The 60,608-nt window shown below is 43.1% G+C and overlaps 2 protein-coding genes across 3 annotated transcripts; both read left to right on the plus strand.

Moving 5' to 3' along the window:
• Window positions 1-26,157: 26,157 nt before the first annotated feature.
• Window positions 26,158-30,028, plus strand: LOC118207528 (transcription factor Sp5-like). The gene is made up of 2 exons (XM_035381197.1): window positions 26,158-26,857; window positions 27,577-30,028. Exons 1-2 carry the CDS (start codon window positions 26,804-26,806, stop codon window positions 28,606-28,608), a joined length of 1,086 nt encoding a protein of 361 aa, XP_035237088.1. The 5' UTR covers window positions 26,158-26,803; the 3' UTR covers window positions 28,609-30,028.
• Window positions 30,029-42,797: 12,769 nt separating this feature from the next.
• Window positions 42,798-52,580, plus strand: nr4a1 (nuclear receptor subfamily 4, group A, member 1). Of its 2 annotated transcripts, none has more exons than XM_035383277.1 (7): window positions 42,798-42,940; window positions 45,753-46,540; window positions 46,704-46,833; window positions 47,035-47,198; window positions 48,027-48,229; window positions 49,573-49,751; window positions 50,498-52,580. In XM_035383277.1, the coding sequence occupies exons 2-7, from the start codon at window positions 45,755-45,757 to the stop codon at window positions 50,752-50,754; spliced, it is 1,719 nt and encodes a 572-aa protein (XP_035239168.1). In that variant the 5' UTR covers window positions 42,798-42,940; window positions 45,753-45,754; the 3' UTR covers window positions 50,755-52,580. The 2 variants fall into 2 exon arrangements, with proteins under 2 accessions (XP_035239168.1, XP_035239169.1); XM_035383278.1 differs by lacking the exon at window positions 42,798-42,940 and adding an exon at window positions 43,455-45,477.
• Window positions 52,581-60,608: the final 8,028 nt, after the last annotated feature.

Below are 60,608 nucleotides of genomic sequence, written 5' to 3' on the forward strand. Positions count from 1 at the left end.
ATGTTGAGAGTGAACGTGAAAAGAAATATGAATTCAAAGCAGACCTTGTGACATGTGATCGCATGTTTTCTGTGCTCCACTGATCAAGCTACAAGACTAGACTCTGATTATGTGCGTGTGCGTGCGCGCGTGCGTGTTTTGCAACCTATTTCTACAGCTCAGTTTTTACTGCATGGTTTTGGTAAAGCCCATTCTGGAAGCGCTACAGCACCAATAAACGGCACTGGATTCAAACCCAGAACTCTGTCGTATAGAATCTACTGCACTGCACTTAATGGAATTCTTAATTTGTAATAAAAACAATGTAATTCAGCATTTTCTGAACGCAATTTCTGTCATTATATTTCTTAGTTTAATTTATGTAAATCGATCCTTTAATTCCTTGTATGCCGGCTACTTCAGCCGTAGTTCCCCTGGGAAAAATAATATTATTCTATTCTATTCTATTCTATACTTCTGTGACTTCAGCATCATCATCTTAGCTGCCCATTAACCCTGGCAGTGCTGAAGAACTGCAGGTGATTTTTTTTTCATTGAACTCCATTAGTTACTAGGTATCCACACTGGTGCTAATTATCCCCACAGCGGTGCCAGACTGAAAGAAATCACTTTTTCGTTAATAAAGGATCACAACAAACAATTGGCTTGACACCAATATCTCAAACCTAGTCTTATTATTGGATTATCCCAGGAAAGTCTAGTTGCATGAATTGTCAAATTAAGGTCCGTTGATTTAACACAATAGAACCACAATCAAACACAAACCACAATGATCACATTTAAGTTTATCAACGGTATTCCACTCTACTTTTGACTGTTTTATGATTTGGGGTAACATATTTTTCTACTCAAACACAACTATGATTTTATCTCAATTGCAACATAATTGGTAATTGAGCATGCAACCAGCCAATAGCTTATTTTCTATCTGTACAGGACTGTGCAGCTGCTAGAGAAAGATTCCCCAACATCCTATTTCCACATCAGGAATAATTTGGCTAAATTGTAGAAGCACTATCTTATAAAGCAGGGTATTATTATGTGTCATGCTCTGGGCATTTATAGTAACATCTGCAGATAGTGAAAATACTTTTTTTTCTTTTTACAATTTTCGATGAAGTTTCCTTTAAAACTATACCTAATCACCACTGCTGCTCCTGGCCAAATTCCAAATTGGGGCCCTAAGCAAAATTTTGTTACGGTGGACCCCCCCAACCCCCCGTCCAACTATGAGTACAATATAATTGCATAACAAAATGCCATTCAACTTCAATTGTTCTTATATTCATAGAACCTAAATGTTTCCTTTATTTGTAGAAGAACAGCTGTCTTCCTCATTAAAGGCATACTATGCAGGATTTCTTTCCTTCGCTTTCCTTTCCTTTTTACTGTGTTTACAATAAAAAACAAAGCTCATGCACCAACAAAACAACTAAATATCATATAAAATGAACATCGTATCACACACTTCTGGAATTACATTTCTTTCAAAAACACAGCCATAGCTGCATTCCTACTAGTCAGGCTCAACTGACATATCTAATAGCAAAAACACTCACTTCACTGTCATATGCGGCAAAGTTAAAGAGTAGCTTGCTTTGACTGGTGATGGAACGGACCTACACTAGCCACTGCTAGCACAGCACCAGCAGGTTTCAGTCTGCTCTTGGCTGCCTGACAGCATGCTATAATTCTGTAACCTAAGCACGCATATGCACAAAATTCATTGTCACTTTTGTTTTTATTTATTTATTCATGTAATTTTTTATTTATTCATGCATCTTTACGTAGTCTAGGTTCATATATCTATTTCAGCAATGCCATATGCCTCTCCTGCCACATACAGTATCATGAAAAAGTATTTTATTTCCTCTATTACAGCATATTTGTCACATTGAATGGTTTCAGATCTTTAGACAAAATGTAATATTTGACAAAGGGAAACTGAGTTTTGCTTAATTGCGACTTTGTTTCTTGAAATTCTGACTTTATTTCTCGGAATTCCGACGTGGACGGAAGTAAACTGCAGTGTATCGCTCGTCTGGTCTCACATAACTTTAACTGCAAAAGTGGTGCCATCAGCACAAATATGCTCCTTCTTAAAAGGAAATACTAACAAATACCTGGGCGAAATCCATCTAACACGTCAGGACTGAAGTGAAATGGGCCCATTGGCGACAGTACTGGAAACTCACATCCAGAACATGCATAAGCCCCTTTGTGAATGCAGTACTGATAAAGTAGCCTGTTATGTGGCGGTTCTATCTCTCTAGTCTGCTATGTGACGGTCTTATCTCTCTAAGATCGCCATCTCTCCAGCATGGGTGAGGCGGGTTGAGTTTTGGACGCGGAGGAAGAGGGAACGTGGCGGAGGCCCGCTCTGCCCGCGTGCCAGCGGAAAGCCACGCCCTTAAAGTCTCCCTGCGTTTCAGCCCATTCAATGAGGTGAGCCGGAGATAAGGATCTATTAAAGCGGTTCAGTCAGTGCTCAGAGAACAACACAATGCAGACGGGGGGTTTGTTTTGGTTTGCGCCCAACGGCGTGCCCTGACCGCGCTCCTCCCGGTGCAAGGGGGCGGGGGATCCGTGCGGGACCACACGAACACAGGCGTGGGTGGCCACGTCCGCCACCCCCGTCCCAGTCACACTCTGGTTGCCCTGGCGATTCCTCTATGAAGGTTCGGGTAGGGGGGAGATGTGATGCTGCCATTCCTAGCCTTAGCCTGCTAGCACATGAGTCCAAGTACAGCAGCCTGTGTATGACTAGCCATGGTTTTTGCTAGTGGGCAGCTCAGCAGGTAATGGCATCGATGAGGAGCACAGACTGGGCCCTGTAGCCCAGGGTTCAAGCCTCAGCCACAGCTCCTTTGTTAGCGTTGTTAGCTTAGACTTTCACTAGGAGTCCTTGGTGGAAGGGCTTAAATTTGGCTTAAGGACTGCTTGGGTTACAGCTGTTTCTTCCAATTATGCTGGTGTTCTAGGCTGTGAAAAAGTGACTGCTCATACACTTCAGTACCCCTGGTGTGTGGGCGTGGCTGGAGCAATGGTAATTCCAGGGGCACAACTGGAGAAGACAAAAAAGAAGAAGAAGAAGAAGAGTGAAAAAGTAAAGGATTAGATGTTATATTCACATTGACGACACCAGAAACCATATGCTGTACTACACAAGTTCATTTGGGTCTACGTTACTGATGTACTTATACCCCAAGTGAGGAGGAAATGTATCAGAATTCAAGTCTTGAAAATGGAGAAAGCTGTTACTGCCAAGGCATTGAGAAAAAAAACGGACTAAAATTGACTACAATGGAATAGAGTTTTTGTTTAACATACAGTTAAATGCAAAAGTATTGGCACAGTGACATAATTTTTGTTGTTTTTGGCTCTGTACTCCAGCACATTGGATTTGAAACTAAACAATGATTATGAGGTTAAACTGCAGACTGTCAGCTTTAATCTGAGGGTATTTACATCCATATCGGGTAATTTTACAACCCTTTTTATGCTTAGTTTTTATGCCCCCCATTTTAGGTGAGCAAAAAGTAACTGGACAAATTAACATAATCTGAAATAAACTCATCTAATTTTGTACTTGATAGCAAATCCTCTGTATTCAATGACTGCCTTAAGTCTGCAACCCATAGACATCAACCAGACACTGGGTATCTTTCCTGGTGATGTTCAGTCAGGCCTGTACTGCAGCCATCTTCAGTTCCTGTTTGTTTCTGGTGCATTTTGCTTTCAGTTTTGTATTCAGCAAGTACAACAGCGACAAGCAAGAAAACGTCCAAGGGAACAGAAACATTATCAAATGAATGATGAGCCAAAATGGAAACTCTCAAGTTTGACACTAAGTTTAGTTTGATACTAGTTAAATCCTAAATTTGGTTTAAATTAATTTCCAAATAAAACCAAACCATGTTATTAAATCAAGTTTTTATTTTTACTGGGTCAATATTTTTCTGTGTGGATGGCACAGTACTTCTGTTATAAAGACAATTTAAAACAGGCTTATATTTACATAATAATCACAATAATACCACATTGGGGGGTAAATATACCACTTTTATGGCAAACTTGTTTTTGTAATCTTGATAAAATAGCAAAATTACTCCACATTGAAATTCAAACAATAAATACCCTAAGTCATTCCATTGTTTATTCTTAGAAAAACCAGAGTGTACATAACTTGCGGTGACCACTTAACAAGGAAGTGGAGCAGCATTCCTAATTCACAATTCCAGACTGATACGATGACACATCTTTCATATAAAATGCGGAATTTCTTTTGACTTTCGCGGAAAGAATTTTCCTATCTCCGCAGCTCAGTAGACTCTGTGATACGAAACGTTGCCTGTTTTTTTGTTTTCTAAGAATGCGGCTATTGTGTTTATCAGCTCCAGAGAATTTACGAACGCACCGACGGCGCGGTGTGACGAGCCACTGTTTAAACAAGATATTAATCAGGGCTGAGAGGAACAATGGCCCGGCGTGGGGGAGGATGTAGAGAGTTACCCCCAAGGGTGGGCTCCGCCATCGACCGCCTCACGAGGAGACAGTTCCGGTGCGGTATTATTTTTCCTATTTTGTAATAATTTCCTACCGTAGCAAATTATTATTATTATTATTATTATTATTATTATTATTATTATTATTAGTCGTAGTAGTAGTAGTAGTAGTAGCAGCAGCAGCAGCAGCAGTAGTAGCAGAAGTAGTAGTAGTATCATCATCATCATCATCACCATCATCAATATGTAAATAGGTCATTATATTTTTGCTTCTCAGAGACACTTGAAAATTCACGTCATGTAGAACAAACAGCAGGAAAATTTAATGAGTAGGAAGAAATGAAGAAAAAAAATCACCTTCTGATCCATGCTGAAATTTCATGCTATTATTAAAAGGTGTTTTCGTGTTGCACAGGCAAGGAACTCGGGTTGTAAGGCAAAGGTTGCGGTTCACTTCTTCACTGGGGCTTCGCCATTGTACACGTGAGCAAAGCACTTAATCAAAATTTCTTCAGTAAAATATCAGCTGTATAAATAGTTTGTATGCAAAAATACAATCAGTGGCCAATGTGGAAAAATAGTACACTGAAGCAACCTTGTCACTTTGGACAAGAGCATCTGCTAAATCATGAAAATTTAATATAATCTATTAGTCACATGGAGAAGACCCTGTATCCATTGCAATTACATATATGTTTAAATTATTCACAGATGAATCAAAGCAGTCAGTAATATTCTGATAATGTGTTTGTCAAGTATGTGTTGAAATGTACAGCAGACCATGGCCAAAAATAAGGAATCACTTGGATAAATAAAAAAATATAAAAAATATTTACAGGTGGTACTTTCTTACAGGTGTGGTTCCTGAGTTAATTTAGCAATTACTATTCCGGACATTATTTGCCTATAATGATGCCCAGCATCCAAGACAATACATCAGAGACCTTGAAAAAGGGATGATTGCACATTTGGAAGGAGCTTCAGAGACGTTTCCAGAGGACCAGTGTCTAAACACTAGGGGTATTCAAGGCCCGGCTTGATACAGTGTTAGATACTATCTAGCTTTTAGGTAAACTAAGCATTAAGTACAGTTTAGTGGTAGGAATAGACGAGCAGTGTTGGGCTGAATGGCCTGTTCTCGTCCTACGTTATCTTATCTTATCTTGTCTTATCTTATCTTATATTATCTTATCTTATCTTATCTTAAAGCTGTGTCCAGTCATATTTGAAAAGGGCTAATGAGGGTGCAGGTTTTAGTTTTAGCTCAGCGTAAAGATACCTGATTAAACTGTTATGTTATGGTCTTAAAGAGTTACATCAAGACCTTGGGAAGTAGAATGAAGTGTCTTAGTATTGGAATAAAACAAAACCTGAATCCACATCAGCCCTATTCTGTTAAGATTGCACACTCCTGGTCTAAGGGGATGTTAGCATGGAACTCTGATGGAAAAAGCATTATCAACAAACAGCAACAGCAGTTAAGAAAGTATCCTCCTGGATTGGGATGTCTGTGTTTAGTCAAGAAATTTAAAACTGTTTGAGAATGAGCCAAGGAACAGCTATAGGGAATACAATACCAGTGTTTACAGAGTAACTTAAGGGACAGGGGGAAACAAACTAAAACAAACTAACTTAAGACAAAAAAAAGGGTTAAAAAGTGTTACCAGGGAAAAACCTTTCCTCTCCAACTGTTTTAAAACTGTCAGCAAACTGAGATTGTTAAACACATTAATTACAAAAAACGCCTCTGTCATGCTGAGCATATATTTGTTGACCCTGGTCAAAAGATGGCACTATCTTCTGGGTCATTCCATTCTTCTTGGTCTGGGAGGGGTCGCAGTAATTTTTTTTTCTCAAAGTATTTTAGTTCCTCCCATTGTTTTCTGTCTCCTTTATGAGACGCCTGTCCTGACCCCCCGTGACAAGTTGTTTTGGTCTGACCTCATTTGGCTGACGGGCCGTCTCGCCCACCCCCCTTCTTCCATCCCTGTCTCTGCTCCTGGCACCAGCTCCTCACCTCTGCCACCTCCTAAAACTGCTCTCTTTCCTGCTCCTCTTCAGTCTCAGCTGTTTCATTGTGTCGGCCTGAACTCCCCGATTCTGCAGCTGCCTAGTCTTTATGTGATTATCTTTACTGAGAACTTTACACGCTTTAATGGGATCATTCAATCTAACACCTATCACTTTGAGCAATCAAGTGATAACTGTGTCAGTGTTTAACCAAGTCTGCCAGAGGAACATGCTGATACGTTTTTGCTTCCAATGGCACAAAACAATATTAATCATGTTTAGTTTTTTACACACAAAAACTGGCTACATGGACTCAATTATCAAAACCTATTAAGGGTATGTATCAATAATAAACATTTAGCTTGTTTTGACTCAAATTACATTCTCAAAGGATCCTTTTGCAAAACAGTCACAATTTTCCTCATTAAGCACAATCTTCATGAATAAAATCTTGTGTTCACATGGAAAGCACTGCCATTAAAACTTATAGACTTCATGTATCAATTAACCACACTCAGCCCTTTCCAATGCAGGCACTCCTTGCCAAAATTATTCAGCCAGCAATCGCAGCTCTAGCACCCTATTCAAGTATTCTAAAGTATACTCCAGTATACTTCACAGTTGCTTTAGGAGATAAGCTCCTCATTGGTCAGTGTGTCATCATGGATGACCCCGGCCTATGCTGGAGAAGTGTCCTTATGTCCACAGCTATCTGTCAGTATGGGGTCCTCCATCATTGTGCCCAAACAGGACCATACAAAACAGCCCTACTCCTGACTTTCCCTGGCGCACCCCAAAACGCTGTCCCCACACCAGAGAAGAACCAGGTGACCTGGAGCAGCCCAGGTACATGTGTCATAGTGTTTCATTTTGTGTTTAAGAGCATTACCTCTGACTGATGAATTTTCACAGCCATTAAATGCAATTGTGTTGTACCAAAAATTCAGCCAACCTTTTGGTATCAACAAGTTTTCTTTTCTCTGAAATGAACAAAAGTATTGTGCAGCGAGAAACACAATTGCATTTAATGGCTGTTAAAATTCATCACTCAGAGGTAAGGACATCCTTTCGCAGTAACTAGATGGCTTCCTCCCCCACTTACACACACCTGCGCGTACACGCACACACACACATGCACACGCACACGCAACACTCACACACACACATACACACACACGTTCAGGCACACACTGATTTTCTTTCCATGTTGAGGGAAGGTCATTAAGGTCAGAGGTGGATCAGAGAAGCTCTCTTCAGGTTCCAGAAAGCTTCCTGGAGTACACCACACCCGGCACCACCCTGACGCTCTCCTCCCTGTCTCCCACCTCCTGCCGGGGCCCTTGTGCTCCTCCCATTACTGTGTGTGTGCGTGTGTGCGTGTGTGTGTGTGTGTGTGTGTGTGTGTGTGTGTGTGTGCATGTGCATGTGTGTGTGTGCATGTGTGTGTCTGTGTGTGTGCATGTGCGTGTGTGCATGTGTGTGTGTGTCTGTGTGTGTGTGTGCATGTGCGTGTGTGTGTGTGTGTGTTTATATATGTGTGTGTGTGCGTGTATGTGTGCATGCATGTGTACGTGTGTGCATGTGTGTGTGCGTGTGTGTGTCTGTCTGTGTGTGTGTGCATGTGCATGTGTGTGTGTGTGTGTTTGTGTGTGTGTGTGTGCGTGTATGTGTGCATGCATGTGTATGTGTGTGTGTGTGTGTGTGTGTGTGTATGTATGTGAGAGAATGTATTTTTGTGTGAATGTGTGAGATCATGAGAAGGCTGTGTGTTTTTTTGTTTGTGTGTATGTGTGTGTGTGTGTGCGTGTGTGCAAGAGAGACACACAGAGAGAAAGTGAGCATGAGAAAGGAAAGCGAGTGAGAGAGGTGTGTGTGTATGTGAGAAAGACAGCGCTGGGGGTGTTCTGCTTAAGCAGCATCTTTAACACTGCTGTTATTTTGGGCCTCGTATAAGAACAGTGAAGCAGTGCGGGCCAAACATTCCTGCAGAATGCACACTGAATTCCAACACTCCAAAGGGAGCGCAAGCTATTTCCCTCTTTTACAATAATGCGCTTATTTGTCAGCATTCATTGTGAACACCTGCACATTCCCACTGAATAACGCAATCCATCATTATCATTCATTACTGTTTTACTTGATTGTTTACGCACTGGAACTGGTACTACGAACCCAGCAGTCAAGCACTGCAAAATTGCGTATGAATGGAATTTATTGCGTAAATAGAACCAGTTTTGGTAAATCAGTTGTTATTTTGTCGGTATCTGCAACGCCAACAGAGCCGCAATATAGCAAATGCTTTGCTCTGTGACTATTTCCTTAGTAAATCTGGCCCTGAATGGGGTTAATTAATAAATGAAGTCTAGACTTTTGAATGGCAGTGCTTTCCATGTAAACACAAGAGATTTTATTCAAGAAGACCATGCTTAATGAGGAGAATTTTATTCAGTGTTTTGCAAAAATGCTCATTTGAGAGAAAACAAGGAAAATGTGTTTATAATTTAACAATGTTTGTTTTACTGACCAGGGTATTAGGTTTTGATAATTGCGGCCATAACCAGTTTTTGCATGTATACACTTTAGAAAAACTGCTACATAATTATCTGAACAAGGGCACTGTTGTATCCGAGAACAATAAAATAAGTGATAAGCAAATAAATTAAGTAATGTGTCCGTGAGACTAACTGTTATATTCATCATGTTTCCTTCTGTTTGCACTGAAAGGGAGCCACAGTTGAAGTGATGGAGGGTTTCATAATCCCTAAAATGGGTGGGGCTACCACTGATGTTTGAGCCAATGAAAACAATGTAGTCTCCACAGCCCAAATAACTGAGCATATGAGTCCTCCCACTTTGCTGAAGTGCTACTCTCCCATCACTGAGAAATAAATCCTTTTGACTTTTCTTCTGTTTTATCCCCTGTCAATTTTATGCATGTTCTTTTTCATCAGTGTGTAAATCACATGAAGCTATGTTAGCATTAGTTTTATAATACAAGGGATGAGGGAAAATCTTTATATGTGGTTTGGGATCATGCTGTCTATAAAAGTCCAGTAACTCCCCTGAAAGGAATGTTCAGATAAGAATTACCCCCATTGTAAGCAATAGCACATTATTGACATTCCATATGGGAAAGGATTACATTGTTGAACATCAACAAGAAAGTTTAAAAATGGAGACATTAGAATTATAGTTTTCCATCTAAATTTGGAAGATATTCTGATATCTTAGGTAGGTATTTAGATTTAAGGGTTCACACACTGTTTTATAATGGATTTATTTTTATCATTCAGTTTGTTCATCATCTGAAAGGCAGTTTCAATTACCAAGGATAATTTAGGTTGTGCTTTTCAGAGGATCATTTTATGGATCCAAATTGTCAATCAGTTGGATCTTTTTAAAACACCTTTCCTTGACGTTACCTCCAAAATTTGCTAGCAATTTTTAATGGAAGCCATCTAATCCAGTTCTACAATAACTCATGTGCTTGACGGCAACATAAACAGGTTGCTACCACTTGCTACAGCCGACTTGTCCTCCAACATGGCGGAGAATTTTGTGGTCAAGGAAATTGCCATGTGATTGAGAATGAAGAATAAGTAATGACAAAAGGCAGAACATTCATATATCAATGTCAGCTAATTAAAATGGTATACCCCTGTCATAATTCATAATTCTCAGTCAAACTACCAACACAGCTAGTGAATTCCTTTGTGAGTGACAGTGTCTCAGCAGTGCCCCAATGGTTACACCTTACACAAACTCCAGCACAAAGTTAGTTTTTCCGTCAAAATGCTAATCAAGCACTGCACTGCTTAGCGTGAACCATCACAGTCGACGCTCACAGTATGTCAAGGCCGCTGAGAAATGGCAAAAGACTGCAGAAGCCAAGTGACGTGACAGGGCAAAGCAATTTAAATGTGGGAATTGTGCAGGACCGTCTGACAGAGATAAATAAATAAATGCATTTATTTATTAGTCGTTTAACCGAGAGTAAATTTATAAAACGGTGGATAGAGGCAATGATGAAATCGCTTGCATAAGCAATCACTGACTGTTACCTCTTATCGGCATTCCCCAATACAGTCCAATAATGTCTTTTGCTATGCCTAAACAGAAGGTGGTTGCCGAGGTTACGCTGCGCAGCTCAGATGTGCAGCAACGGACCGTCCATCATCGTACACTCGGGAGAACAAAAGGTCAGTCCGCGCTCCTCTCCCGGCCTTCCTCCCCTCCGAGCGCCGGCAGGTTCGTCCGGCAGACGACATTCGGCGCCGACGATAAAAATAGCAGCTCCCTTTAAAAGAACGCCCTTTGTGCGAGTCTGCGAATTGGTGTTCTCAGCGCCGCGGTTTGCACGCGGGGCAATGTCACAGTCACCCCAAGACCGCCGTAAATCTACCGCGGCTGATGGCAAAAGCTTTGAATGAGTTTTTCTGTAACAATAGCTTCTGCTGATTAACTATTCAATTGTTAGCAAAAATCTTTATGTGATAATTAAAACAGTGAGTAGTTCAAGTCGTCTGTTACGTTATTAGCTCATTAAGCAAGTAAGGCATAAGTTGCATGCTTGCATTTACCACCAGTAAAAAACAATACTGTGCAGAATATAAATTTAAAGTTGACAGTGCACTCAGATTTTGCTAAAGATCCCAGAGTTCTCAGAGACTAAAGCTGGAAATAAAAATGTACGTTATGAGGGTTGGTGATTAGGGTCAGGGGTTCCCAAGTTGGTATCTAGAGACCTTCAGACTGCACGAAGTCCATGAAAATGTCCTCTTTTTAAAATAATTTGTTTGTATATTTAAAATGTTCATAAATTGAATATTTTAGGTATACAGATTGCAACCACAAGATGGAAATGTTCTGGGTGCTTGTGAGGAAAAAAAGAGAAAGTTTGTTGTCCCTGTGTTTTGGACGGCGATTGATTGATTAATTTTTTTAATATATGAATCTAGCGCCTTCCTCAACCCACGGCAGTGCCTTAAGGGCTTGGCCACCTTCGGGTCCATTCCGTTTTTAATTTGTTTGTGAACGACGCTGAGGAGACTCATTTTGCGTGGGGAGAGACGGAAGCACTTTTATTATGTCGGGTGCAGTGCCAAGGAGCTGATATTGGAGGGGAGGTGGAGACAGGCGCTCTGGACGGCCGGGGGGGGTAGGGGGGAGCGGGCGGAGGGGAGGGGGGTTTAATGGTCGGCTTCCTGCCCTGTGCGTTCCATTGTGTGCCGAGCCCTTCGCTGGAGAAGCGCGCCGTGGTGACACAGCCTTGAACCTCATTGTAAAAGCCGCCGCTGCATTGTCTGGCTCCAGCCCTCTGCTCCGCCCTCCCGTCCCCCAAACCCCCTCCCCCATCCCCACCCCAACCCAAGAGACAATAAATCCACTTTCAACGCGGTCCAGAACTGCGTCCAATAAGAAAAGAAACAAATAAGACCCGGAGCAGAGACCCGCGCAGGACGCGGGGGGCCCGTTGAGGGCGGGGCTGGGGGCTGGGGGCGGGGCACCAATCCGGCACGCGGGCCAGTAACGCAGCCCCACCGCTGAAGAACGGAGTGCCTCAAACAATGCTGGAGGGGGTGGAACTCGCCCCGAAGGCCGAAGCGTTAATCGCCACCCGCAATGATCACTGTCCCGATCGCGCACAGCGCAGGTGTGAGAGACCAGTCCTGGAGGGCCACAGTCCACAGGAAAATGTCCAGTGATTCAACTCTAACAGTGTTAATTCAACTCTTAACAGATTACATTTGGTCCCACTCTGGAATGTCGCACCAAAGGTTATCTATTAAGTGTTGAATTAACACTGGACATTTTACTGGTTTTCAGTGTGTTTCAGCACCACAGATTCGTTTAAGATGTTGATTGGCTTAATAACCCACTCGCTTTGATCTCAAGGCCTTAATTGGCTGCTGATCAAAAGGAAGCAGCAAATAGCTGCAGACACTGTGGCCCTCCAGGCCTGGAGCTTTACAACCCAGGCATAAGCAATTTTCAGCTTAGTCTAACCCAGCGAGCTACTACCTACCAACCCACTGCTGGCAGAAAAAACTCTGTTTCAGGTGGCTAATTTGCTACCTGTTATATTTGGCTGGGAGTTGAGCTGGGGGGAAGGGGGTGGAACGGGGTAGGGAGGCTGCGACTGTTACATTCGGCCTGTGAAAGGCCACACCTTTAGCCCTCAGCGCGAGGACCACGAGGAGTGGAAACGCAACACCGGGTGCCCGGGCATCCATGGCAACCACTGAGGAAAGACGCAGAGAGAAGTCACAGGTCAGACGAGGTCAGGCCTTGCGTAAGTTGTAAGACGAATAATACTCTACCGCTACCTCCCAATTCTGCCGGAGAACAGAAAAACAAGACAAAGACCTGGATATACGAACTTCAGCCACTGAAATGGCCATAAAAAATCTTTGTTAACAAATCTTGTTAATAATTCTTGAAAGGCCAGTGCATTTCTGCTGTAAGTCTTCATTGGTGCAATGCTGCAAAAGGCTAACACAAACTGTTAAAATTTCAAATGGGTATGGAACACAGCACAATCATTACCATAGCCTCTGTGCTACTGACAGAATGTTCATGACAAGCCCTGAAAAAGACGTCTTCCATCTTGCCATATTCTCATTCTAATTTGGTTTGTACATTTGCTAATCTATTGTTTGGTTTTGAATGACACAAAGACATGTTTGTGTTGTTTCCTTTCCTAATTTCTAAGAATTTAATTGGTCCACAGCGATGCCATGCAACCCCTTTGCCCATTTAGCCAAAGTCTGGAATGATTTTGTAAAACAAATTTTAAAAAAAGGACCACCCCTCTCTTCATTCTCTTCCAGGTCTGTGCACCCCCCACTCCACCTCTCTCCACCTCCTCCACAATGTCACCGTTCTCCACTCTCACCACCATCTCCGCTTCTCGCTCTCAGTCTCCTTCCCTGGCGCCCACCTCAATATGCACTCTCTCCTCTCCTGTCAGACCCCATTCCCCTTCTCCCCCCACAGCCCAGCATCAAAGACCGTCCGCCTGGGTGGCCGCTCTCCTCCCGTTTCCTCACTCGCCCCCCCGTCGTTTCAGGCGAGCGGGGCTCCGAGCTCCGTCAGCGCCGGGTCGGCCCTGGGGAGCGGGCCGGCGGCCCCCCGCTCGTGGGCCGCTTCCTGGTCATTTAAAACCGGGCCATTGTCCTCCCCGTTATCTGATGGCCGTTCTCCGCTGGCACACAAAGCCCAGTGTAAGGGGAGTCCCCACCTCTCCCTCTCTTCAAGGGCTCGCTTTTACTTCTCTCTCTGCTCTTTTTTTGCCCGTGTATTTTTTTAAACATGAATGGACACAGAACAGGGGTTGTAGTAGCCGCACAAAAGGTCCGCTGTATGTTTAAGTCCTTTTTACGCACCTGTATCCTGAGATATTGCACCTGATGCACAGCTTCAGATGCTCATCTTTGATTCATGCCTGTCTTGCTGAGCCTCAGATCCAGGTCAACAGGTTTCTGCTTCATTATTACTTCTGGCATTAAGGAATACTTTAGTGTAACTGAGGGACCACTACATAGTTATTATTATTATTATTATTATTATTATTATTATTATTATTATTATTAATAATAATAATAATAATAATAGGACAGCACAGTGGTTAGCATTGTTGCCTCATAAGAAGAAGGTTGGATCCTGTAAATGTGAATCTTGAATGCACTCTCTGCGTTCATGTGGGTTCCATTCAGTGTACTCCAGTTTCCCCCCACAGTCAAAAGATATGCAGCATAGGGACTGTGCATGTCATCACTGTAAAGGACAATTTGTTCTCAGTTGGCCCTCCTGGTTAAATAAGTTTTTTATTTATATATTTATTAATTATTTATCAATTTTTATTATTAGTAGTAGTAGTAGCAGTTGTGGTGGTGGTGGTAGTAGTAGTCTGCTACATTCACACCACAATTGTAAAAGAAAGCAAATCATATTTTACTGAAGGTAGCTCTTGTTGCTCTTGTGAATAATGTGCCCACATTTAAATCCAATAACCTGAATAGCAACTCTAGAATAAGGAAGAAGACAGAGTGTCCAGCTCGGGTGTATGACGCGTGCTTCTTCATCCAGTCAGCGTGATTTTACCCAGAGCTACAGTGGCTAGCACCGCATGTAAAAAAGTAAAAACATTCTAATATGATCAGCAGTATTCCTGTGCAGGTGATGCAGTTGCTTTGAGGCTAATCATAGGCCATAAGAGATGACTTCCTCCAGCTGTCCTGAAATGCATCACAACGTGGATTATAACCCTCTCTCCATCCTGGGGACTGTCAGCTGTGGCATTATATTGAGCATTAGATTCTGGACCCTGGGATGACTCTTTATCTTTTAGATTCCTTGGCTATTACTGAAGCAAGTCCACCCAATCAACAGCAGTGTCTCTTCCTCGCCAGCTGACTGGCTGAACAAGAGAGCAGTGCTCGTAATAACAACATGTGACCACTAGAGGTGCTAGAGGGTGAAAGCTCAGCCAGTTATAACAGTGTCTTTGACTTGTCATCTTTGCCTCCCTGCACCAGAGCGCAGGCTTTGTGCGTGTGCACGGCGGAACAGGAGAGAGGTGCTCGCGCGCGTGACACTCGAGCGAGGAAGGGACGTGGAGCGGACGGCGTCAAGACCTCAGCTGGGCGGTGTTCCCCGGTGAAGGGGCAGAGGAAGAGGAGCACGGTGTTCTTTAGCTTCTGTTAGACCCCCACTCCCCTTTGTTGAAAGTTCTGACTCACTACTAAAACAGCAGTTGTGTCTACTACAGCTTGGAGTCTTCACCTATAGCCACAGTGTAATCCCGTGACAACATTTCAGCCATTTTGAGTCCTCCAGAAACTCCTTCAGTGGCCAGGCAGATGTTTCATAGAGACGCCATTGTTATTCGGCTGTCAAAGGGCGACTTGTTGAGGTGGTATTTCCCTGCTGTTATCATTAGCATCAGACCGAGTCTGCAGATGCCTGGGATGGGGGTGGAGCCTTCGGGGGAGGGGGAGAGGGCGGGGGTGATCCAGACTCTTACCTTTCCTGTGTGTTACCTTACTACAGGTAAATTAAAAATAAAAATAAAACATTACATTACATTACATTACATTAGCTTGATTCTACTCCAATTGTTATTCACATGTAAACATTTTTTACATGTTTTGCACTAGGAAGAAGTGTCTAATCAAATTCAAAAATAAATGCATAGCAATGTTTCTGGTGTTAGGTTACAGTTGCGGATGTCTTTCCGTGACTGAAATATAGCGCATTTCTCGTCCTACACTGTAAACACTGTGGCTTTAGCAGCACCTGGTGGAGAAAGGCAATACTGCAAAATCCTAACACACAAATGGCCACCCACACAAAAACGTACTGCCAGAATGTGAGTATCCTTCTGTTATAGGGTGACCAGAAGTTAAATTAAATCAGGACAATACCAACTATGAACAGTCAGTATGCTGTCCACTAATTGGACTGTTTCAGCTTTCTAAGTGCATTACATTATTACTTGATAAATTGATCATTTGCCAAATGTTTTTTTAATGAATTTGTGAGTTTTTATTTTTCTTTTTACTTTGTGAGAAACGTGAATGTGCAAAGTGAGACAGGGCTGCATGGGAAAGCTATTAAATCCTATTATTATTATCCATGAATAATGTTTGTTGCTTAAGCAATCTGCAGTCTGTAGCCTTCTTTATACACCACACAGATATTAAAATTCTTGCTCCACACTGATGACAGCTTTGTGCTGCAGACGTACTGTCACACCTGGGCCCTGGCACCAAACCTTCTCAATACCAAAACTGTTTCACCTCCCAACAAAATCATCAGTAAATGCTAGATCCTACTTTAAGCAACCCTGTCCTGGAACACATTAAACAATAGATAAATTGTTCAAAGACATTGGTGCACATTGAACATTTTATTTCCTCCTTAAATGTAATATTTGACTCATGTATGTTCACTATTGAAAATAAATTGAATACAATGGAGAGTATTTACTTTGGAGTAAGACTTTCCCTAAAACCCTTTTCTTTCCCTTTTTGACAGAACGTAAATAACATATCATTCTTTGCACCATTTTAGGAAGCTACTCGAAGGATTCCTCCCTTGTCAGCATTTTCAGAGCAATTGAGATTAATACATTGGACAGCTTGGGAATGAAAACTCGGTGGAAGAGAAGGAAACTAGGGAGGAGGAAACAAACTCAAAGGGGGGAGCCCTTATTATGAAAGTTTAGGGTGTGAGTCTGTAGCAAGAAACAAGGTCAATCATTTCAGTTTTTTCTAAATTTGTCTCAAACCAGTTAGTTATTGCGAGACAGTGGTGAGTCAGTATTGAATCTAGAAACACATGCATGCATGCATGCACGTGCACACATACACACTCAAACACTTGGGGCTGGCCAACAAGATCTTGTGCATTTTCATTTTAACCTTAATTTGGCAAACCTGATTCTACTAATTAGCAGCTCAATGAGATCTCTAGCTGTTGAATGAAGCATGTTTTGTTAGGGTCGGATTGAAAACCTACAGGGCTGTAGATCTCCAGGAATAGGGCTGGACATCCCTGACCTACCTGTATTATAGAGTTTTTAAATTTCCCCTACAGGTGTTGCATTAAGGAATGAATGAACCTCAAAACCCTCAGCCTGACATTCATGCAGAGGCCCGTCTGCCCCCCTCCTCCCCCAAAAGCTGGCCCCACTACATCCCCCCAAGACCCAAACAGACATTGGGGGTATTAGAGGCAGTCTCTGATCTAAGCATGCCCGGTCTGCAGACAGTCCTCTGTGAATAACATTCCACTTGTTCAATTTGTTTTGAAGTTGCAATCAGCGCTTTGAAGCAGCACATAAATTTTTTATATATTTTTTTGCATAAATCACAACCTACACTCTCAGAAAACACCACTGCTTTGAAACTCGCCATTTACCTTCTGAGGGGAGCACAGTGCAATTAGCAAGGCAACATCAATGGAGCCACTTTCTTTCATTTTCTTTTTTTGTGGATTAATTTAAAGCTCTTATTTTTCTTTTTGGTGATGGTGTGGAAAACGATGTCTTTATTTTAAAGCTTTTAAAGTTGTTACAATATATTACCTCATAGTTACATAGTTAGCTGGTGTGACATGTTTTTAATGAATTTGTTAATGCCATTAATGAATTCAGCTGAGATGAGGAACATGGGTGTGTACACTGCGATAAGACAGCAAAGGTAACCTACTTTCTGTGTTCTTGGCTGCAGGGTATGTGCTCAAGCTGCTGTTTACTCTCTCAGATCTGGCTCCTGGTTGTTAGTTTGTGTTCCGGAAAACAGCTTCCTGTTCCACTGTGGGAATACTGATCCTGAGTGCTAAAGGGACGTGTGGAAGTGCCAGTTGTGAGCCTTGTTTGTCTGTAACCTTGAGTGAGAGTGACACCGAGTACAATTCTGACATTCTGAGGGGGCGATGTTGAGGCAACACCAGTACGAGACAAAGCCTGAGGGAGTCAGCTTTGATATGATTTACTGTCTGCTTGGCATTGCGCAACACAAGCTTGGTTCCTGATTTTTTATATCAAAATATGAAACTAATTTTGGTTTGTAGCAGTTTCCAAAGTCCAAATTAAAAATGAAATCAAATTCTAAATTAAAAACATTATTTACCAGTAGTAGAACAAATAAGTTTGAAAAAAACCAGACACATTAAGTTATTTTTGTTGGTTTATTGGTTTGTATGTTTAGTTTTATGGTTTTAATTTTGTGAGTTTTTTCTATTCACATAGATTTGGGAAGAATGATAAAGTGGTATTTCAAATGTTTAATCCACAGCTGGAAAAATTGACAAAGTAATCATTAGATGAAGATTAAAGATGATACTGTTAACATTTTTAAAGGTTATGCTGTTATGTTTGCTGTTATGATTTATTTTTGTAAGTATGCTTCTGAACATGAAACACTGACTGCCTCCATAAAATAAAAAGGGACAGGTGTGTGTGGGGGGCAGGTGTTAAAAATACCAACCTGTAAATGATAGCATTTGATGAACTGTCATCAGCTTAAATACGCTGAAGTACGGAATCACATCGTCCTCAAAGGCCTTCCCAACCACAACATGCCCAGATTCCACACACACACACACACACACACACTCACACACACACACACACCTAAACACACACACACGCACACACAAACACACACACACACACACACACACATACACACACACACACACACACTTAAATACCCAAACAGAAAGTGCTCTTGGTGTGTGACATAGTGCCCCTTGGTGGTTTGGCAGGGGATGGCTGTGACATGATCTGGTCACTACATCACAAAACGGGTGCTGTGTTCACCACAAACACAAAAAAGTCCCATTCAACCTGTAAAAGCTTCAGAGTATTTCTGCACATCCATACATCTGTGTGTTTGTGCACATGTCCACGTGTGAGAGACCACATGTCTGTACATGTGTCAAGCTCTATTGAGCATGGTTTGATAACATGCTTGGCCTATGAAGTGTGTGCAGTGATTTCAGTTACTACTTCAGCCCTGCTGTGTGTGATTTTAACATCACTGTCAGTCTCTGGAGGATGGCGAAGCACAAGCTCACACAAGCCCAATCCCCCCAGCACACACAGACAAGCTCTGTGTTTGTAAAATCACAATGAACATCATCTGAGCTCATTATCTTTTGCACATGAGCTTGTCTGTGCACATCCCCACATCCCACATTCACGGCAGATAAATGCATTGTTTATTTCCCACTTCTTCTATTATTAATATTATGTGGCTTTTATGTAACACCTGTTAAAAATTATCTTAAAAGGTGTTATACAGAATACAGAATCTTATATAGAAGAGATCAGTGACCACCATGTTTTGGTTCATCAGAAGAACTGGAAAGTGCCACACTTCTGTTTAGACTGCATGACAGAATGTAGAGTTGCAAACTGAAACTGGCTGGTGGATCTGAGAGCTATTTAAATTAATTTAATGCATTCTGAGTCAATATCTTAAAATTGACTCATAAATTTTGTGGCAGCAGGTGAAAATTATAAAAACTTTTAAATAGGCAGTTTTGATTACTTGATCACTTCTGAAGGGAGATCCTTTTAAGACAGATTATAATTACAAAAGCAACACTTACTTAAAAACAACCATACTTTAAAGCAGACTGAGATTTATTTGTAACAAATTATTATGATTGGTTCATTTAGGTATTCGGTTCCCCTGCACATGCTTTTGAAAAGAGCAAAGAACAATAAACACAATATAAAAGAGCACTAGTTATTCTTTGACTTGAGTAAATCTGAAAGTAAAAGTATGCTTGCTACTCTAGCCGATAGGCCTGTCATGAATATGTCCTTTGAAAGTGAAAACAAACAACAATATACACAATATAAAAGAACACTATTATTGATGACACACAAAAACATTTATATTCTTAGAGAGTATTGACCTTTGATAAATGTACTCTTATCTAGCAGTGCAGTACTGCCTTATCATTTTAGGCAGCAGTTGATACTGGGTTTTTGCACATCTCTCCTTATATGAAATTGTTTCAATCACATGAGCAAACAAGAATTAATTAATTTGGTCAGATATGTATAAAATGTTCTTGCATTTGCTTGGGGGTCATGCCCTTGCACCCCCTAGTGGTGAGCTGCTACTGGGAGGATGAGAGAAGCAAAAACTGGTCCACTTGACCCCCCCACCCCTTGCCCCCCCACCTCAGTGCCCTCTCTTCAGCTCAGAGAGATAGTGTATGTCAAACAGTTGTCAAATTTAAATATTGATGCAGAGTATCAAAGCAGAGAGCTTCACCCCAGCGTTTCCACAGCTAAGTGAGAGGCGCTTTGATCAGACGCTCCTGTGATCTGACTTCTGACGATGTCTGAAGAGCGCCCAATAAAGTTTAATTTGTTGTGATACCCGAGCGGAGCTCGACTGCCCGGGCTCTCTGAGACACGCAGCAGCTCTGCCAGCTCTGTCTCACCCCCGTCCTCACTCTCGCCCGACCCCGCCGCTTTGGAAAAAACCAGCAGAGCTCCTGAGTCTCTGCTGCCTAGATTGGGAAAAAATGGAAAACAGCATCAGAAGGTCATAAAGGTAAACCCAAGAAACAGAGAGCAACTGCCTGACTGTTTCCCACCAGAACTGAAGTGCACAGTGGTGAGGATGACCTACACTGTGTTTGGATAGAGTACCTGGAAGCCCAGCAGGTCCTGTTGATAAGACCAGCCCTGGTGATAAGACTGTCTATAGGACATCACAACTGCTGCCAAGCAACCAAAAGAAGTGTCACTCCATGTTTGGTCTTTGAGGTCCCCGCGATGATATTATACAATGCTGTATTACGTAGTTAGCTGCTAATCCAGTAGATGGCAGTAGAGTTTCCAGTTCTGCAAAGAGAAATCAGTCGGTGTGTGTTCAGACAATATGGGGCGTGATCAGGTAAAGGTAAGTCCTGGTGGGATGTGACAGAAAAGGGGAGGTTTAGATTTAATATCGCTTTAGGCTAATTTGTCTGGGTGTGGATGACCAAAAGAGTTGTCACTGTCCAAATACTTACGGACCACACTCCTTATAATACACACTGTAGCAGAAAAAGGATTAAATAATCTTCTGTAATCTGTAAAACACACACTGTGCCCTGAATAAGAATCCCCCCCCACCCCAAAAGAAAAACCTGTGTTGAACCACTGTGTTGATTAAATAGATTGTCTGAAAACAATTAATGCAGTGGTGTCTTTGGTCTCTCTGTGTAAATGTAAGGGTATCAAATCAGTACAATGTTGTGGGTACATTATACTAAGGAGCTGATGTACCTTGAATATTCCTGCCCAACACTGGGGGGTGGTTATGGCTGAATTATGTAGAAACCCCCAAGAGTGCCTCCAAAGATTTGAGCTCCCTTTGATAGCAGGAGAAACACTATTCCTCATCCTGACAAATTCAAACATACTTCAAGCATTTCAGCTGTCAACAAAGAGTTTATCTTGACAGGGCAGCAGGTTGGGGCAGATGTTAAAGCCCGCTCACGCCCTGAGCACGGGCTGTGAGCTGAAGCACGCTCACCTGGCCGTGTGCTCGCTGGCTTTCCCGGTCTGCGTGTGCATGTCTCACAGCGTTACATCAGTGCCTCAGCTACATCCCAAATTTGTTTTTCATTTCTATTCTGACTCTGAATTAGTTAAGACTATTTATTTATTGAAGAGCTGTTATTCATTGTCCTGTTTTTATTGGTCGTGCAGGAGTCTGAGGATGCTTAGAAATACAAACGCGTATGTTCACACACGCGCGCATGCAATTTCTAATTATTAAACACAGTAATGTCACCTCTCAAATCAGCAATTCCCAATCAGCGCTTCAGCACTTAACACTATAGTTGGATCCAGCTAGAACCATACGTTCTTACAAAAACCTACATTGATTGTTTCTCACTGAAATGAACGTGTCTCAGTAAAATCAGCACGTCTTACTGAAATCAGGGCTTTGCGCGGAACTCAGCATGACTCACTGGAATCATCGCTGCACTGAAATCAGCACTCCTGAAATTAAAGGACATGCGATCATGAGCACCACTCTGCATCTCAGCATTCTGCATTCAGCCAGTTTTAAAGACACTGGCACGTGGAGACCAGCAGGTCCTCAGGGTGCCTGTAAACCCCCCCCCCCCCCCCCCCCCCCCGTGCTTGACCCGACTGTCACACGACAGGGTAAGGACAGGGCAGAGCAGAGAGGCACGATGAGAACGGGACAGTTCTGCTTTGGGGCAGTTTCTGGACTGTGCGTTTGAGGAACCGCAGCTGTGAAATTAACTTTACGACAGCTGGGTGAAGGAGACTCCGTTTCTCCACACTCCGTTTTAGAGTGCAGACGTCAACTGGGGACAATCCGACATTCTGTGTGTTTAAATCCCAATCTCCACCCCTGCCCCTGGGCCCCCAGCCAGCACTATTTAAAATGTTTTCACCACAAATTGTTTTATCAATGCATTTCTCCCAAATCTGAGACGCTCTTATCGGAGTGAGTCATTTTTGGAGAAATCCACGAGCCGCTGGCGAGAAATAAAAATGAAAGAAGATTAAGGGAACAACTTTCTTCACGCGACCTGCAGCTGAACACGAAGCTCAAATTCCCTCCCTCCCCCCAATTTCTTTTGTAACCCGTTCGGAACATGCCAGTGCTGACTGTGCCCGGCCGCCTCGCAAGGCAGCATGTGACTGAAGAGGAAACATGATATATATTTTTAAAGAGTGTTTCCAGGCTGGATACTACTCTGTTAGTTCACATCTTGTATTGAAGATTTTGACCAGTAATGACAAAATAAAGGAGAAACTGCCATCACCCATAGTTGTGTGGAGCAGCGTTGGTTATCTGTACCTCAATGTCCCAGCCATAAAGAGAATGCGTGTGCTTTCGCATGGGGGTTGCAGGCTTGATGCCCTTGGTGCACAGGTGCTTGTTGATCAGCACTTTTTTAAACAAATATTTTTATTATTTTTATCATTAAAAAAAGACGAACAATTATTAACAACTTTGGCAATCACCGGTATACATTTCACAATACATACCAGCATGTCAGTCCATTTTTCAATACAATTTTCATTTTGGCATTTCAATTTACCTGTATATATTTTACATCTCTCACTTATAAATATGAATTAGTGAAGGCCCTTACACAGCAGTAGCCAAAGACATTAGTACCTAAACATTAAGGTTTTCTCTTATCATGTTGACGTGGCGATCGGCACTTTTTAAATGGTCCCTTTCTATGGGAACCGTGCCGTCGCGAGATCCAAGATATGGGTCTTTTTAAATGAGATAGAGAGGAGAAGGTGATCAGGGCCGCTGGGGCATTGTCTCTCCTGTTCAAAGTGAGGCGAGAGATCCATTAGCACTTCAAAGAGCATCAGCTGGGAAGAAGTCAATATGGTGGGTGGTGGAGGGGCATTGCAGAGACAGGAAATGAGAACGAGGGTAATTAACAACTTCTGGGGAAAGAGGAAGAAATGGAAGGTCATCTGAAGACATGTGGGATTTTGTTTTTGTTTTGTTTTTCCCCCCCGTGTCGTTTCTAACCGCACTCAAGCCTCTCGCCCATCAATCTTGTTTGAATTATTTTGAATAATTTTGCATGTAGGCTGTAGTGTAAAAACCGGAGGAGGATGTTTTTCTATGTACGGAAAGGTGTTTTTTGTCCATAACCGACATGCGTGTGGGTTCTGTTGCATCTCCACGATAAAGTGCCTGATTATGTCATGAGTATGGTTCCTTGGTAGGTTATGAGTATATATCGTACCATCCCATTTGATAAAACTAAAACGTCAAACTTGCAGGTGGTAGATAGATTCTTTCTTTCACCCTGCGTCTTTTAATATCCTGTCCTCTAATTTCTGAGTGCCTATTGGTTCAGTCCCAAGGAAATTACAGGTTTCATTCCTATCTGAACCGAACCTTTTAGACTTTACTATTAGCCTACACCATAAGACGGAGCATAATGAATTTCATAAACTCGTAAAATTGTGTTTTTCTTTTCCAGTTGTTTTCCATGTTCAATGGTTTGAGAATCTAATCGAACTTTGAACAGACGTAGTCCAATAATAATACTCGTAGGCTACTTATGACTGATAAGATATTTCAATGTGAGTAGCTAACACAACAGAAGTTGATTATGAATGACACCACAAGTGACTTTAGGGTTTGAAAGACAATCCCGTGTGTCTTTAAATGCATGAAGTCGGAGCGCCCGGGGGTTAGTTATTCTCAGATTTAAATGTTAATTGACTTTGCTACTTTTCTGCAAATCCCTTTGAAACTCCGAAGAATGGACAATAGGCATACAGTTAAGAAGATAAAGCGTTCCTTTTCAATCTGATTCTAATGCGTTAAGATCAGATAACGGCCTTCACTTGAACCCGGAGGTGTGAGGACGTCACGTAGGTCCAATGATTTGACGTGTCAGCTACCAGAGAGGTACAACGCTTTGATCTGGTATAGGCCGACTATTCAATTAGCTTTGCATGCGGGGAAGAAAAAACAACAGCCAGATGGGTGAAGATGTCATTCACCAAATTTGGCACACAGGTTAAATGTAAAGGTTCGCTGTTAAATAGCATAACTCTGCAGCATGTTGGCATAGCTCTACGTAATAAAGCCAATTTTTCAATAAGTTTTCGAAATTAATATTCGTAGTTAAAGTTTTCATCGCACATTTAAGGCGTTAGTTCTTTTTTTTTTAATGCCGATTAAGTTCTAAATTAAAACAATTTGTTGCACAAAAAAGCAAATCATGTGAAGGGGCATCTTGTCCCATTTACTGGGGCTAGCCCCCCGGAGAGCAGCTTGTTCCAACTGCCATCTGATTTGTTCAGACTTAATTACTTTTTAAACAGCTGCATCTTTTAAAATTGGCGTTACACTTACAACATTAAATAATCTTTTAAATTTAAACGCAGTGGCCGGGTCATTTGAAACCATAAGCGAATATGATATCATAATAGAAGAGAATGAATTTGTATGTTAATGAAATTGTTAATGTTATTCATTTGAATATTAATTTACATCTTAAAATACAGTAGATGTTTAAATCAGAAAGTTTCCAGTGCAATAAATCTGCCAAATATGGTTAGCTGTGAGGGAGTGGGGGTTTTGGGAGACCAACCGCGACTGAACAGGGGGTTCTTTAAGCTATTCAGAGGTAAAATAGCCACAAAGTCTCAAGAGACAAGGACAGCGGAAAAATAAGGGAAAGGAAAACAATACTCCTTAGGGAGAGTATCCCAAAGAAAAGCTCTATACAACCCACGTACTGGGTAAAAAAAAAAAAAAAAAAAAAAACTAAAGCTTAAGGAGTATGAAAATAAAACAAAACTGCCGGAGCAGAAAACTGGGCAACTCGAAGAGACCTCGAACCGAGGCTGAAAAAGTAACACCCTAAAGAAAGAATACTGAGCTTAGATTGTTGGCAACAAGTTAGTGCCACAATCTAAAAAAGCTAAAGACTGTTGTGCTAATTTTATAGCCACAACATACCTTTTTACCTTTTTACCTTTTTACCTTTTTACCTTTTTACCTTTTTACCTTTTTACCTTTTTACCTTTTTACCTTTTTACCTTTTTACCTTTTTACCTTTTTACCTTTTTACCTTTTTACCTTTTTACCTTGCTTGACAGAATACCGGCTCTCGTGCAACATAAGTGACATTGAAGCAAAGCTTATCAGCTTGCTTGGGGTTTAAATAGAACGCCAACAGGTGCAAATTGTAAAAAGAAAATTTGCACGTGTATAATTCAATCAACTCAATGGCCGTAATAACTGAAGAAAAGGCACAGGAAGGAAAAGAAATGGTGGCATCAGCCAAAACCATGACAGTTAGCAAAATGAAATTCGGAAAATCAAAATAGCAGACATTCAAAAAACGTGTTGAGAAGCAATCTGTTGGTCATGAAGAAAACTGAGGGGGGGAGCATATCCTTCTGGGGCGTCTCCCCCCATCTCAAAAAATGTTTTCACGTTGGTTGCAGTCTCTGTAAAGGCACGTTTTCAGCTAGTCTGGTCGTTTAATATGTAGGCTAAGACATAAGATAATTAGCCCAGAGTACCCTACAACGAACAGAGACCCCTCCTCTTTAAGAGGTAGAAAAAAACTATTTTTTTGTTTGTTTTGCTGAATTATTCAAAATCTATGCAAATTAAACAATCAGGTAAGGGTTGACTAACTTATGTGTATTATTATTATTGCTGCTGTTTATTCATAATAGCCCCAACAGTTGGACCTCTGACACCCCACCCCGCCCCGCTCCCCGCCCACACCCACGCCTCTCCGGCCACCGGTCTCTCAAAAGTACATAGGCTACTGATTCTGAAAGAACCCCGCCGAGAGCCGGCGCTTTACTGCATAAAGGGAGGATGCAATCCGTCTGCCTTTGAAATGAAACCGCGGATTTGCAGCGACTGGTTGTCCATGTACTTCAGAACAGAGACTTCGGTCTCCGCCGCAACTGGCACTGATAATCCGACAGAAGCCACGGACAAGTTTGCTCACAAAAGGAATGTGAAATAGTCATTTTGTTTATTCGTGTCTTCTTTTTAAAATACGCACCCTGAAGCAACTTGGATGTACGAAGTACAAAATGAATCAAGATTACTTTGCGTTCTTCGCTTATAATAAGTGCGTTTGGACCTGGGAGGGTTGTACGTTTCAGAAGTGAGATTCGTCTGAGTGATGACCACACTGTTACTCGCTGTTCCCTGCCCAAGCTGTCCTCCACCGCTATTTTGATGCATGAAGAGTAATCAAATAGAAAGATGGCTGCATTAACCTTAACCACGAATGAACATTTTCTACAAGCCTTCCTACAGGTTTGTAATTCTTATTTTCTTTAAGTCTGTTTTGAGTTTTTTTTTTTTTTTTTTTGTATTGTTTGTTATATCTGCAATCTCGTGCAGCTACATTAATACGCGGCTTGCCTCGTTCAGAACTACATTTTAAAGTTCACTAATAAGTTAAAAGCGTTTGATGAAAGTGATAAAAAGTGAAACGCAGAAGTGGTCTGATATGGTTATATGGAATTGCTTTTTTGGAAAATTTCCGAGGAATAGAACCAGCTATGGATGCATCCATCAGTCCAGCACAAAATAACGTACCATTTAAAACTTAATTTCCCTTCAGCCTTTACTTAACTATAACTATATTACAGTCACTTAGCAGGCGCTCTTGTCCAGGGCGTCATAATTGGCGTTCGGTGTGCAGTGAGAACTGCTACACCGGTGTCATTTAAATACACGAATGAACAGAAGTGGACTGACAGCATGCGCTGCTCCCGGAAGAGAGCGAGTGGTAGACTGAGTCAGTCGACTTTCTAATCGCCGTTGTGAGACGGGCCAACACATAGCACAGAGAATAATACATTTGGAAATAAAGAAAACTAAATGTGGGGATGCAGACAAAAATTTGTATGAATTTGTAAAAATGGGCACACATATTAAATAAAATGGGTATAATACATCAACGTTTGTCTCCCTGGATATCCTGTAGCTAAATAAATACAAATAAATAATGCCTCCTTGCACCCCTGCAGGACCGAACTCCCAGCGCTTCCCCTGATGGTGGCCCTGGGGGCCCAATCCCATTTGGTCTCTTGGCCCCCACCTGTGGCCAGGTTCAGCAGATGAGCGGCAGCACCTCATCAGAGGCCCTGCAGTTTCAATACGACGGGCCGGTTGGCCCTGCCCCCAGAATGTTCCTGTGGAGCAGGGAGGTGGCAACTGCTGCTGGCGCTACCATAGCAGGCCACCAGGGGGCGTTCACCCTTCCCAAGATCCAGTTCCCCCCAGGACCCATCCAGACTGGAGTGGATGCTCACCCCCATCACCACCACCGACGACACCACGAGGTCCCCCTCACGCCACCTGCCGACCCCCCCTCTACTTATGCCCTTGAGCTCTCCCCGGCTAAGGCTCTGCACACCCAGGGGCAGGGACACAGCCCCTACTACCCCCACCAGGGCGTGGGCATCAGCCAGAACCTCAGCGGCTTCCTCCAGAGCTCCTCCGCCCAACTGCACCACCGCGCGGAGGAGTGGTGGGGCCTTCCCCAGACGGCCACACCTCCCGCTAACCACCCCTTCCATCTGGGGAGGCAAATGGTCCTGGGCCGCAAGCCCCCGATCGCTGCCCTCCTCCAGGGTCCCCACAAGGGCCTCCTGAGCGCCGCGAGGCGCTGCCGAAGGTGCAAATGCCCGAACTGCCAGGCCACCGGGGGCAGCGGCGAGCCGGGCAAGAGGAGGCTCCACGTCTGCCACTTGCCCGAGTGCGCCAAGGTGTATAAGAAGACGTCACACCTGAAGGCGCACCTGCGCTGGCACGCGGGCGAGCGGCCCTTCGTCTGCGGCTGGCCCTTCTGCGGGAAGAGCTTCACGCGGTCCGACGAGCTGCAGCGCCACCTGCGCACGCACACGGGCGAGAAGCGCTTCGGCTGCCAGCAGTGCGGCAAGAGGTTCATGAGGAGCGACCACCTGGCCAAGCACGCCAAAACGCACCGGGACAGGCAGAGGCCGGCCAGCCAGCGGGGCGGGGGCGCCGACGCCCTCCCCAGGGACGTGAAGGAGTGACGGCGTGGGGGAGGAACATCGGGAGGGGGGCTCGTACCATTCACCCGCAAGCTGCATAACCACAGACCCCATGTTGCTGGGCACGTTCCAGACATGTTGTGACGCGGCGGTTGGGGTTTCACCCGGTGGAGTTGCACCTGCTGCTTGGACGCTGCTCATGGTGTCTTGTGAAGGAACAGGCTGAGGCCTCTGAAATGCTTTTTGTTTCCTCTCTGGGACTGAGGAACCCAAACAGATTCGCCTGCTTTTTGGCTTCCAATTTTGGAGAGATGGCAACAGGAAAATATCAAAGCATGTGAGGGTGATGCTGGGAATTCTCTGGAGGGAAAGGTGTCCTCATTTTCCACTGAAGTAGTCTTGTCTGTCAGGGACACTGGCAGTGCTCCCCAGCTGGGCTGTGGAGCTTTGCAGGATAACCAGGTCAAATTCCTTGTGACTGACTTGTGGTTTAGGCAAACCTGCTATGTGTATTGTGTCAAGTGTGGGTCAGGGGTTTCCACTGCTGTGAGACCAGTCACAAACAGCATAGAATACACACATTGCATACTTCAGCTATAGTACAAAAAGTTTAATCCAGCTGTCTACATAAAAAGGCTGCGTATCAACGTCTAAGAATTGAAATCTGTTTAATGGGTGAGGCAGTGTCTATGCTACAGTTATGGTTACTTGATTTCTTTCTGTCTACCTTGGTAAGATAACCTACAGTTGCCCCTGGTCACAGATATTTACATTTTCACATTTTTCAGGCACAAAATTAGCCTTCCTGTGGTTGTACAATCTTTTGTTATTTCTTTGATAGATTGTCAGCAAAACCACTCTGAACCGTCTTGACGAATAATAACTTGCAGTTTAAATTAAAACCACATTTAAAGGCTCTCCTTAACCCTTTAAGGTGTAAGCTCTCAAATATGTGATAAAAAAATCTATTACCTGAACCTTGTAATGCTGATGTAACAATCACTACTGGTCATAGAAACAAGGAGTTTTAGAACGCTGACTTAGACTTCTGAAAAAAAAATTTTTTTATTTACTCTTCAAGTGGTTAATATTTTTGCACAAACATGACTGTGGATATAAGCACATTTTTAATGTGAGGTGAACACGATTATTATAGAAAATTTTTAAAGGGAGTTTTGAAGTATTTCATAAAACCTAACCTCAATTCAAATGCTTAACACGGCAGTTAGGCTAGTTTCCACGCCAAGTCAAAACAGCGGCCTATAACTTGTCTATAAAACTGTTAACTGACGCAATATGTATTTTTTGTACAAGCTGTGTGAATGTCCTCTGCACATGATACTGCAAATACTGAAAATAAAACCAAAAGATCCATTTGAACTGTAAATAATGTACATACTGTATGTGCATGACCCGAGGGACCCAGGACAGCATGAAATAAACACAAAAAGAAACACTGCCATCTAATGTCCATGGCTTTTTGACCTCATTGTGTGAATCAGCCATCCTGTGTGCACTACACCTGACTCTCTACACCCACTACTCTCTACAACTCCTTAAAAAGTCATTGCACTAAAGATCTTCTTTTTTGTTGTTGTTGTTGCTGTAAATGTGTTTGCATGTCTAATTAATAATGAAACATTTTACTCCATGCCATTATTTTGTTAGTTAAACATTTCTGAAGCAATATTGTTTGGCATATCATTTAAAACCAGGAGAAAAGCGTCTTTTTACTGACCTCTATTATTTGAAATTTTCTTTCTGCATTCCACTCTAGCCCCACCCCAATCATGCAAATGAAATGGACACACCAACTCCACCCACCCTAGGAATTGTGAAGTTGGCAGTGCCAGGCTGAAATAGTGAATGCAATTACTCTTTAAATTTGAGCTTGTTTAGTAAAAATACATAGTATTTTTATTCCAACTGCCAGACCACTCCCATCAGGATAGAAATGTTACATCATAGGATAAAGGTGATCACTGAGTTGCTGTAGCAGTCGTTAAAGCACTGAGTATTGTGGGTTACGAAGTCAATTCTTAGTCGAGTCATATGTAATCGGGTCAATGACTTGCCATGTGAATTTGAGCAATAAATTTTAACCAATATAATTAATGTTATGGAAATGTGACATTAATTTGATTAAGCCCAATTTCTTTATTAAACAATGTAATTGCTATGTTAAACAATTACATTTGGTAACTTTTTGGTTAATTTTACAGTCTTGAAGTGTTAAAATGTCATTCAGTAACTGAATGTCCAAACTAAAAATTCAACAAAAAAAAACCATTGTAAAATGTACAAAATCATTTTTAAAAAGAAATGAAAACTCCTGGCATAATTTAAGAAATGTTTCTAACAACATATAAAAGAATGATTTTAGATATCAAATAATTAACACTTGATTATTTAGGTGTCCCCACCGGTTCAAAATCACACCTACGCCCTTGGTATGACCTAAGAGATATGTGAATCTGCAGGCTACATTAAATGGCTACAGAGTAATACTTTAAGGGTCTCCAGGTAGTCCCAGTTCACATCAGGTAAATCAGAGTCATGTAGGTACAAATTCACTGTGAGAGGGTTATGTTCACATGTTGTGGTGCCTAAGCCCAGCCATCTCAAATGGGCAACACCAAATCGCAAAAGATACTGTGAACTTATTTGTAGCTATTAGCCCAGCCCGATACCGCTAAGGGGCTGCCGTTGGCTTGCCTGAATAACAGCTGCTCGGAGTAATTCCAGAACATTCAAGGGTAGGATTAGGTAACCAAATTGGATGAGTCATTTTTTCCGTCTTGGGTATTTCAAGGTTAAACACGATTTTAGACAAGATAAATAAGGGATTTCTGATTGGGAAACCCTTACAAAAATGATTAAATTACACAAAATATATGTTTTCTGATGCTTTCCAAAATGGTACGTTGCTTCAGGTTCCCAGGGCTACATATAATTCATACATCATACATCATAATTCTAAACTTTTTTCTCGAAATCGAATCTCATTCTGCTCAACAATTCATTTCAAGTTGTTTTGGAAGAAAATTAAGATAAAATGTCATTATTTCCTTGTGTATTTATTCAATGCATATATGTATTGATACGTAGGCTACACAGGTAGATATTCTATCGAAGTAAAATCATTTTTTCATATTGCATGTGCATATTGCTCCTTCCGGTCAATACATATGAGGTTAATGATGCAAGTGATGATGATCTTATTTTAAAAATTTGTACTCCTGGCATGCACACATATTGAAACTTCATGGCGTTGTTCCTGTTAAGTATAAAATGGCCTGGATTAAAAAGTTTGCTTTGGTTTATAGTTTGAAGGGTCCCACTGAGAGTGCATATGCACAGGGCCCAGAATTTCTTACTACACCCCTGGGTGTATTGTAGTGTTATATTAATAATATCAGCTTTAAAAAAAAAAAAAAATTCTAATTATTATTCTCATCGATCACTCAGTGAACGATTCATTTTCAAGAAATTAGTGGCTATGTCTGTGTATTTCAGTTTAGTAAATTTAGTAATTTAGTGAACTGGTCAATATGATCATTACTTACACAATTAATGTTATTGACTATTAGTTCTAAAGAATGCATGGAATAACTTCAAAATCAGTTGTTGGTCCCTGATATGAAAATCTTATACATAACTGAATGTGTCATTTGAACATATTGTGTCTTTCATATTTTGTAATCTAAAAAAAAAATGTCTGTAAGGTAAGTACCAAAGCTAAAATACAACAAAACTTCCGTTATGTACTTTTTATACAGCATGTTTTATAGAAGGGGTGTAGCACGGGGCTAAATCAAAAACCTGCAACCACATCGGGCCTTTTTGGATAAGATTGGACGCTCCAGTTGTATAGGCTTCATTTAACTACAATTCTCTGTTCTTCCACTAGAGGGCGCATAAGCACAGTGCGTGAAAAAAGTTGCAAAGGAGTTCAAGCATATACGTACATGGCTGAGTTCAACTAAGTCATTTCACCTTGGACATGCAATCGGCCTTCAGTAGGCTACATAAATGCATAAGGGATGACATTTTACCATGTTATAAATGTCAATTAGCAAGATGAAATAAGGCCTATAAAAATAAGATATAATTTAAAAAATAAATAATAATACAGTATACGTAACAACCCGTCCTGACATAACGACACTGCACGAGCTGCTTTGGAGGTGCTTGAACTGTATATTCTTGCTTTAGACCACAAACCTTGGAATACCCTGATACCCACCATTTTCATTGGTCTTCAGAAATTTCTGTAAATACCTACAATAAAATATCCTTCTTCAAGGCACCAAAACTGCCTGGGCCACTTAAAGATGGAACTATCCCTTTTAACATCTATTTAGATGTAGATTGTCTAAAGTTACCCTGAAGGGAATGCAACTGCACATGCTACACGGTCACCCTTCTTTTTTGTGTTCCTTGTACAACGCAATTATTAGCTGTCAGAAATTATATGAGGAGAAAACAGATTATATGAGGCCACAGACATGCTACTAGATTTGTATTTGTACCAAAATCAGGAGCTCTGGATTGAGAAGTATAGGAATGGGAAAAAGTGCCGAGAATAAGAGCATGAAGCTCAGCTGAAAGCTCGGGAGACGTGGATCAGCCCGGGTGGCCAGCGAGATTGAGGCCGGCAGAGAAGCCCGTCCTGGCTGTAATAAAGTCCCGATAATTTACGCCTTTAAACTTGAGAGCGGCACCTCTCTGTGCACCTCGTGTGTGTTTTTTAATTTGAGCACCGAAAGTGAAACGTGATAAGGACAGCGGTGTCTGAAGCCCCGGAGGCACGCCAGCGCTCCGGGAAGCATTTCAACAACAGCTCGTGTGTCGGGCCGAGCCCACCAGCTGACCAGCGCTCACGTTTGCCAGGATGTCTGGGAGACCACACGAGCGCTCCGACATGCGAGAGAGGCCTTTCTGCTGAGTCTCAGTCTCACGCACTTACACTACAGAAAGCCACAGCTGGCCACAGCTGTTCAGTAATCTGAGTGTCCGTGCAAGGCTTCAACTCGGACTAGGACTAGGAGTATGTTTCAGTTTGTGGGCCTGGCTGGAGATGGTTCACTAAGATGTAGTGTAGAAACTTCCAGCTATGCTCCTCTATGTGGTGTTTCTTTATGAAAAATAAATGGCTTCATGTCTTGTCACATCTGAGGGCAGCATCTAACTCGCTATATTTTATTCAGCTTGTTTTCTGCCATCCATAGTTATGCACGCTAGGACTGTATGTCCTGTTAAGGAGGTACAACTCAAGCCTTATGGAGGATTTAGGTTTGTGTTCTCGTGTTCCCCTCCAACTCTGGCCTGGAATTTTTTAAATATGTAAATAAAATATATGACTGATACTTCCTAACCTTTCTCCTATCCGTTAAATTAGAATTTAACTTTTGAGTTCTGTTTACTTATTAGCACCCCTCAAACTGTTAGCCTGGGTTGAATACACCCAGGACATTGTTCAGATTTTCAAGCTATACAGATATAAAATTAATGCAATATATATATGCAGTTAATGGTTTCCATTCACTCCAACTAGGTCACATTTGACAATGAAAATGTCTTTTGTTTTTGTTATAAATACGTAATTTACATAAATCTACCATTATTAAATAATAATAAAATGGTTATGAAATAGTGTACAACTCTTAAAAGTAGCATTCCTCTTCTTATAAAGGTTCAAAATGAGTCAGTTTGATCCAAACCAAACACAAGGATTAAAGGAGTTAGTATATCAGGTTTAATCCATAGGGGCTCATTTGTGTTTATTTGTAATTTTATTGTGTTTATTTGTAATTTTCATGGTTTTTTCTCTTTTTTTTCTATAATAAATCATATAACAGAGCATCATACTGAGGTTCCCGGCTCAATCTTTCTTGCTTTAATGTGTGATTCTTTTTTATTTCTGTTGAGTAGGAAGGAGTCTTAGCTCATCTCTCTAGTGGCATTAGTTGGTCCGTAGGCCAAGATTTTCATGATTTTGGCATTGGCACGAGCTAATCTGAAAACCGCCTACGTCTCTTTCTTCGCTAAACTTCCCGTCATTGGAAACGTAGATAGCTGAACCACGGTTTACTGTCATTCCAGATACACACTCACTCGCCCACCCCTCATGTGACCCGTTCACCTGCTGTAGAATGTTACTGGAGTGCCACACAGATTGCAGGCATTTCAGCTTTACGCGCTCATTATCGGAAGTCTCCGGACGCAGAGGACCAAAGTGAGGCTCTATAAAGACGGGCCCTCGCAGGGGGCCTTTTAACCAGCCGCCAGGGAGCAGAGACCCACAGCTGTTCCAGTCCAGTAAATAACTGTGATGAACCAACAGGTGGCGGAGGCTGGGTCCCGTGCATGTGACATGTGTAATCTGAAAGCGCATGTACTTGCGTCACAGTGTCTATGTGCTGGAAACATATGTACTTGTAAGTGTACAGTACGTGCTTGAAGTGTGTGTGTGTGTATATATATATATACAGTATATATATATATATATATATATATATATATACACTGTATATGTGGTAGCGATTTCCTGTGCTTTGGAACCAGCACAAGATTAACAGAACTGCCCATGCATGAGCATTACATGCTGCAAAACAAACATGCAAAACCTGAAGGTTAAAGTGCACATTTTCAGCTATTATTTAAGGGTATTTTTATGCACTTTGGTGTCACACCTGTAAAAATTGGTTCTTTGGATCTTGGGCAGTTCCTTTTGGCCTCCACACTTTGCTCTCACCATCACTCTGATACAAGTGAATCTTGGTCTTGTCTGTCCACAGGTCCTTTATCCAGAACTCTGCAGGCTCTTCTAGGTACTTCTTAGCAAACTGTAACCTGGCTACCCTGTTTTTGCCACTAACTAGTGATTTTCACCTTGCAGTGTAGTCTAACAGACTCCAAACTATTTATAAAAACTGCAGTAATTTCTACAAGGTGAAACCAAAATGTATAAAAATAATGTTTGATAAAAGTCAAGAATCTGCAGTTTAACCATGTGTGAATTGTTTGATACAAATCTAAAATTTGGGACTACGGAGCCAAATTAAGGGAAAAAAATGTCCTTGTCCCAAACATTATGGAGCTCATTGTTTGCATAGTGCTTTGAAAAAGTATGCAGACATTTCAGATTTTGGTTCTTTCAAGCTTTCATATTTCACTTTCATTTAGAAATTATTATATGCAATTTACTTATAAATACAACCTACACCATGCATTTACAAACAATAAGAACTGAAAAAATATATGCAGACACTCAAATATATTAAAATGCACAGATTAAAAGAAAGGTAGAAATGAACAACAAATTGTTTGGCTAACTCAATGAGCACTGTTGCCTCAATAATCCAAAAGTAGAAGCTGTATCCTGCCAAACTCAACAACTGAACATAATGTTATGACTTAATTTAACTGATTTATGGCCAAGAAGCTATCCATCCCCTGCAAACCTACCACCACCACTGTCATGCCCCAAGAATACCAAGCTGCTAACTTATCTGAATTAGACACTCACGATTAGCCCTCCAAGGCCATATTATGTCAAACATAAATATGCATGCAATTAATAAATTTGCATCTGATTAATTCAGGGTCTTGTTAACTATTTTCAACTATGATTTGTTTTCCGTCATGTGATTTGAGGTAGAAAGAGAAAATATTTAACTTTAATATTATATAATATTACCTCAGGGAACATATTACACACACTGCATAGTTTCAGTTTATTTTTTTGAAAGTTGTATTTCGCTTGTTAAGATATAGGTATTCAAAAGAAACCACCTAATTATCAAGTTCTCTCAAAGCTGATTACATTATCAAACAACCCCGGTACAGTAGTTGACTGCCACTGCAACAAGAGCAAACAGAAATGTGGAGAGATCAGTACACAAAATACTTCACTCTGAAAGAACCGTTTTAACGTTTTTTTTTCCAAAAGAGGTTAACAATGCACCTTGCAATATATAATTGTTTCACATCCCTTTGTTCTGTGAGAAATAAAACACTAAAACTGTGTGCTCCAGCAGGAAGTATAATTGAGGAAACCCTAGACCTGCTTCACTTTTTAAACACCAAATCTATTGTTGTGGGCAGATCGAGAGTACGAATGAAAACCTGCCTCTAAATATAGAATAGTTTCCGTTCACAAACTAAATGCAGTGGGGGAAACAGTCAAATGAATACATAAACACGTGAGTGAATGAATTAATGAATGAATATTGACGTTATGTAAAAAAATTAAAATTAAAAATAAAATTAAATAAAGCGTGTGTGCTCTTGTGGTAGCTATTTAAAGAGAACTTTCTCTTTGTTCAACAGGCTTCCCCGCAGCCAAGGAATGTATCACTGACTGGGATTCCAACAACGTCAGCGAGGTCCCAGATTTACGTCATCGGAGAGACTTCCCCCGTTGTTCTGCGCGAGACAAGCATCTGATCATTTTCTAGCTAGCAAATGAGGAAGGCTGCCTAAGCGCGCGCGAGAAAAAAGCAACACATTGCTACTGGAAAAACGCCCGGGTGCTGGCACCAATGTACGTGAGAAGTGAAGTATTGTGCCTCGACTGGCCCTCAGAGATCCCATTCATTCGAATCGCAATGACCTGGAATTTGAACAAAACAGTTAAAAGACCGACTGAAAACGTGTGTAATATGAGCCCTCAAAGGAAAAAGCGGAAGAAGGCTACCCAAGGCGATGGGCGTAATGACGGCAGCAGCAACGTGGCTCGCTGAACTGTAAACCTTCTAAATACGCATGCTGCTGTACAGGCAAGTTTAGCTGCATACCTGTCTTTTGTTTATTGTGCATAATTCTTTAGAATTAGTTATATTTATCACAGAAAACGCTGTTTTGGTTGTGTTTTAGCTTCTCACAAGTTCTTCTCACAATATCAAGCTCCATTGATTTTTAAAAAGCACCAATTGATATTTACATGTATGCTCTTCATCAAAATAAGTGTTTTCAATGTCAAAAACATTTCGCAGTGAAAATAAGTTCATAAACTTTTTCATTTTTATTAATTTTTTTTGTTGAATATCTTTTTATAGTGTAGGTTCCAGCATGGTAGAATATATGGTTCTTGAGATTAAGACCAGAGACTCATGTGCCCTATTGGGGCAGAAGAATGAGCTGCCAGGTCTTACGTGGATATTGCTGACGGAGTGGGTGGGATGTTTAAGCTTAGTGATGCACCAGTGTACTGCACGCTAAACAAAGGGCTACTCTTAGACACAATACACAGCAGAGGCGTTTGTCCTGGTCGGCAGGGCCGCACAAACGTAGGAAGTAACATGAGCAGCATTGCAGTCTCGTGACCTAGAGGTGCAGACACAGAAATCCAATATCCTCGTCCAGCACGGCAGCATACAGTCTGTATTTTCACACACAGAACAACCTGTGCTTCACCCCTGGGTGGTGAATGACCCTGTGTGTGGTACTGGCAGTTTTACCCATTCACAATTAAGAGTGACAGCTTGGCGTTACTTACAGGCACCTACAACCCTGGGATGTCTGTCTGTAAAATGTCATGGCAGCCCAGGACAGGTTCTGTCCCTTACTCAGATTTCAAGGTGATGCTCTTTGTTTTGTTTTTTTAGTTTTGTTTTCCTAGACCGGTTTATTAGGGATGTTCTTGTAGACCTTGAATTACCTTCACTTCTTCCTTAGTGACGTTAACTTTTTGGGTTTTAAAATATTTAAAATTATATATTTTTAAGGTTTAGATTCCATTCATGGTGTTGGAATTGCTCACTGTCAGGTGTGTGTGAACAGAGTGGGTGCAGCTCTAATGCACAAGAGCTTTAGAGTTCCCATGCATGTCATCACCTCGACCTTCACCAAGCAGAATGATTAAAAATACACAAGATTCAATATAGTAACAAGATATCCAACTGTTACAGTATCCAACTGTTTCATTCTGTACACTTTTAAGTAAGAGATTCCTCTTGGGAACAGAAAATTCGGGTGTGATCTGTATTCCTACCATAAATATGGGTTTTCTGTCTTGAACTATATCTCTTATGAATATTCACAACGGTCCATCAAATCAGAAAGCTTTGCGTTTCAAAGAGGCAGACACATGACTGTCATTATGGAGCTGAAAACCTGGACAGTTACAGCGCATGCGATGAACGTACAGTAGGCCTGCACTAGGTAAGAAGGTCAGTGGGTTACCGAGAGCGATGATAAACCGGTGAGGAGAAAATGGAGTCCGGAACACTCCGGAGAATGCAACTCTGCTACGGTATCTTTCACTCGGTAGTTCGCGCACTCGCGGATAGCCGCTGTGAACACACGGTGCGGGGGGGAAGTGGCGATCCGCCCGTCCCCCCGCCAACACTCCGTTTTTAGCAGTCTCGCTTTCATCACCCCTCTTATTGCATCTCTTCCGAACGGCATGCGCGCGGCGAGGGAATAACGAGAGCCGCGTGCATCTGACCGCTGTGCCCTAACTGTTACAGAGAAGAAAGGTTAATATGCAACATGGGTGAAAGGAAATCCAGCGCCAGCGGTCATTTCTAGGAAACTACCCACTCCCATGTTGTTATAAGAGCCTTGTTGTAAAAGTGCAAGAGCCTCATTAGAGAGTGACCTCTGTCTAATAGGCTACAGTATGGGGGGAGGAGGTGCCATATTGGATCAATTATATCAGTTTGCACACGTAGCTCTATCAATATTTCGTACTGTAATATTCGACCAAATATAGTATAAGTTTATCATACTTTATGCCATCTTTATTTGTATGTTACAATGCCTTTTCTGCTGCTCTCTTTTTTCTTTTTTTGGAAAAGCACTTAGAGCAAACTGCATCAATGGTGTCTTGTAAATAAAGTTATTTTTAAAGTTAATATTATGTGAATATCTATGCAGACCATACTACCAAAGTACTAGATGTATGTGCCACACAAGTAGCTGTGTAAACATTGTTTCTATAGGAAATAGAATCAATGGCCTTAAATGGGTTTGGAACTGCTGCTAGGTTTACAAAGCTAACATTCATCCAATCATTATCTATACCCGCTTATCCTGGGCAGGGTCATGAGGGGTGCTGGAGCCTATCCCAGCGTGCATTGGGCAAGAGGCAGGAATACATCCCGGACAGGCCGCTAATCAATTGCAGGGCTCACCATTCACTCACACACTCATACCTATGGGCAATTTAGAGACTTCAGTTAGCCTACTTGCATGTCTTTTGATTGTGGGAGGAAACCAGAAACCCACACAGACACAGGGAGAACATGCTAACTCCACACAGAAAGGTTTCGAACGCAGGACCTTCTTGCTGTGAGGTGACAGTGTTACCCACTGCACCACTGTGCTGCCCTACCAAGCTAACATGTAACCATATACATTTGCGAAAATAGACCTGTGCTGCACATACTAGATAAATGAACTTACTGAGCCTCCATCCTGGACACAGACTGCTGCTTTAGAGCATTTTACACAATACTAAAAATAAACATACTTTTATATTTTAGGATGAAGTGTAAAGTAGGCAAATGGACTGAGTGGATCCATTTGGCTGTGTGGGTCATGTGGCCCGCGGTGTAGAGTGTTGTGTTGATGGGTGGAATCCCATTAGCACAGAGGCCCAGCCGTGTAAATTCGCAGCAGTAACATGAAGTCATCACCACTGTAGTTTACCCAGGGGGGGGTTAACTCAAGCCACCGCTAAACCATTTGGATATCGTTCCTTAAGTAATTAGTACTTTAATTCAACGAAATGTAGTTTTGATTTATGTGACTGAGGATGTGGCAGACGATTATAATGAATAATCCAAAGATATTTATGGACGACAGTAATATCTGTGATGTTATTATTAAATGGTAAGATCTGATCCTGGATGCTGATTGGTCAACAAACCTTCCTAGCACTGCTGATGTTCATGATGCATTACGGTACACAGACTGTTCTTAGATCATTGTGATGTCATTGCACTTTCTATTAGCATAAACACTCTAGATACCAAAACTTCATTAGTCAACCATAATTTTAAAAAAAACTTCATATCTTGACATCTCCCATACTTCTTGTCATAACTTACATCCCCTGATATTAATGATGTAACGTTATAAACAATTAATTGTTTTATTATAATATTAATTGAACATATACAGCTTAATTGTCCAATATAAGTTATATTATTGAAACAGTAATATCGCTGTAATACTACTATACTACCACTATTTTTGTTTATGACCCAACATGATTTGTTCAAAACAAAAGCTTTAATTTCAGGAAATTGTAATCATATGTAATCATATTATACAGAGCTGGAGAAAGCGCTGCTCTCCACAGCAGAAAAGGCAAGGAACCTTGAGCCAGCAACAGTCCTTAGCACAAATGTCCACTCGAATGAAGGAACCAAAGACGTGCTGTGGTCAGTGGAGAGGTGTGCTTAGGACAAATTTGTGCCGAGACTGACCTTGCGAAAAGGCTGGTGCCGTGTGTGTAGAAACAGTACAAGATGTGGTTTTGATTTGGGGAGCTGCTGCATGCTGCCAAGCACCTGGCCTCCCGTCTGTGATGGCCAGGCTCGGATAACACTAACCCCGTTGGCATGACAGCAGCCCTTTACCGTGGGCACAAGGTGGGGGGGGGGGGGGGGGGGGGGGGGGGGGGAGACGGAGGAGATTGATGCAATACTATGAAGAGCAGGTGGTCAGCAATTAGCCCCTCTTTAACCCCTACCATCTCCTTCAAGCCACTGCCAAGATTGTACTCGCTGTAAACTCAGACAGCCCACAAAAATTAGGTGACTTACAGATCTAATAAGCACATCTGTTTATGTGCAATGGCTACAAGGAAATGGTAGCAAGTATCAAGCAATGAGCCTGTGTGTATGTGTGTGTGAGAGAGAGAGAGAGAGAGAGGGAGAGAGAGAGAGAGAGAGAGAGAGAGAGAGAGAGAGAGAGAGATGCTAATAGAATTCACTGTATTGTGCATTGATACATCACTGTTACTGGAAGCACAATCTTAAAAGTTCTGTTTCACTGTTGTTTGACCTAAGTCAGTTTTATACAGGACACCCCCTCCACCTCCACAAAATCCTTACTTACTCCTGGTTTACTTGTGTATCATCGATGATGACATAATTCCAAGATGAAAAGTCACTTTTGGCGATTTATGCCTCTTAGGGCAGCTTTTTGTTTTTTTTAATCAGCTGGGAAACCTCTATATCTGATTTTTTCAAATGCTACATTATCCACTAATTTGCTAAAATGCCCCAGCACTACATAAATGCACGAATTGCTGTATCAATTGAAATATGATCTCGTGTGTCGTAAACTATTGTATTTGTTTAACTGCTGTCTCGTTTTGCTCGTTGGACCATCACTCCCTAGTAAGACCCTCTGACAAAGAGAAGCGCAAAAGATGTGATGAGCAACTGAGGTGGGTCTTTAGCCTGCGTTCAACGTCGACCAATCCCACGCTGCATATTGCGCAATTGAGTTTTGTATATAGTTCACGAATGTGAGAAGTTGCCCAAGCACGTTAGAAAACTAGGTGTGTAGCCACACGGCATCCGGACTATGGCACGCTCCATTCAGTTTCTCTTTTGCATTACTGTAGATATAGTTTGCTTTATTCTATGTCACATATGTAGTCTAACTGCCAGAAGCGACATTTTGTTCCTCGTACCTACATGCGTTGTTTCATAATTAATGGTCAATTGAAGTAACTTTTGCCTGTATTGTGCCTTCTGCAAGAAGTTTTTGCAATCACGGATCGCAAGTTATTGGGTTTACAGAATACGCGTTTTTTCGACTGTTTATGAAAACAATGTCAGATGAAATGAGCAATTTCCCATTATCACCCAATGTTGACAACGCACTGTGCCACTTCTTAGTTAAAGAACACTGCAGAAGCGAGGACTTTCTCCGCGGTATATCTTTTAACTTGGCCAAAAAATGTCTTCCTGGTTATTCATTTGACTATTGCCCATTTCTTTTCCTTTGCTATTTTAGTTTTTTGGGACATCGTGCGCCTATTTTTAGCACATACCAGGCGGCTACTGTCGGTGAGTATAGCCTCGTTGTTCTTGGCTATTTTTAGAACAATCAATTCGTGGTGCGTTTGCGTCAATGGAATCCCGCGTGTGCGTCAGATACAGGCACGTCTGACAGAGTGCTACACCATTGGCTCACAGCCGGAAAGTTCTCCGCCCCGGGAATGCCTTGTATGGCTGGGACGCCTTGACGTAACGGCACAATACGTTGACTGTATAAATGTTACCGAAGCTTTTGACCAGGGAACTCCACCGCTCCGCGTAAGATGTGACAGATGTCTGTGGATGTTGGTCCGTCATTTGGAATACAATTCACTTGAAATCCTGACAACAGAGGATAAAGTTAGTCGGTAAGTCATTGTTTTATGTCTGTGTAGCTTGCTAGTTTAACATGTAAATTGTTGAATATCTATAACCCAATGTAAGTCATAAGTCATTCGAGGGGGGCGTGTAGATAACTACAAAAAGTATTTTACTGCAGGCTGAACAGAATATGCAAGAAGCCTTGCGTGATTATTTGTCGGTAGGAATATGGAACGGCTAATAGTTCTAGTCGATTGTTTCTCATTGCCTATATATTTGCGAGGCTACAGCTAAACTGTGGGAGCTGCAACATGTTGAATGACCGTGGAAAATATTTTCCCAAGTTGCGAAAGCATGTCGATAGTTAAGGTACAACAGATGATGATGATGATCATGATTATTATTATTATTATTATTCGTGTTGCTGCTGCTGTTGCTTTTGTTCTCATATACGAAAAACACTTTTAATGTTAACCCACTTCTTTGCAAAGAAAACATTGTTTTATGTTTTACAAGTCGGTAAATATATTTACAAAGGAGGTCGATGACTGGGTTTGAAGCAGTCATTAGCCTTCTGCAACATAGCAATGGTAGGCTACTACGTAACGCGCACTATTCGCTAAAGGAGGAAAGCAGAACGGTTTATTTTGAATCTCCATGACTAGCTTGTTAACTACTTCGACAGGAGGCATTAACGTAACAATTTTAGTAGCAGCGGTTCCAAAAAATAGTGGCCATTTCACAATAGTTCCAATTCCAAACACATAATGCAAACCAATATTAATAGTAGTAATATAATAATTGGAGTCTACATTTTCTTTTGGAACCCAGTTGCAAACTTACATGCGTATGTACAAAATCACAGCTAGTGTAAAGGTTTGCTTGTACACGAGGTATTTCATTTTACAGGATATGGCAACAGGTGCGTATATCTGAAGGGTAAACCATCTTTAGACGCGTTAAGTTACAGCACAACTCGGTGAGTGGCTCACACAGAGCGCCGAGTGTGCACCGTTCGCCAAGTTAACGCTCCAACTGGGTAAAATAACCCGAGAACCATCGACAAGAATAATACTAAATTAGCGCGTTTTCATGCAATGCAGCAAGAGATATCAGTTTACGTTTTTGGTCGTGTATGCAGCCAAATGTACAGTTTACGGCATTGGTGTTTTTCACTGCTGGATTTTAAGTATATTAACTTTCAGTTTAAATAACCAATATTTTTGCACCTGCTGTCGATATCGCTGTCTTCGGGCATTGCACTACACGGAGGTTAGTCCATCTAACTTCCTGGTTGTTCAGCGCTCTGTATGGCATCACTCGCCTGCGGTCCGAGCCTAAAGTGACCACAGCCTATTTACTTAAACTATAAAATCCTCAGCGTTTTCGCGAGAACTGTAACGCATCGAAATGTGCAGGTATGATTGATAAAACTATTGTTTTTCTGTTTGGTGGTGTTATTTATTTATTTATTTTGCACATTTTATAATTATTGCAATGGGAATCAGCCGAACAAAATGTATGTAGTTCTGAAACTAAATATATTTTGACTTCCTTTAACGATTCATAGTTAACTGGTCAAAATATAAAGGCTACACACTTTAATAATAAAATGTTGATTTGTCTGCGCTTTGCTGTGATCACACCTCAAGCGGAGGAAAGGAACATCTGCACTAGGATGTGCGCAAAGCGCAGGTGTGGAGGTTTACAGAACATGGCACGTGTTAGTGTGTGTGTGTGTTCGTGCGGGCGTAGTTAAGTTCACAGGTGAAATCTTAGCTCTTTTATGTTAGCTCGTCGGTCGTAGGTCAAGGGTATTTTGAGCTTATGCTTGTGTGCGGGCCTAGTAAAGACAATATATTTCTTTACTCCAAAAATAAATTAACCACGCTTAAGTTGTATGCCTATTGAACCAAAACAATTTATATTTTGAAGGTAGGCCTCAGCGCAGGAACGGTGACAGCAGCATGAACATTAATGAACATTAAAAAAAAAAAAAGACATGAGCACCACCCAAGGCTTCTCAACGGTGTTCCCTTAATCCGGCAGTCAGTCTTTTTCTGAAAGCCGACCCCGCCCACCCCTTTTGCACCCCTTAGTTTTGTCAGTCCTCCAGGAGCTTTACTGCATGTTTATATCGGTGGGGCTTTCCAGGTATTATGGTCTGGTAATGCAATACCTAGGTGGCAGACCCAACAGACAGTCCCAACTTTCCAAGTTTTCCAGAATCACAGAGGGGCAAAGGATCAGAGTCCAGGGAAGAACAGACAAGGCGGGCTCCGGCAGCGACGCCCCCTGCAGGAGGGCTGCGGGGAGGTGTCGAAAGTGGTCCGTCTATTTGCGGGATTCCCGTGTCGCTGTTGACTGAGGATTAAGGAGGAGCAGCTGGGCTAACCGCCGTGCAACGTTTGGCGTTCCACCCCCCGTCCCTTCTCCTGGGGGGCAGTCACGAGTCAAGGAGAGAGCGGTGCCGGAGCAACAGATCTCCTATCCTGGGAGTCGCAGAGGCCTTCGCTTAAATATGAGGACCATCAATCTGCTCCTTCAAGTGTTCTCCGCGGTGGCCTTCAAAAGGCAGAAATAGGTTGTTGACTCTTATGCTCTTTCGGTTTCCCATTCCCAGGGCAAAAGAAAAATATTTTCCCCCACTTATCTGTCAGAACCTATTTAGTTCCTAGAATTAGATGGCCCTAATTAAAAGTGCCCCACGTGGTAGAAGCAAAAACAATATCGCTTCCTTCAAGACTTAGCTGATGTTGGGTTCGTACCTTTTGAAGTTCATGTAACTGTGTAATTTCTAAATGGGAAAACTATATTTTTATTTATATTTTTTTGTTTTGTTTCCCCCTTGTCCTACAGAAATGACCTGTGTTCACAGCCAGTATGGAACCCAGCCCTACGAGAATAACTACTACACTTCCGAGTTCCTGACTTCTGACTTAACCGCCAAGCTGGCCATGGATTACAGCGGCCAGCGGGACCAACTGCCCACCCCCTCCCTGCCCAGCATCAACTCCCTGGTGGGCGGCTACGCCGGCGAGTTCGACGCGTACTCGTGCCAGATCGCCGCCGCAGGCTCGGGCTCCGCGGGGGGCGTCGCCGCAGGAACGCAGTCGCCCTTCAAGCTGGACGACTTCCAGGTGTACGGCTGCTACCCGGGCACCTTCGCGCTCGGCTACCTGGACGAGGCGCTGTCCTCGTGCGGCTCCGACTGCTACGGCAGCCCCGTCTCCGCCCCCTCACCCTCCACGCCCGGCTACCAGGCGCAGCCCGTCTCCGCCTGGGACTCCCCCTTCGGCGCCTACTCCCCGGGGCCCGGCTGCTGGGGGCCCGAAAAGCCGGCCCAGCCCCAGCCCCCCGCCTTCTTCACCTTCAGCCCCACCTCGGCGGAGCAGCTCTCCCCCCAGCAGCGACAGGACCCCTTCGCCCCGCCCCAGCAGCAGCAGCACACCCCTCCCCTCCCCTACGGCCCCCTGGGCCTGGATCACCACGGCCCCGCGGAGGGGGCGGCTCTAATGGAGGGGGCGCTCTCACCGAAGAACCAGAGCCCCACGGGGAACGAGGGCCGCTGCGCGGTTTGTGGGGACAGCGCATCTTGTCAGCACTATGGGGTGCGCACCTGCGAGGGCTGCAAGGGCTTCTTCAAGGTGAGGGGTCCCCCCCAATGCCCAATTCACACACCACTTTACGTGGTTTATGAAGCCTCACTGTCCATTCTCTAATTCTGTCCAAGCATATGACGAACTGCCATATTTATTAAGAGGTTAGAGTTTCTGATGCTATGAACTTTCTATCTTCCGTATTACACAGAGGACTGTTCAGAAAAATGCCAAGTACGTGTGCCTGGCTAACAAGGACTGCCTGGTGGACAAGCGACGGAGGAACCGCTGCCAGTTCTGCCGCTTCCAGAAGTGCCTGACCGTGGGGATGGTGAAGGAAGGTAAGGCTAACTGCGGTGAGGCTAACCGCGTCCGCCCTCCCAGCTGGCCTCTGTCCACTGCCTTAAACACAAAAGATATCAAATTTGGACTAAATCTACTTTGGCTAATGTGCTCCCTGCTAAGGGAGACTGCCCTCACACCCACAGTGACTTTGTTCACGGTTACATCACGCTCTCTCTCTCTCCCTTCCTTTCCCGCAGTCGTCCGAACAGACAGCCTGAAAGGCCGCAGGGGTCGCCTGCCCTCCAAGCCCAAGAACGTGCAGGACCCTGTTTCCGCGGCGACCCCGGTCAGCGTCATGGCCGCCCTCGTCCGGGCGCACATTGACTCCAACCCGCCCATCGGGAAGCTGGACTACTCCAAGGTGAGGGCCGCGATCAAGCCCGCACAGGTGGCCCGATGCCCTAGTTACAGCCGGGTAATGCAAGAACATAGGAATACATTATGATGAGAACAGGCCATTCAGCCCATTCAGGCTCCTTGTTCCTTTTATCTTAACTACTGTACTGAGTGCCCTGGAACACACAGGCTGGTAGTGGTTGAAACTGTCACAGTGAAGCGGCAGCAGTAAAGCGTTTTCATGCAGAGCCTTTCTGTGGCGTTCCTACAGAATTTCCCAACTCTGGAACCTAAAAGGGATATTTCACTTTGGTATAACAAGTGATTTTGTGGAGCTTACCCCACTGTATTTGCATAGCGTGAATACTCGTAACATCAGCCATCCTCGCTGAAAGCTAATGATATCACTGTTCCTGGTTGTCCAGCTTCCAAATTACTCCCAATCATTTTTGGGACCTTGCCCAGATTAATAGTTTTAATGTCTAAACTAACCACTGAGCCTAATAGTTCAATTAAAGAGATCACTAATGTCAAATGGTCTGTTTTTTTCAATATCTGATTTTGAAGTTTTATTGCCTCAAACAAAGCTTGCACAAACTAACTACCAAGGATAAAAGATCGATAAAAGAGAGTACTAAGATCAAAAGGTGTCTGTTTTTTTGAGCTGATAAATTGTTTTCAGGTTTAGATTAGCTATAAATAGAGGAGCCATTTTCAGAATGGCTACTGCATAGAAACACAGCAAGGTGTAGTTTGATCATTTTCATGCCTGCGCCCATGTGAATATGTTATTGTGCGCAAGCATACATTAATTATTTAAAATAACAAAACCTTTTCCGGATCTTCTGTCCAGTACCAGGAGACGGTGGCCAGCCTGTCGGAGAAGGAGGACGCAGATGACATACGGCAGTTCTATGACCTGCTGACGGGGTCCATGGACGTGATCCGCAAGTGGGCGGAGAGCATCCCCGGGTTCTCCGCCTTCTGCGCCGAGGACCAAGAGCTGCTGCTGGAGTCGGCCTTCGTGGAGCTCTTCATCCTGCGGCTGGCGTACAGGTAGGCCGCACGCCGTTAGCTGCTCCTGCTTCCGTTCAACATCTCTCTCTCTCTCTCTCTCTCTCTCTCTCTAAAGAGACAAAGGCACATTCACTTACTCAATACCAGAGGTGGGAAGTCCAGGGCTCAGAAAGTAAACATCCTGCCATGTGTTTCTTCCACATTTGAACTCAGCCTGCTAATTTCATTAATTAGTTTTACCTCCTGGCTGAAGAATTGTGCTAATTAGCCAATCCAGGTGATTGGGTCGAAATACTGGGAAGGACTTGTACTTTTTGAACCTGGATTTTCTACTTCTGCTCAACACTGCTATGATGGTTCAGAGCTCCAGCTGTTATTTAATTAAAAAAGAAGACTTACTGGTGTATTTTTGTTCCATTTTAATTGCTTTAACATGACATATCTAGGGAACAGGATTTGAAACCAGTTTATAGAACTAATTTTGCACAAGGGTTTCTTCAAACATTGATCACCTCTCCTGCTGTTCTGCTACATGATGTGAACCGGGCCTGCTGGCTCGGGTGCAGGTTCCCGAGTAGGGGATTTTGGGGGGGTTTCCCCAATACTTTCTGGGGCACTGGCTCATGTCACCTCAGCCTGCTAGTGTTACCGTTGCTGGCCTACTTAGACGCAAACTGTGGTCAGAGTCTGCACGCTGTGTTTCCGTGTTGCTTGAGAAAACAGAGGAGAGGAACAATGAGAAAGAACCGCAGTACCATCGCCAATCGGTGCAATGTCTCGTGCTGTGGCTCTGTTTGCAGTGTGCATGCAGTCTTAGTGCATTTAGTCATCATTGGTTCTAATTCATGCTAGCCTGGTTCTAGTTTTGCAAGGAAAATGGGTAACAGACTGAGAAATCAGTTCAGCATTTTTCTGCCTCCTACTGGCAGGTGAGCAGAATGCAAGCACGGTATCTGCCAGTGTGGGCTTGAAATTTGTTTTACTTTAGAATCACCAAAGATGTTCATGTGTCTTACTGGTATATTGTATATTATTTAAATGATAATCATTACACACTGCAAGCCCATCACACAACTGATAATTTGTTCAAAGCCTCTGACAGAGTGTAACCAGTCTTTAGTGATGCTACTCTGCTTTATTAAGATGCACATCCATATGTTACTTGGTAAGAAGCGTTGGCACAGTACAAGATATATAAAACCACCTTGGTCCTCACACAAACACACACACACACACACACACACACACACACACACACACACAGTCTCTTGACAGTGTGTGTGTATTCAGTTTCTTACACTCTTCTGTCCTTCTCCTGGAGACCAAATTTTAACAATAGTCCTTTTCTCCCTTTCTGCTCCCCTCTCTGCCGCCCCCTGCAGGTCGAGCCCAGAGAAGGACAAGCTGATCTTCTGCAACGGCGTGGTGCTGCACAGAATGCAGTGCATCCGGGGCTTCGGCGACTGGATCGACTCCATCATGGACTTCTCCCAGAGCTTACACCGCATGAACCTGGATGTCTCCTCCTTCTCCTGCCTGTCCGCCCTCGTCATCATCACAGGTGAGTCCCCCACCACCTGATTTATGACCGCCATTATCCACCTGGCAGGTTCCCTTATCCTGAGCGACTTTTACAAGCCTTGCGATAATTACTTCTGCCGTGATGTACGCATACACCACTGAATATTCACCCAAGCACGCCGAGAAGGGCCTCATTTCTGAAGCGCACAACAGCTGCTCTAGCATAAAATTCTGTAGAATTGGCCTTGGTTCTGCTCCACAAACCCCCCAGTTATTCCCCAAATTAAATATGTTTAATGTTGTGAATGATTATTGTATTATATGTATTACTATATGTATTGTGTTGGTCTGTAAACTCTTCTTTTATGCTGTGTGAACTGTACTGCTGTTAATCTCACCAGTTCACTCTTGAAAGAGATTTTAATCTCAGTGGTAATCTAAAAAATATCAGTAAAATACCTGCTGCTGACCGAGGATATGAAGTAAATTAGTGACGACACTGGACAGGAAAGGAAAGGCCCTCTTTCAGTGCCTGTGTAAATGCATGAAAATCTTGTGTAAACATACGTGGCTAAACAGTGCTCATGTGCGCACACAAAACTAGGCACCTGACATACTTGTTTGTGTTCTTGACAGTAAATGTAGCCTAGTACCATACTCAGCTGCTGGGATCTTATTGGTGGTTATAGTCACATGACCAAGAGGTTCGAAGGCAGCATCCCTGCTGAGAGCACGAGAGAAATAAAACAGAGGAGTCACAGTCCTTCCGTTTCGCTGCCTCTCCAGATCGGCACGGCCTGAAGGAGCCGAAGCGGGTGGAGGAGTTCCAAAACCGGCTGATCGCCTGCCTGAGGGACCACGTGACGGGCGACGCGTCGGAGAGCGGGCGGTCCAGCTACCTGTCCCGCCTCCTGGGGAAACTTCCGGAACTGCGTACCCTCTGCACCCAGGGCCTCCAGCGCATCTTCTACCTGAAGCTGGAGGACCTGGTGCCCCCGCCCCCCATCGTGGACAAAATCTTCATGGACACCCTGCCCTTCTGAGGGGAGGGGCCAGGGAGGGGGGAGGACGGGGACAGGAGCTGGTTCTAAAATGGTGCTGGGACTGAAGGGGTGGGGTGGGGTGGGGAAAGAGACTGTAGAAGATGTAAATGCACTGAATGGGTTTTTCTTTCAAAGTTGGACAACCTACCAGGTTCCTAACTGCCTTTGAGACTTTCACAGCCTTGTAATATTATTGTAATTGTTTAGTTTTTTTTGTTCTGGAATGGACAACTTCCTTTCTGGTCCCGTCTCATTGGAGCACACTGAGTGCCAGGGGAGGCACATAGCTGCCCGATGCCGCCTATCCACACGAAACCACTTTCAAGAGGACTGGAGCTCTCCTTCCTCTGTTCTCAGTCGCAAAGATTGGATTATTTGGATTGTTAGTGAAAAGAGAGATAAGAAATGGCGCAGTGCATTTATGTAATACCATGTGCATTTTGTTTGTTTGCATCTTTGTGTGTTTTTATGGCTTTGACTGCGCAAACCCTGTAACCATCTGTACAAACTAAGGGATTTTTTGTTTTTGGGAGGGTCGGGGTTGGGGGGATTGGGGGAGGGTGGAACGGTTATGGACAGGAACTAAGACACGTGGCATACGCACATCGCCAAGGGCCAGAGAGGACCATCTGAAAATACAGGCCGCACTGCAACGTACAGCTAGAGAGGGCATTGCTGACAAAAAGGGGATACCCCAAAAGCACAATTTAAACAGGGTGTATTTTCATCAGCTGGGAGGTCCTGCCCATTTTTTGTATTTTAGTGGGAGTGTTTTTCAAACGGAGCCTTGCTTGTTTCCAATATGAACTACATTATATACAAGCGTTCTTCTTTGCACACCGGGAACGTGCTTTCAATGCAAGTTTATGTCATATTGAGTACGGGAGAGGCCTTGGACCAAAAGAAGGGTGCAGGTTCAGAGCAAAGGTTTCTGGCTCTTAATTCGGGTGGGATTATCAGCATTAGGAGTCGAGCCTTATCTACCCCCAACGCAAAAATTAGCCTGCATTTCGGTTAGAGAAAACCCTGAATGGCTATTGTTCTACAAGGATTCTGGTTCATCCCTGTACAGTGCCTTAGAGTCTTGAATGTCATTCAGTGAGAATGATGAGAAAAATGACGGTAAAACACACGACAGCTGCAGTTTGTTTCAGCCAATTACTGAGTGTAAAGGGTCACGTGTCCTGATTTCTCGAGTCTCCCGCCAGAAGTTTCGAGAATTTCCCAGAACTTTGACGGTTCTGTCAATCACTCGCCTAGATAAACTGAGAGAAAGACAGTGGGGAAGAAAACTACTGTTAACCTTACAAGTGTTGCCTTATATACCCTTCTTACGGAGAATATTTTCACTTGTTTGTTTTTTAAAGTGACAAAATGTGACAGGAACACAAGCAGCTATGAGCACTTTGTACAGCATTTTTAACAGCCTTTATGAATATTATAACATGTTTTCTACGTATGCTTACTACATGTGTGCAAAACAGGCATTTATTTGTATGTAGGCTAAACAGATAAATATACTTTATCTTTTCTTGTCCTTTTGACAAAACCTAAGTGAATCTAGGGGAATTTTTATTAAACATTTTTGTATTTTCTCATAACTGAACAGAAAAATGAAACTGGTTCAAACAGCCACTGATCACAATGAAATCTGGATTGTGGTACCGCTGCATTAGTGCAAATGTTATTTTGTTGTTGAAAACGTTGCTTTTGAGATGCTGGGTTTTGTCATGACGTGTGAGAGCTTTTAATTTTAATGGTTATGTGGTACACACAAAAGACAAATATATTTACACAAAAATTTAATATTAAAAAGCATAAATGTTTTTGCTGTGTTGCCTCAGTATTGTACATCTTCCTAAACCTGTCACTCAGGATTTTTTTTCCTAAAAGTCATGCCAGGGTTTGCTTAATCAGTCGATCGACCTTCATTTATACAGCACATTTTGTACACGGCCCTGCAATGCAACATGCTTTGCAATAAAACATAATTGAAAAGCAATAAAATAATAAAAGTTGCGGGCTATGTCTCAAATGGTACATTACTTCCTTTAAAAGTGGACTAACTCGGGTCTCAGCCATTTTTTTAACCGTTTGAAGAGTAGGTTTTTTGGAATGCTTTCTGAACATCCTAAGTCAGAGTTCTAGAACTGCATTGCTTTCAATTGCCAATAGTGATTGTTACATCAGCATTAAAATGTTCAGTTAAGAACATTCGAATCACATATTTATGAACGTACACCATAAATGGCTAGAAATGGGCTGAGACTCTAATTATTTCACTATATAGGGAACCAGTGGACCATTTCAGTTAAGATGAAAGCATGCACACTTCGCCAGCAGCCATACCACCATGCACCCTGCTTCTGCTGAATAGCTGAAGCTCAGCAAGTGTGGGCTTGGTTAATCCTTGGGTGCGAGATCTCAGAAAACTAAGTTGCTGCTGGAAGAGGTGTTGGTGGGCCAGCAGGGGGAAATCTTCCCACTGGTTGAATAAAGGGCAGTGATGGGGATACTGTGCTGTAGGAGATGCCGTCTTTCAGATGAGATGTTACATTGAGGTCTTGAGTCACTGTGGACATTAAAACCCCCATGATACTCACTGCAAAGAGTAGTGGGTTCCCTGGTGTCCTGGCTAAATTCCCAACCTGGCTCTGTCAGCCTGTCACCTAGTCATCCCCTGATTTAATTGCCTAAATATGGGTCTCTCTCTCTCATCACCTCAGCTGATGTGTGCTGAGTGTTCTGGTGCTAAATGAATGCCATGCATTACTCAGATGGGTGCTACACATTGGTGGTGGTTGAGGTGAGTTCCCCCACATCATTGTAAAGCACTTAGAGAGTCTGGAAAATGCTATATTTATGCAATGTTTCATTCTTTCATTCAATTCACTTGTTGTAGTCTGGCACAGGTCTTGAGATTAAGTGCACAGTCACCCATTTACTCAAGCAAGTGCTGAACTTCAACAGCCATCACTGCCCCCATGCATTCCAACAGCATTTGGAGTTCACTACCAGTCCCTATTATTTGAGGTATCATTTGATATTGAACTGCAGTCCTGCAATTTTGGTAATAAACACTAAACAAAGTGCTAGGGTGGGGTGGGGGGGGGGCTTGATGTTGATTTCCTTTTTAGGAAAGGAATAAAAATAAAGCTTTATTTGGCTTTGGGCTAATCCAGGCAACTTGTGGCGCAAGGTGTCACCATTGGCAGGGCACGCCGGTAGACGCAACGGTGTGGCAGGAGGGGAAGTACGCGAAGTTCTGCAAGCGCGGTATGGACACCCAACCCGGCTGGACGTAACGCAAGCTGAGGCTGGCAGGTGGACTGGAAAGTGGCACGGAGGGAGGGGCTAAACAGATGGCCGCGTGAAAGCCGGGCCTTCGTCTTGCATCATTGAAAAAATGACGCCATAGGACGAGCAGAATGGGGTGATCACTGAGAGGAAAGAGATAGGGGTCTGTCCCTCCCCCTACCCATGATCTATTTTTGAACATCAACCACGTTATGCACCACAGATTTATGCAATTTTAAAGCTAAAACACCATTATAACTGTGTCAGTACGAGTGCTGGTGGGGTGGTTATGGAACTGGGAACTTATGGGCTTGTAACTGGGAGGTTACAGGTTCTAATCCAAGAAGGGCCGATAGGACTGTACCCTTGAGTGGAAAGTATCTTGTGTTAGCTTAGCCTGCCGCTTGCAGGTGTTTACCTCTTTTCTAGTCCTGACTCCATGTAACTCTAGGCGCACGCGAGTCGGCGTGGAGCAGCAGCGAGCTCACAATTTATGCGCTGCAGGTGCGGCGGGCAGCGGGCCCCTGAAACAGCAGCTGCCAGAAGGCTCGGGTCGGCTTCTGTTCTGTCAGCTCTCGCAGCCTGCACCGGACCCCCGGGTGTTCTGTCACCGAGGGCCCCCCAGTTCTGAAAGACCCGGGCCCGGAGGGGACATACTCCGGGGGCACGGCGTTCTGCGGCCTAAATCAGTCAGTGTGATTTGTGCCGTGGCATTCCACCTGACTTCGCTATGCGTAGCCGGGGATGCCAGGCCCAGCACCTGATCGGCGAGGAAACCGCTCCTCCAACAGGAGGAGATCAATCATTTTAACAAGGTCCCGGGTTGCAGCCGCGGCCGCGCCCACGTCGCTCTCTCTGGTGGATCTGGTGACAAAACCCCTGATGAGATGTTGCGTTTTCATTGGGGTTTGTCCTTCTTCCTGTCTCCGCCTCCCACCGGTCCTGAGACCAGAGCCACTTCCTGAATCTGTGCACCAGCCAATCCCAGGACCTGCACGCAAGTCGCCATGCACTGATTTAGACCATTTTAGGAAACCTGTTTGACTGCGGAGGTCACCCTGAGCCGGCCATAGGAGGATGGGCTCCCTCCTTGAGTCTGATCCTTCCCAAGGTTTCTTACTGTGAGCTATTTAGGGAGTTTCTCCTTGCGCTGGCACTCTGGGATTGCTTTGTGGGGGAATTAAGGCTGGGCCATACTATGAACCCAGTTGTGACAATTCTTTTTGTAAAACTTAATGAATTCAATTAAATTTGTTTTTTTTAATATGTTTTGTCCCCCGGACAAAATTTTCCATTTAATTGGAGGTAGAAAATCCAGGTTCAGAAAGTAAAAGTCCTCCCCAGTATTTTGTTCCAATCACCTAGATTTGCTAATTAGCACAATTCTTCAGCCAGAAGGTAGAACTAATTAGTGAAATCGGGTGGCTGACTTCATGAGTAAAAGAAACACGTGGTCCTATTTTACTTTCTGACCCCTGGACCTTCCACCTCTGTCGAGTAATATTCATAAAACAAGCATAATCAGCAAGAATGCCATTAAGCTAGTCAACCTTGTTAAACTTCTGTTACCAATGACATATGAAAGAGGGGTTATAGATGAGCCGAACGAAACACATGTAAACAGTAAAGTCTTCACCGTGAACAAACAACACATCTGTACGCCTACACAAAGCATATCCCCTGGTTTGGCACGGCCTTACACTTGCTTAGCTTCAGCACTGCCATCAGTGATCAGTGTGATGCTTCACATAGGAAAAAACCTCTTTTTGGTGATTGCCAAATCCTTGCTGCAAAGCAGGCAATAAAAAAATTTGTGGCAATAGTTTCAAATGTTGACTATGCAAAGAATGCATGAGCATATTATGGTGGTGTCACAGAGCTATATAAAAATATTGTAGCTTACATATATCCAAATCTTTTGAAAATATAGCTACCACATTGGCAAATTACTGGGTACTGCGTTACATTTTACATTGTAGGTAAGAAAGGGTCACAAGAATAGGAAAGAAGGTTCACTGACTGAAAGATTAATGATTGAGTGTTAATTTTCTGAAAAAATTCTGAACAAAACTAGCTTCTAACGAACCAAAACATCTGCTTTTTGTGGGGGAATGTATGGGCACATAATTATTACCAGTTACATATTATAACATTTCAGGACTCTGGCTGTGAGTTGAAGCCGGGTAAATGAAACTCACTCAGGACTTGTCACTAAATCCAGTTAATTTACAAATACCCGCCTGTGAAAGTTTTTAAAAAACAGACACCTGCCCCTTTCCTACGCCCCGGCCTTGCCCCAGCCCCGTCCGCTCAGAAGCTTAAAGCTCCGTTGCTTTTGTTGGATCTGCACAGAGACAGATGGTGTGAAAGTGGAGACCCAGAGACGGGTATTTTTAGCCCGCCATTGTTGGGCGCCGCGGCCTGGCGTAACCGGATCCATCCCTCGCGCAGCCCTGGTGACAAATGACTTGGCAGGGAAGTGGTCACAGCTTATGCACCTGATGGATTGATCCGTCAGAATGACCGGGACGCCACACGGGCCAAACCGCCAGCCTGGTTCCCCTCCAATCTGTTGCCCTGGTAACCCCCATAGTGAAACTGGTTGAATGAGCGTGGCGAGTTTTCCGGCACAAAATGGCTGCCATGCCCTGGCGGGCGCTGTACATCGGTGGAGGTTGGATCAAAACCCCTCTCACAGAAGCACTTTGAAAGATGCTGTAATGAATACAATCTCTTATTTTTTAGTCCTGATCTAAGGATACCAAAGGTTTATGTAACAAAAAACTGTTAGGCATTTAGCCGATGCTCTTATCCAGAGCAACAGTTTTATACTGCTGGATGTTCCACAGAAGAAATCCAGGCTAAGTATTTTGCTCAACAGCAGTGGCACGTTGAAACTCAACTCACAGCCTCACAAATCCGGTTCTCTAACCACTGTATTACTCTACCAAGGTTGTACATGATTGGAATACTGCTGATCGTAGCACAGCAATATTGCATCCAACGTGTGTATAATTAAACTGCAATGCTTGGCTCTCAAGTTGATGTCATTAAAAAGATACTTTACAATGTGACCCCGCATCCTGCCAAACTGAAGGCCCAGGCTCCAGGCAGCAGTTGTTTTAGTTCCATGGGCGAACTCGTCCTCAATGTCATTCCTCATTAGTATATGACCTACAGATGTTAGCATGTAGCATGGAGGCACAGAACATGATAACAGAACACCTTCGAGAATCACACAAGCCAGCAAATTTACAATCATCAGACAGCTGGGGAAATCACAGATTTGGTTTAGTATTACTGTGCAAGACTTCCAGAAAGAAATTTTCCAATCCATCCTAATTCTACTCCATACATTTTTGTGTATACTGCTTTTTACAGACACTGTCACAAAGACGCCTTACAGAAAAACAGGAAATAGGAAAATTGGGCAAGATGAAGCAAGACCTCCCAAAAAACCAGCAAGTGAGGTAAAAAGTGGCAAGAAAAGAACTAGTGGATGAGCAAATGCGGCGTTGCTGCAAATGTCCCTGTAATGCAGGTAGTTTGTCATTTTGTAGAATGTATAGCATGTACGCAGAAACCTTCCGTGCCAGGACACTGCCATTCAACCTGTAAATCAGAGAGTAGACTGAAATAAAGGAGGAAGACGTGTGTGTGTATGTGTGTGAGAGAGAGAGAGAGAGAGGGAGAGACAATAGAGTATTGTGTGCTTGAGAGAGAGAGAGAGAGATAAAGACACATAAATGGTGTGTGAGAGAGAGAATTGGTGTCTGAGAGAGAGAATTACAGTGTGAGAGAGAGAGAGGAAAGAGAATAGAGTTTGCGTGTGCAAAACATGGAAAGAGACAAAAAGACAGAAAAGTGTGTGCGTGCATTTGTGTTTACATGATGTAGGGAGTGAAAACAGGTGTAACATGTCACACTGTCATTCTCCTGTCCACCTGACACGCCGATTATTTAATCCACTGACTGTTACAACAACCCAACACAAAGGCAACCTTCACTGTGAAAACAGGACCACAGACTCCTCAACACTACCGAGCAACCTGAAAAGACCACCGCATTTCAGTCCAGTCATGAAAAAGAGATTTATAACCTTCAAAGGGATGATATTACACGCCCCCTACGACGCCTGCAGTTCCTCGGCGAACTGGACCCGCGGCACACAGGAGGGCCGCGCTGGAAACCCGCGCCGCGAACACGAGAACGTTACGATTATAAAATAAGAGTGACAGGGGGGCTCCGGTTTCGCCCGCAGATGACACATCTTGGATCAGGGTCTAGGAGCTGTTGGCAGCGATTCCTCTGATAACCAAGGGCAAAAGGAACACAGACGGATGGGACGCGGGGGGCCAGATTGGGGGAACTGGGGGGGGGCACAGAGGGGGAATCTCCACTCCGACTCTCTGATCTTGAATAGCCAGAAGGGGCCATGCTCAAGAGCAATTTCAAACTGTTCATCTTGAGCACGGGCTCAAGCAGGTTTCAGTCATTTAAATGCATCCCGCCCAAAACGTGGCAGAGCACGCACCCAACACACAAAAAATGTAGACGGTAATTGATACAATTTTCACATTACCTTAAGCTTATGGAAGGCAAGACCATTATTCAGTGATGAACCACCAACACAAAAGCGCTTATTTTCCTGAACTGATAGAAATGTTAAATTTTATTTTACTCAGCTGAACAGAACAAGTTACAAAAATAAAAAAATACACAATCTCAGCTAGCTGACTTGTCCTGCAGCCACACACAGTCACAAGCATGTCCTGGCACATTTCAGCATGCCAGCACAGCCCAACATCAGGGGCACGCATACCGGAACTCCCCCATTCTGTTACATCAGCGCTGCTGGGACAGCAGGAAAAACCAGCGCTGGCACGCGCTCAGATGCAACTCTTCAGGGCGAAATCTTTCTCCGTGGGGGGGAGGGGGGGGCCTGTAGAATGCCTGTAGAATGCCTGTCCCAGAACAGGGAGTACTGAGCTATTTCAAGCAGCCTCCTGCAGGGATTCGGCATATATTTAAAATTAGACGTGCGGGATGATCTGGCAACCCACCAGATGGAGCCCTGCTCAGTCAAGGATACCTGATTGAATTGATCACAATTATACAGTATGAAAAAAGCTGCATGGAAAATATGTGGTATGGAATATGAACCTGCATAAAATGTACCCAGGAACATGCATATGCCTGTGTATTTGATATATAATATAGCTGTGTGGATTACAGGTGTCAAGTGAATAAGGTCACATAATGGGACAGCTGTTCATGGGTCCTCTGAAGACTCAAACTGTACATAAAATGCAACTAAGCAAACAAATAATAAGAAGTTCTACTGAAACAGCAACAGCCTGTGCTGTGTGGCTAGCAGATCTGTCCAGCCTTCTCATTGCTTGTGCTCTCTCAAAAGCCAGCATTCAAATGCTTCTCTTGGATCACTGGTTTGCGCAAACCAAGCGTGATTCCTAGCCCCTCCAACATCCTTCGAGGCGCACAAATGCAGGCTTCTTAACCAACAGTTTCTCTCCATTCTTCATATTTCAGCTTTCAGGTTTTCAACGAGAGAGAGAGAAAGAGAACGAGAGTATAAGAGAGAGAGAGAGAAAGAGAACGAGAGAGAGAGAGAGAACGAGAGTGTAAGAGAGAGAGAGAGAGAGACCGAGAGGATGGAGGAACTCGGCTTTTTCATCGCTGGCAAGGAACTGCCACCTAAAAGTACTGAGACAACAAGCCTATTGACTGCTGGGAGAACCCAGTATCCTCTAGGGTCACCAACACACTAGGGCGCAACAGAAGAGCCCTTGAGCTCCACAACAGCCCTCTTTAGAAATCCGTGGTGGCTCCAGTTCTGTCCTGACGTAAAACCAGACACTGGAATCTCATTCTGTTTCTCTTTTTTCCTCCTTTTTTCTTTTCACCCCCTCTTTTGGAGCTTTGGAGGCATTTCTAAATGCGTGGGCAAAGGAAATCCTGAATCATACAGTTAGAAAAACTTCATTTAAGGAGAATTCTGATTCTGTTACACTGTTTTTCTGGAACAAATAGTTCCTTACAGAGAAAAAAATCCAAGAGGCGAACAAGGCCCCCTGTCTGAAGGCAGCTCTGATGGTAGGGAGCGGTGAATCAAGACACTCAGGAAATGTTTGAAATGTTTCTAACTGGCTTTTTCTCCTCCCTTCTTGAATGTTTTCATGCACTTTCCCACAATTCCCTTTGTCCCTCTATTCAGCTTGCTGTGGAACGGAACCAATACCCACTCGAGCAAAAATCTGCCCTGTGGCACGAAGCAGGATGAAAACAAGTCAAAAACAGGCTTAATCAGCAACACTGTCAACCGTGCAGCTGGGACTGACAGGAAGCCCTAATATAACATCAAACAGCGAGCGAACCATCTGAGTGTTTACCGCCCATTTATGAGCTACTGAAATAGAACACATTTATGTAATGAATGGGAAGTGAGCATCAGTGCATAACAGAATTTTATGGAATACTCATGATCTCTGAAGTCCCAGGAGGAAGCCAAATCTTCCTCCACAGTGTGGAATGCCGAA

The sequence above is a fragment of the Anguilla anguilla genome, chromosome 11, assembly GCF_013347855.1.
Source record: "Anguilla anguilla isolate fAngAng1 chromosome 11, fAngAng1.pri, whole genome shotgun sequence".
NCBI classification, from domain to species: Eukaryota; Metazoa; Chordata; class Actinopteri; order Anguilliformes; family Anguillidae; genus Anguilla; species Anguilla anguilla.

What these genes read in the sequence shown, in the direction of transcription:
- nr4a1 (XM_035383277.1), top strand. Translation starts at nt 45,755, where the DNA reads ATGACCTGTGTTCACAGCCAGTATGGAACCCAGCCCTACGAGAATAAC. An exon ending in GCTGCAAGGGCTTCTTCAAG is followed by an intron (nt 46,541 to 46,703) that starts GTGAGGGGTCCC and finishes CGTATTACACAG; the next exon opens with AGGACTGTTCAGAAAAATGC. An exon ending in CGTGGGGATGGTGAAGGAAG is followed by an intron (nt 46,834 to 47,034) that starts GTAAGGCTAACT and finishes CCTTTCCCGCAG; the next exon opens with TCGTCCGAACAGACAGCCTG.
- LOC118207528 (XM_035381197.1), top strand. Translation starts at nt 26,804, where the DNA reads ATGGCTGCATTAACCTTAACCACGAATGAACATTTTCTACAAGCCTTC. An exon ending in TTCTACAAGCCTTCCTACAG is followed by an intron (nt 26,858 to 27,576) that starts GTTTGTAATTCT and finishes GCACCCCTGCAG; the next exon opens with GACCGAACTCCCAGCGCTTC.